This window comes from Leptosomus discolor, chromosome 5 (genome assembly GCF_034619465.1).
Source record: "Leptosomus discolor isolate bLepDis1 chromosome 5, bLepDis1.hap2, whole genome shotgun sequence".
Classification (NCBI taxonomy): domain Eukaryota; kingdom Metazoa; phylum Chordata; class Aves; order Leptosomiformes; family Leptosomidae; genus Leptosomus; species Leptosomus discolor.
Window position 1 is genome coordinate 72,840,437 of NC_141395.1, and position 72,089 is coordinate 72,912,525.

The following is a 72,089-nucleotide window of genomic DNA, read 5'->3' on the forward strand; positions in this document are numbered from 1 at the left end:
GGTAGAAAAGTGTTTTGGAGAGTGTCTATGCACATCTCATGCCATTCAGTAATCAGAATATGCAGGTGGTCTTGGGGTGTCACATAGCCACTTTCTCATAGAATGCAGAAAAGATCCCTGCCCCAGTATTAGGTGAAAACTGATGCTTGCTGTTCCCAGTTGAAATAGCAACAGAACTTCTTCAGCAGCAACATAATATGGAAGATGAATCTTATTCTTTCATGTAACAGAATTATATATTTATTATTTATGGTTCACAACAGGCAGGCAACTCCAGAAAGACCTTAATCTCCTTTTGAGGCATTGTGGAGAAGAATCATAAAAGATCTTGCTGTTCTGTGGAGGGAAAGAAGACAAACAGTGAGGAAATAAAGTTTCAATACTCTCATTTTAAGCTGCAGCAGTGAGACATGTAGAATACATAGTGGCTTGCCCAAGGTCCCAAGGATTGTCTGTGGCAGGGCCAGCAGCTGCAGCTGCAGCCACACAGCTCAGAATCCCAAACTGTTTTCTCAGATAATTTCAAGTGTTGGTTCAATGCCTGTCTGTTGGCTTTTCTGTCTTCCTGTATATAGTGCTTAGCACAGGATGAAAAACCAAGGTGTATCCTTCTAGATGCTCTAAGAAACTTAATCTGAGGTCATTTACTTACTGTACCACAAATGCCAGACTCTTCCTTGCACTTGTGTTTGTATGCTGCTGTATGCCCATGGTTCCCGGTACAAGGATGTCCCCGACTTGAGCTGGAGGGAGAACATCAGCCCATACCCACTGTGGTGTGACTGCTTCAACTGGGTGTCTTAAAGTTTTCCTGCACCACTCAGCTTCTTCTCCAAGCCAGCCAGTCCAGCAGAAGTATATCCCAACAGACCACATACCCCCACCTACCCAATTCTGTCCCTGACAACTTCTCAGCTTTTATTTCAAAACCAAGTTCCGTTCTAGTCATTATGATCACACAATGTGTATTTTGAAAAACTGAGCAGTGGGTACCTGTGTTTCCAGAGAGGCTGATATGCTACGCAGAAAATAAAACTACTCTATATCACCTCACTGGTACTGAATTGATAACTCACAGTGAGATGTTCAAGTTCAAAATATTAAGTATTTCATTGCCCAGTCAAGTGATTAAGTGTGATGGTTTAGTGTCTGGCGGGGTTTTGGCATTGGGAGAGGGGGCTACAGAGGTGGCTCTTGTAAGAGGCTTCTAGAAGCTCCCCCAGCTCCAATTTCTGAATCACCTCTGGCCAAGGCCAGACCAATAGTACCTCTGCCAGTAATTCTTAAGAGTGAAAGAAGCGGTTGATGGCTGCCTTTTGTTTTATGTTTGTGTTAGTGAGTGGGTAAGCGAAGGGGGATGGGAGAGAAACAGCCCTGCGGACACCCAGGTCAGTGGGGAAGGAGAGGGGGAGCTGTGCCGGAGCAGAGGTTCCCCTGCGGCCCATGGTGGGGCGGCGGCTGAGCCCCTGCAGCCCCTGGAGCCCAGCGGTGGCCCTGAGGTTGCCCTGCAGCCCATGGAGGGCCCCGGGCCAGAGGAGCAGGGACCGGGCCCGAAGCAGCCGTGGCTCCGAGGCAGCCCGCGCTGGAGCCGCCCGTCGGTGGGAGAGCGGCAGCCCCGGGAGGGACTGGCGCTGGGGGGTTCTGGGGAGCTGCGGCCCCACGGGACGGACTCGCGTTGGGGCAGTTGGTGGAGGAATGTCTGCCGGGAGAGGGACCCCGTGGTGGGGCAGGGGAGGGCTGTGAGGGCCCCTCTCCCTGGGGAGGAAGGAGCAGCAGAGACACCTTGTGCCGGACGGACTGTGACCCCCATTCCCTGCCCCTGCACTGCTGGGGGGGAAGAGGGAACAGAGCTGAGCGCGGGAAGACCGGAGGGGTGGTGGGAGAGGTGTGTTATATATAAGACCTGGTTATATTTCTCATTTTCCTTCATGGTGGTGGTTGCTTGTATTAAATTGATGTTGATGTCCCCAAGTAGAGTCTGTCTTTTGCTCATGACCATAACTGGTGAGTGAGCCCTCCCTGTCATGTGTCTCAATCCTCAAGCGCTTTTGGTTGCATTTTCTCTTCCCATTTGATTGTTTTCACTCCTTTCATGGAGTAGGGGTGAGCGAGTGGCTGTGTGGTGCTTTTGTCACCAACTGGGTAGGCTCAAACCACCACAACATTAAGGGAAGACCAAAAATGTCACACAATAAAGCAAGGCCCACCCAGGTCACTCTGATTGCTGTCCAGGAGTGCTGTCTTAAACAGGGTGTGATCAGCTGGGGTTTGGAGATGGGATAAAGTTTCAGATTCAAGAACTACAGATTAGCTTTCAAAACTTCCTGAAATTCTGTTTTAATCCAAGTTTTATATGTCAAGCCATTGTATCAATGTATTATGAAGTTTTGTGCAGAAAGATTTGTTCCAGCTCTAACCTCCAGCGTAAAAGGTAGACAGCAAGAAATGTCAAGTTCTCTTACTGCCCTAGTTTGGATGAAGCCTTATAAATAGCTGGGGTTTTCTTCCCCCTGTTTAGCTAGCAGCAGAGGAAGAGAATGTTTCTCAGCTGTCTGTTCCTGGCAAAGCAGAATTTATTTTGGATGACATTATACTCAGATCTGTTGCAAGGAATTATTATGTATGTGTACTCACCTTATTGGTCAGCAAAATGGAATGAGTAGTGAAATACCACTGAAATTTTATATAACCTATTCATTGAGTGAAGAATAGGCACAAATCTATTTTGCATAATCCTCTACACAAGAAATCTTTGAACAGAAAAACATTTATATACGAATTGTTCTGAGGCCTACCCATTGCTATTGTTTAGAGGAGCACTTTCACCTGCTTGCAAAGAGAAAGAGCATTAATACTGACAAATCCATGGCTGATAATATTTCTCTATCTTTTGGACATTTCATTTTCCCTTTCAGTCCTTGTTTTCACAGGAAAGCAGGATAATTATACTGGTGGCTGCTTTTATTCTAGTATGAAAATGTATTTCTTTTTTCAGCTTCCTTTGTGTCATTTAGGCAAGACTTTAAAGAGAAATGAAAAATAAAGAACAACTCTGACTTCAGAATAGCAGTGTTTACACAAGTCTGTGGTTTACAATTACTGATTCTGATGTTTTTATTATAGAGTAGCCTGTCTAGTTTTGTGTGCCCAATTTAGGTGTGCTGGATAGGAGTCTCATGTCCCTAAATATCTAACAGAGAATGATTAGTTCCTCATCTGCGAGCTATTTAATAACATTGATCCTGGATACCTACAGGAGTACTTGAAAACAGTAGGGAAGACCTTATCAAACACCTTAATTGAAATATAAACTATGAGATATTTACCCAAGCGTAGTAACTCAAACTTTCTTGGTGTAATTAAGTGACAATACTAACTTTTTTCTTGGTATCATCAACGGCTGCCATGCTCAGAACTAGTGGGGTTGGACTAGATGACCTCTAGAGGTCCCTTCAAACCATATACATTCTATGATCCTGTGATTCTTCACAATGAGGATCTATTTTTCATATTCTTTCCCAGAAATCCAATTTTGTGGGAACTCATTAATCTTTGTTTGTTTCTTCAGGATTGCATGGTGGTGGTAGCAAACACACACGAAACTCATCGTATTCTGATCCTCTTTGTCCCATCTCTTTCAGACATAAATGAACAAAAATCAGCACAAAGAAAGCCTATACAAAACAAAATATTCTCCTTTCATTACTGCTGTAGAAAGAGTTCCAAAGAAGATACAGCACCTGAAAAATGATAATAATCTGACTTCATCATCTTTGAAGACAGGTGCAGATGTCAGATTTGTGAAACTTCAGAACTGTAACTAGACTGTAACTTCAGTACTAGATTAGCCAAAATATTAAGCCAGCCCAGGGTTCCTGTCTCTGGCAGTGGGCAGTAATGTTTATTTATGGGAAAATGATAGTACTAAGAGAAGATGAGCTGTCTGAACGTTTGAATGATAACGAGTAGTAAAAGAAAAAATTATCAAACCTGGTAGAACTGGCACAGTCTCAACACAGGTGCTTGGACAATCATGGAAATTGGCATCCTGTTGGAAGCTACTTAAAGCATGTCATCAAAACCCTTGCTGAGTGCAGAGCAGCTATTGGATTTCCACACAATATTGCATGTAGAAGGAAGAAGCATTAAAATACCTCAGAAAGTGCAGTCTGGCTGGGTCAGTCAGGACACGGGAAAATGAGAACACGGGGCAGCTGTATTACAATTCCCAAGAGATCGTGTATCACTGCTTTAAAGCCAAGATGTTAAAACATCAGCCAAAGGGAATTTCTGTGTATTTTGTGTAGAGAGATCAAAATACTGTCAATCCATCTATGTAGCAGATCAGACTAGTAATTTATTATTTTGCTTCTAAACTCTACCGATACTTGCTGTCACAGGGCTTGAACAACATTGTGTAATGCAAAGTGTTTGAGCCTTGAACATGCTGTGTTCTTCAGGCTGTATGGAGTCTCAAAAGGACTGAATTCACATTGAGCTCTGAAGTGTGCTCAGAGAATGAGGGTGTCTAATCTCCCAATCTGTCCATCAGTATTGCTAGTGTGACCAGGGGAAATCTGAAGTTCAAATGTCATTTCGTGTAAGTTGGACTATGGCCAGTTTTTTAGAAGCCTCTTTGATCATCATCTTCATGAGCACAGGGATTTCTTCCAGATATGAGAATGAAGCTGGACATATCTAGCCTAAAACTTCCCCAATAGCTCTTTCCAAGAGCTATGCAGCTAATCAGAATTTTGCAACAGATTTTTCATAAATAATTGCATGTCAGGTTACATATGGGGTAAGCCAGATAGTTTGTTCAATGAGGGAAATGTTACCAAAGTCCTCCTGCCAGTGCACTAAATATTTAACGTCTTCTGCTTTGCTCCACTATAGCAACAATTTAATCTCCCATTCCCTATTCATAAAATAATTTAGCTGGATTAAGATAATTTGTCTAATAACTAATGCAAAGACAACTGTATCAAGTAGATTTCTTGTCCACTTCATCACGTGTACTTGAAGGCTGCTAGGATATAAAGCCTGAAAATATTTGTAAGCAAATGTTTTTATTTATAGAAGAAAAAAACTAGCATCAATATTTCACATTACAAAATGAATATAGCAAATATAAACATTTATTACTTAAACATTTCTTCTGAGTGGTGATATTAGAAGATGTTTATAAAACATGCTTGATAAAGGAAGTTTCAAGGTATTTTGCAAACAAAATCACACAAAATAACCACATGTCCTAATGCTGTTTGGTGTTCAACATGTGTAAGCACTGCCAACCCTTAGCTCAGGAAATGAAGACACTGTGCCTGACTCCATATTCAAGGTAGATGTGTATGTGGTACTTCATGGGGACCAAATCTGTGGGGCCTGATTATTACTACTGAATTTGATGGAATTAACATAATTTTGTCTATTCGTTGTTCCTTTTTTTCTTTACAATCTTGAAAAATTAAGCTAAGCTTTATGGCGTTTTGATTTCAAAGATATTACTTTTTTTTTTTTTTAATCATTTGGTGAAAATCATTGAGTATTGCTGGTAAAGCAAAAATATTTGTATCCTACTCCCATTGCCTCTTTAGAAATAGTTCCTATTTTTTTATCCCTATGGCAAAACAGTAATTTAGATCACTGAAGTCATAACTGCTATTTTCCCCTTCCAAATAACTCCAGCTTTAAAAAGCTTTCAGATAAGACTAATGTCAGAAAGAGAGTATTTGATAGAATATTTTAATGAAACAGTTTGCATGGGGAATATGCTACTCACCTTCAAAGAACCACAGTGCAGGTATTGTTTTGGAAACAGTTAAAATGTTCTCAGAAACCCAGTTGTTTTGTGTTTTTTGAGCTCAGGTTTCATGACTAATATACTCCAGCTCTCTGGGAACAGGGAGATGCTTATATAAACCCCTGGCATGGCTGAAGTTTTGAAAGATGTACCACTTCCTCCAGTGGTTGCTGTATCAGCACCTCAAAGTGGTGGTGAAAATGCCTCATATATAACTTTGCAGCTTGGCTAATTGGGAAATCTTCCTTGTCCCTACTCAGACCTAACGTCCGATTCCCAGCTCACCAGTTTTCCTCAGAAGTACAGGCTGTTCCTACTTTAAGAAATGACTCAGACCAAGAGCAGTGGATATGCACTGAAGAACAGTTGTTCTTAAAGACCTTTCATTCATACTATACACATTTTGGGGGTTTTGCTTAATACTAGATTTAACCCAGTGGTGTGGTCTACATGTTCTTTTATAGCTTGATTGCTTTGGGTGAGCCCCAAATTTCTTCTAGTTTCTTGCAAACAGAGTCTAGATTGGTGTCTGTCAAGCTCTGCAATAGAAACCGAAGTACGATACATAGGAATTATTGCAAGATCCTTCTCAAAACTCCTCTCCTGATTCAAACTGAAACACTGATGTAAGAACACAAACTTCTAGTCTGTGCATAATATTTTTTCTAAATACCAAGTGGTGCAAGAGGTCTATGGCATTGTCTCCAGGATGCTTTATAGCCCAGATCAAAGCTGGCTGCCTATCTGTATGTCACCTAGAAGTTATGACATGATATGCAAATCTGAAGGAGCAGCCATGGTTAGGCAGGCTGAATGTTCTCATGTTCAAAATTTTGTTTATGGGCAGAAAAGCAGCACACCTTACACGCACATTAAGCAAACCCAAGAATTTACTGTTAGTATAATTTCATTCTTAATAGTCGAATTCAAGAATCATCATTAGTCTAGGTCTAATTATTACAGAAAAACACGAGGAAAAACTTCTTTACATTGACAGTGGCAGAGCACTGGAACAGGCTGCCCAGGGAGGTCGTGGAATCTCCTACTCTGGAGATATACAGAAGCCGCCTGGACGCAGTCCTATGCAACCCACTCTAGGCGAACCTGCTTTAGCAGGGGGGGTGGACTAGATGATCTCCCTTCCAACCTCTGCCATTCTGTGATTCTGTGAAAGATAATAATGTGGATAAAGTACTTATGTACAGAGAAGGTCACAATAATAGAATCATAAAATCCTAGAATATCTCAAGTTGGAAAGGACCTGTAAGAATCATTGAGTCCAACTCCTTGCTCCTCACAGGACTAACTAAAACTAAATCATGTGACTAAGAGTGGTGTCCAGACTCTCACTGAATTCTGACAGCCTTGCTGCTGTGACCTCTGTGGAGCCTGTTCCAGTGACCGACCACCCTCTCAGTGAAGAATCTTTTCCTAATGCCCAATCTGAACTTCCCCTAATGCTGCTTCATAACAATTCCATGTGTCTTATTGCTGGTCACCAGAGAGAGAAGAACTGCCACTCCACTGACCCTCTTGAAGAAGTTGTAGACTGCGATGAGGTCACCCCTCAGCCTTCTCTTCTCAACAAGACAAGTGATCTCAGCCACTCCTCGTAAGTCTTGTCCTCGAGGCCTTTCACCATCTTGGTTGCTCTCCTCTGAACACACTCTAATAGTTTGATGTCCTTATTATATTGAGGCATCCAAAACTGCACACCGTACTCGAGATGGGGCCACACCAGTTCAGTGTAGAGTGTGACAATCACCTCCCTGGACTGGCTAGCTACACTGTGCTTGATGCACCCCAGGCCACTTGGCTTTGGCTTGGTGCTTTTCGTTGCCAGGACACATTATTGACTCATACTGAGCTTACCATCAACCAAAACTCACAGATCTCTTTCTGTGGGGCTGCTCTCCAGCTTCTTGTCCCCCAGTTTGTACGTATAACCAAGATTACTTTGTCCCAGGTGCAGAATACTGCACTTTTGTTAAATTGCATATGCTTGGAAATTACCCAGCTCTCTAGTGTATACAGATCTCCCTCTAAGGACTCTCTACCCTCAAGGGAGTCCACAGCTCCTCCTAGTTTAATATCGTCGGTAAACTTACTTAATGTACATTTGAGTCCTGAGTCCAGATAATTTATAAAAACACTAAAGACCTCTGGCCCTAAAATTGAGCCCTGGGGAACCTCACCAGTGACTGGCTCTCAGTCTGATGTAACCCCATTACTATAATTCTTTTGAGTCCAATCTGTCAGCCAGTTGTTCACCCATCATATTATGGACTTGTCTAGCTGTGTGCTGGACATGTACAGAAGGATACTGTGAGAGACAGTATCAAAAGCTTTGCTGAAATCCAAAAAAACATCTACTGGCTTCCCTTTGTCAACTGCCAACTAGATGGGTGACCTTGTCATAAAAGGAAATTAAGTTACTTAAACTATCAATATAATTAAAATTGTTAATCCATACTCTTCTTAGATCCTACCCCTTTTCCCGGCACTGTGCTAAGTCTTCCAGTGCTCCTCTGGAGCAATGTCTATAACTTTGGAGTCAATAACCCTCAACCTGTAACAGTAGACATCTCTATTTCAAGAGTTACTCTCAGAAAAGAAGAGGCAGCCTTTTCTAAAGAAACCATCAAGAGAAAGCAATTACATTTCCCAGGAACTAAAGTCCATCACAAATCCTCACCATATGGTGTGACGAGGTGGACTTATAAAAGTAATGGTAGAAAAATGGGATCAGTCGTCCAATAGGTTGTAGCATGTCTTTTCTTCAGCATACCTGTTTGAAACAAACTCAGGGTAGTGCGTACAGGTAAAGCAAGAATAAGATCATAATAAAGTAAAAGAGTGCAATGGATGGTTGTTTTCTTGAGGAGACCTTCAGAAGGAAACTAACCATCACATGACAAATGTGAATGGTAGCACGTATTGCATGGCTGGATGACTACACATCTATTTGAGATAGGTCTGAATTATTCAAAGAAGCGGGATCATCTGGGTGTATGTTCATGCATGAGAGAAGCATGATAAGCAGTCATATTTCATGCTTAATAAAGTGTCTCACTATCACCTTATATTCAAAAATGTATCCACCCAGGCAAGTATCTGGCGTATCAGATTATGAGGAGGCATTTATTGCATAGTGCACAAATTTCTGTTATTTCTTTTTTATTTATTTTCTATTTCACTATATGAGGAAGAAGTAGAAGAGCAAACAGCACAATTTTGTTGATCAATGGATGTACAGGAGGTGAACACACAGTTCTCATCAAGACAGATACACCACCAAGGAATTCAAAAGGTTAAGAAGGGAAAAAAACCAGCACATGTGTGAGTTTATAGGCTCCACAGGGCAGTAAGAAAAATAAGATTAATTCAACAGTCAGATAGATAACTTCCATCATTAGTATGAGATCATATGATATTTTCATTTTATTTTTTAGTTTTTAATTTTGGTCCAACTCAAGAAAGGATCACTTTTTGAAATTTTGAACAAATTGAAAAAAAAGGAAACATTTTCTTGCTTAGAAGTAGGGATCTCTGCCTGCAAAAAATACAGAAAACAAAGTGACTTTAGAGAAAAATGAAAAAAAGAAAAAGTGATCAGAAAATAACAGAGGTTGTCTTTTTCAGAAAAGATTAAATGAATAGTCCTTACCTTGGAATGTATTTTAATAGAGCCTTGAAATAAACTGTATCCACGTTCCCAGCTCTGACAATTATTCATGTTCTCATACGTAAACAATAGCTCAACTGTTTAGCAAGATCACAACCTGAATATATGTAATAGATTTATCATTCAAAAGGACTCAATTGAAAGAGGAATATACCAGAGACAGACACAAATTATTTTGGCTATATTAGAAAAAAAAAAAAAAATCATGGATTAGGAACAGGAATTCGGAACAACTGAATGAATTTATAACAGAGAAAATGTTATCTAAATTTTGGGAATTGTTCCCAGCTGGTAAGATCTGACAGACAATAAAGCATCTTCACTGGAGAAGCAGTGGCAGTGTAACTGCTTGTGAAACTTAAATAGAAGAGGACCTGTTCCACGGAGCTACAGTGAGGTAACAGGAAAGCAACAGCTTGACCTAAAGGGTCTTTTCTATCTAGTGCAACCATGGCTCTATGTAATAGACTTGTCAGCTTCTCAAAAGCAAAGCATGAGCTGAATCAATCTCAAAATGTACTACTAATAAGGATGGAAAAATGCTGAAACCACATTTCAAGGTGATATGGGTAGGAATGAAAAAACAGGATGAATGCTGGGAGCCAGCTCCATGAACTAAAATACAAATCATAAAATGAGTAGTTGGTCTGCACAGCAGTGTGACAGCCACCTTCTGTGATGCTGTGGGTACAAAGAGTAATATTAGCAACATCAGCATGACCGTATGCTTAGCTCAATATACCTTCCTCCATGATAATAATAGTAATAATACCAATAATAATAACTGTAAAACTTAACAGGGTGTTTCACCCAATTATGCCACTTCCATTCCTCAAGGCAGCCTGAGCTATGTTGACACTGAATGGCACAGTGTGTCGGTGGGACCAGACAGCATAGAGTGGCGGTCCACAGGGCTAAATTTTTGTTTTGAGCATAGCCATCTTTCTGCTTTATAGGCAAATTTGGCATTGAATATTTGACTTCAGAAATAGAGTTCAAACTGCTAGAAGCCAACACTATCAGCAGCAGTTGCTGCATTCTGAGAAGAATGAGAGGCTTGCCAGGTACCTGGGAACTGTCTGAATGGGGTTTGGGGTGCTCTGAGGTCTTTGGAAGCATAGACAGTAGAGACCAGACAAAGGCTCTACTCTGCAACAGACAGGAATCTGCTACATCACCAGGCTAGCCTGGGATGAGTGGAGGCAGCCACCCAAAGCTTGCTATCAGGGCAGCTGCTGTCCAGGTGGAGAACTGCAAAGACTGCATCCCTGCCTCCTGAGTGGAGGACAGTAGAAGCTCCACCTGTGCAAGGTGTGCACTGGTGGAGCCACTCAGGCAGTGGCTAGAGAGTATTATTCGAGGTTTTGCAAGAAGTACCAGGGGCCCCATGCCACTAACCTCCATGGACTACCAGATAAAGAACTTCAACATGAATAGACAGCACTCTGGAGAAGGAGGCTTCATCGTCTCTGTGGGAATGGGACATCAGCTCACTCTCCTTCCTTGTTTGTACAAACTAGCAACAGATATGAAGCCTTGGTAGTGGACAAAGCAAATAAACTCCCCTTCTTACAGGGAGAAGCTTCACCAATAGCACGTACTAAAACCTACAAAAGTAAGCAGCGAGTGCTAACAGTCGGTGACTCACTGCTGAGAGGCACCGAGGAACCCATCTTCTGGCCTGATATACAGTAAAGGGAAGTTGCTGCTTGCCAGGAGTCAAGATCTGGGATGTCACAAAGACTGCCACAAAAGGTTAAAAAGCACAGACTACTATCTCTTAATTCTCTTCAGTGTGGGCTCCAATGACATAGCAGAGCAAAACTTGGGCAAGATCAAGAAGGAAGGAAGACTTGGGCCAACAGAACCTGCTACTCACGAGTGACTTCAGTTACCAGGACATTTGTAGGGAAAGCAACACAGCAGTGTACAAGTCATCCATCACGTTCCAGGAATGCATTGAGGATTACTTCCTGCTACAGATGTTGGACCCACCAACTAGGAACAGGACAGAGCTAGATTTACTGCTCACAAACCAAGAACTCTTACTTGCCAGCATAACTACCAATGGTAGCCTTGGATACAGCAATCATAACATTGTGGTGTTTAAGATCCCACTGAGCATGCTGAAAACCAGTAGCAGGACAAAGACTCTGGATGTTGGAAGCGCCAACTTTAATATGATCAGAGCCCAGCTGTGAGGGATTCCATGGGAAGCATCCATGGAAAGCAACGGAACTTGTGAGTGCTGGGAGTTATTCAAGAACAGCCTCCTGGAAACAAAAGAACAGTCCATCCCCTATTGAGGGAAAGGAGGAAGGGAGAAGAAGAGACCACCTTGGCTTAACAGTGAGATTTTGGGTGTACTTAAAAGCAAAAAAGAAGCATACTGACTATGGAAAGGCAGTAGATAAGCATGCTCTTGCACCTGGTGAGCGCTGACTCCTACTGAGTCTGGAACCGTATTCGCAGTGTGAGAACCAGAGATATCCTGAGAGAAGGTGAAGCAACCGAGAACAAAAGACTGGTTTGACCAGCTTGGACATGCATCCATCCAGCACTGGGTACCATCTCCAACTGTGCCTAGAGCAAATATTGTGGAGAAAACATGAGAGCAGGAGGAGCATCAAAAGAATATCTTCTCACTCTCCAGTAAGTTGCAGATTCTGGTCTTCCTAAGAGAGCTATTCTATCTTCTGATGGAAGATGGATTAATTTTCCTCCACTGATCTATCCACTGCTTTTTGAACCTACAAAAGGTCTCGATATTTACAGTATCCTGCAGTGAGGAATTCCGCAACTTATATTTACACTGTATCAAAAAAAAACCCCACAGTATTTTGCTTGCTACGTCCTCATTTTATTTGATTCCATTGTGTTCTACAGAGAACACGTACTTTGCAATTTCCTTCTACATGCTGCCAGTATCTATACAGAGCTGTTTCACCTCCTCCTTCCGTCATCTCTTGCTGACTGAAAAACACCAGTCTACTTAGTTGTTCCTCCTGTGAGAGCTTTTGCAAACCTTCACTCATTCCTGATCACCCTGCTCTATACCTTTGAGAGTTAGAGCTTTCACTGAACTTAAAGGAAACCGGGATGGATGCTGGGATGTAAAGGCCATTGGCATTTGGGTGGGCTTGTGGAAGTTACTGTAGTCCTCATTCTCCCTATTCATACACACTAAATCAGTGACTACATCAACACTGACACAAAATCAGAGTAAGTGGGAAGTGCAGAAAGATTCATTGAGGAAAAGAAATACAGATATTTGACTTCCTTCTTGCTATTGCTTCACAAGAGTTGCAGAGCAAGTTAGTTCCTCCTGCACCACTGTGAGGAATCTGTTTATGTTCCCCAGAGGCCTTTGTAAGGGAAAAAATACGCAAGAACTTTGTTACTGAGAGAAGTTGGAGACCTGCCTTTGCTGTTTCCCCAAGACTCTACAGCTCCTTTATATTTGTGCAGTGTACCACCTCCTGGACCAGGGTTATGCCAGTTTCTTAGGGTGTATGATGCTTAGTATATTCTTGGAAGACTTCCGATAGGAGTTTTTCTTTTTGTCCAACAGCAAAAGTTGTTTTCAGTTTCGTTAGCTTTTCTGAGAACTGATCCATCACCTTAACAATCTTTGGACACAGTTAAGACATATGAACTACACAGAGGAATTCAATCTTCTGCATGCTGTAGGAATTCAGAATAGACACATCTGATCATGTTCAATGTGAAAAGAAATGCATTGTTCAGTGTTTTTCAAAAACTACCACTTTGTTCAGATATGGAGGTGAACTAAAGAGGAGAAAAAAAAACCCAGCTATATTTCAAGTTCAGCTGCAAAATTTGTTTTGCCTTTCCTTGACAAAGGGAGAGAAATATGGCTTTGGTTCATTCTGTAATTCCTGTTGTTATCCGAATAGATACCAAAGACCAAGAGTAAAATGCCAGTCCTGTTAAATGCTCCTATCTTTTTCAGTATAAATTGAACTTGTCTCTCTAAATATTTTACAAGACATAACTTTTTCTTTAATTTCTCTTCATCTTTCTCTTTACTTCATTATTTTTCTACTGGGAACAAATGCCACATTTGCTAGAAGTTATTACTTTCCCTATGGGTCACCTCTACGCTTTTTTATCGTGTACTTTTTCCTTATTCTGACAGAATATGAGACATTATCATCAGATATGCCCTCTGCTTATTGAGTTCTGCCTGATACTATAATTGTAATATACATGAGCTAGTACTTCATGCTTACATTGTGCCTTACATCCAAAGATCTAATAGTAATTCAGAAAGAGGTATAAAGTATTAATGACCTGTATAAAAGAAGGGGAAATATGAAGTGAAGAAAAGAGAGGAAAAGGAAGTAAATTTTTAACCTTATTTTATTTTTCTTCAGACAGAGGAGTGTATTTCAGTTCAGAGTAAAAGAAAATAAAATTATAATTTAATTTTTAATGAAAAAAGCAATTCTAAACTTGAAGGACTTCTATAAAAATTTTAATTTTGAGACACTACCTGGTTGAAAGTCTGCAACCATCTGTATTTATACATATCTAGTTCATTCACAAAGAAACATTGCCAGACAGACAGTGTTATTCTTCAGGTTTCAGAGATTTTGAAAACTGAATACGTCAGAGAATGCACTAAGTCACACATTAAATTTGAGGGAAAGGCTGAACAAAGAATATAGGACTCCTGAATACAAAAATCCATCTTCTATCCGTGTTATGTGCAAGCTGACACATACATTGTTTGCTTCAGCCCCAAGAGATAATTCTACATATAGAGCAAAACCGGGTAGCTGACTCTTGGATTTTGCTACTTGCAATACATTACTTGGTAACTCCTTTGGGGAAAAAAAAAAAAAAAAAAAAGGCACTTAACATTTTAAACATTTATTTGGGATGAAAAACAAAGCAAAAATTCTGAGATATTAACATCAACTCTTAAAAAATCTCCCTGGAAGTCCTTAGGTAAAGAAAAGACTACATTTACAAAGCCTTGTAGTTGTTTCATTACAGAGTGCATATATTATTATGGAGAGTGAAAAATAAAATACTGAGAACAGTCCAACAACCTGTTTTCATCATGTAGCATTTTTCCTTGATTTGGACTCAAAACCTAAGGCATGGTTGACAGCACAAATATCTTTCACTGCAAAAGCAAATTGATTTCTAAAGCCATTGATAAGCTGCAGCTTTCTCTACAGACTCTTGCCACAAAGATGAAAATGTTCAGTACAAGACAAGGTATTATTGAGGTGCTTTTGACAGCATTTCACACCTCATTTGCTGCCAAAGTTATTAGATTTTAGTCAATGGTCAAAGAGTAAATTGACTCTAAAGGGCTTCTTTAAACCACTGAGGCATGAGATTAGAACAATTTAGAAATTATCTTGATCTTTACTTCATCTTGCTCTCAAAGTAGAGGTGCCCACCTTTTCTAGCTACCTTCCTGCTTATTTAAAAGGAAACACTTAAGGTTAATATAAGCCTTGAAATGGTGCCATTTGTATGTGGCTTCTGGCAGTTGAATTATTTGGAAGGGTACCTTTGATAAAGCAACTGTTTGAATGTAGATTGGCTGTAACTACTTACAATGACAAAAAAACCTTGGCCAATCTGGAACGAAGGTTGATGAGCGATACTAGGTGCCTTTCCCAAGGATGAAATCAGCAACTCAAACAACTTGTGATAATGGTGAAAACTGAGTTCAGAGAGACATGTCTTGAAGACTATCCTGTTAGCGCTGTTACGTACACATAACATATCCTCTCACCTTTTTATACCTATGTAAATTCACTATTGTGCTTTCATAGCTCACTTCACAGGAAGAACATCATGTTTCTTAATTGTTCTGCTCTTTATCAGTAATGTTTGACAATAACGAGCACTGCGCATCATCATTCCTTCACTGCATCCTCATTAAACCTCTTGATTACTTTCAGGTCCCACTGATGGCTTATCCACTGCGAAGAGACCACCAGGCTTTGCTATCCAAGGCAGTGCTGGAATGGAGTACCTAGTATCCCTCAAAGTATATATGTGCTTCTTCCGTTCAACAGTAAACATGCACAAATCTCCCAGATCAATTAATTTCAGAAGCTACGTACTAAGTTGTTTCAACTAATGCTATAAATATTCAAAATTGCTACTTCCAACCAAAGTACTTTCAGATAATTTACATAAGCTACTGCCAGGTCTAGGGGTAAAAATAAAAGTTTCTTCAACAGGTTGCGTAGTGTTCTGAAGTTTGAATGGATCTAGACTCAAGATCACAAAGGGCATAATTTATGTTTGGGCATCCACCATACATATGCTATCTATTTATGTACTATGGGATGGAGGTGAAAGTCTCACATCCTTCTGCTACCTGATCTCTTTCAGAAAGACTCACTGTTTTCTTCACAGTGAGGACATGCAACAGCATCAACCTGGCTCCCATAAATTGAGGAAGACATATTAGTTTAAACTATATACACAAGGGGACAATTAGTCCTCCAGTCTTCTTGCCTGTCTCCCTGCAAATATTTTATATTTCCTGAAGGAATTCCTACAACTCAGGGCACTTGGTGTCAGTGAAGACAAAATCCCCACTCAAATCACTTAGCCTCTGAGAAGTTGTCACAGTATCTAACCCGGTTTCATGAATCTGTGTTACCTAAAAAAAAAAAGAACTCTGAGGTGGCTAAAAGCAGGCAGAGTACCCCATTTATTATATTTGTAACATTGATTTCTACTGGGGGCTGATGGGGTCCATCTGTCAGAGAAAGGGAAGAGCATCTTCTATCATAGGCTTGCCAAGATGGTGAAGGGGACTTTAAACTGAAGTTGCTGGAGGAAGGGGACCTCAATCCATCCCACTCCTACCAGTTGGATGCCAGTGCCAGCAGTTTGTGCCCAGAGACTGGAGAGGAGTCACAGGTCAGCAGAAGAACAACTGAAGAGCAGCAGAAAGGAATTCCAGCAAGCCAGCTTCATCAGGGGGCCAACTTAAATGCTGCTATGCAAACACACGTAGCATGGGGAATGAACAAGAGGAGTGAAAGATGTGTGGACACCTGCGGGGCTATGACCTTATTGGCATCGTAAAGACATGATAGGATGGCTTCTGTGACTGGAGTGTTGGAATGCAAGGAAACAGGCTCTTTAGGAAGGACAGGCAGGGGAGATGAGGAGGTTTTTTTAGTCTGTAACAAAGTTGCAGGAAACTCTTCAGTTAAATCAATTGCCGGTAATTAGAGTACTACTTCTAACTGTGCCTAAATCATATTTGATTGGGGCTATTGTGTTAGCTCTTGCCATGAACTGTATTTCATTGCATCTGAATTATTCTAAGTGATCCTCTAATCCTCTCACTTTCCTTCGATTCAAAGATGAATGTCTTAGCTTTACACTACTGCATTATCAAAACCTTCTCTCTAGACTAATGTGTTAGCAAGAGTCATTTTTCATTGAATGTTAGGCCTGACAAAGAATTATTATTCTAATGTGTTGGGGAGATTAGCTCATTTTCACGCAAATTCTGCCTTCCCATTCATCACTCTCCTGCAGTTGGGACTTCCAAAATGATTTATTTAGGCATAAAACTTAAGTATGGTGGAGGAGAGCAGAAAATACACAAATGGCATAGGAAATGCCATTCCTTTCCTTTCTGCTTCACTAAATGTGACTCATGAGTTGAGTGTGTCTCTTCCTTTGAATTGCTACAAGCTGTGACCTAGGGAAGTCTCTCTTCTTAGTCCTTCTCATCTTTATTGGTAACACCTCCCTAACACATATAAAACAGATTCTCTCTTCTCTATCAGGTCAACCAAATCCATCTTTTTATTGCCTTATATTGCTAGCATCAGCTTATATTGCCAATAACTCACTGTCTTCTAATCAAATTTCAGTTCCTTTAGAGCTATCACAGAGCTCAAAATACGTCCCTGTTTATCCCATGAATCATCTGGACAACAATGCCGTGAAGATGTTAAAACTATGAATAAAACTAATATATTTATGATGATTTAGAATGGCTGACAGAAGTCCCTATGTCATATTTAGTTGCGCTGGTCAATGGTACTATATGCAAATTGTTACAGTGAAAACCTAGCAGATGGTACTCTTGAATGACAAGGAGCTCAGGACTACAAACTTTGTCATGAAGTCAAATAGAAAAGAAGTCAGTCAGGATGATGGATTAACATAAGAAAAAAGAGGAAAGGTTGGCATAGCATGTTCTAAATTCACAAAGTAACACAATTGGAAGAGGACATGAGTCAAAGTGAAAGAAGAACGAGGTAGGCTGAACTGCAGAGTTTGGGAGGTTAAGATGAAACCAGTGAAAGAGTCCAAAAAAAATCTTAAGGTTCATTGAAATTTGACCAATTAACAAGATGGAGGTTTTCAGCAGTTGTTCAAAAAGAGGTTATGGAAGGAAGGAAGACTGTCAAAAGACTAGCAAATCTTTCTGGTGATGTGTGGAGCATGACATTTTGTCATGTGCAGAAAGGGAGCACAGCTTATATACAGATCAAGAAATTTCTTGATACTCTATCCATTGATACTCTAAATGAAATATTACTAATCTAATAAAAATATTTTATTAGTTTACAGTATAGGTGTCTGAGGTGTCAAGTTGTCCTGTACTGATCTTGGTGGTAGAATCTGTGTTATTTAGGCTTAATTTCAACTGACCAAGTGGAGATGTCCCTATAAGGTGACACAAATTATGTCCTAAACTCCATGTACTCAATTGATTAGACTTTTACTGAATATAAAGGGAGCCCAAGATGACCTGTTCAAGTCTGTACTATCTATTTCATTAAACCAGATGAATCTCAAGCCTGAAGTAAGAGATGAATCCCAGTCCTGCTTGTTGTCTTGACAGTTTCTGATATTCTTTACCTCATACAGTAGCTGAGCCACCTTTACCTGTACCAAACTTCCTCACATTCTTACACTTCGGAATAAGCTGTAAAGCTCACCTTTCTGCTGCTCAGTTGCTTCTTATGTGCTTCCAAACTTGCCATCTGCCCTACCCCTTGCTCCAGTGGTTTAGGTGCAATGTTGTCACCTTTCATTACGGTGTTTGTCTATAAGAGGAGAAGGTATTCATAAATTAATTGTGAGGAAAATACTCCTTTAGAACAACTCTCTATTGCTATTTTGCAATTTTGCTCTCCATGACTAACTCTGGTGACCTCCTCATCACAACTTGCTGGGTTCTCTGTGCCAGGTGGAGAGCCCTGCCAACAAGAACCCATAATCAGGATGTTAGTATCTGTGTTTATTACCTCTTGAGGTACAGACTGACTTTGAGGTATTTTTAAATGTTTGACTAGATAAACCTAGATCAATGTAGTGTAACTTCAAAGTTTCTCATACATTGAGAAGGTGTTAGCCTAGTTCACCTCCAGAGGTCTTTTCCAACCTAAGAGGAATAACTAATAATTCTATATCACTAAGGTAAGGACAAAAAGGACAAGAACCCATAGATTAACATTTCTCGGGAAATCACAGAATCTGGTCATCTAGGAGTTATAGAGGAATTGTTCATGAGCAGAAAGGTACCTTTTCTTTCAGCAAGCATTATTTTGAGATTTATATATTAGCTCTTGCATTTGCTACTAGACTGTCATCAGTTTTCTTCCAACAGCTCTCCATTTACCTTTGGACCTCATTGCCACCAGCTATCATCAGAGTGTAGATGTTCCCAAATATTTTCTATAGAGCAAGAAGAGAGGATTTCTTTAAGATGTTCCAAAATCCAGAAGAATGATCACGAAGACAATCTCTTCTTCTTGAATATTTACATCTTGCAAAAAGTTAGAATAAGTATGACAGCACAGAACTCCTGCTAAGTGATACACCAACACACAATAAGGGTGAGCTCCCTTGTTCACTAGATGGTGCTCCAATGTTCAGATTCAGTGTTTCTGAGTCTTCCTGGGACATACAACTCTATTGTTCATGAGGCTATTTCTGTGTCTTTGTCTGTAATCACAAAGTTCCCGTGGGCTAGATCTGCTCGTTATTTACCGTAGCACCAGCAGTATCCACATCATGCCAGAGGACTCTTCTGTATAGATGCTCACCAGTATCAACATTAGCAATTTATCTCAATTTATCCTCTTTAGTTGAGCTCACTAGTGAAAGTTGGTAAAAAGTGGCTTTCAATCACTGTGTACCATGCCAGGTTTTGGTTTCTCTCCTAATACAATGAGTCCTAGATATGCAGACAAATGTCTCCTCTGAGCCTCAAGTAGTTGCACCCCTCTGGCACTAATGTAAAATGAATGTTTTTTTTGTGTTTTTCCTGTTTGAAGTGCCTGAAATAGTGTAAGGTATTTTACAACCCACCAGAGAGTCATTATTATAGCATGACACAAAGAGCATACGGTATTTGCTCTAGATCAGGGAATGAAGGCGTCTGTTGGGTATTTGGGAGGCCAACAGTTGGTTGGATTGGTTTTGGAGGATTGTGCAAGGCAATAGGAGTTACAACTGGTGCAGTCTTTACCATACTGCCTATAACAAAGGGTCCCTAGAGCTGCCTATTCCCACAAGTAGTGCAGGCTCTTTTGGGGGAAACTAGGGTTTTTACTGCAAAGAATAACCCAGGAGTGAACTCTCATACAGACAGTGTATATAGTGAGGGGACCAAGACCTGAGTGGAAACAAAGAAAGTATGGATGTATCCTCAATCTTGTGAAGTTTGTTAATAAAAAAATTTGGTCTCCTCCCACAACACACAAGACCAATACTAACGATGAGGTATTAATGATGGGGTATCCCAGGTGCATGCTGAGGTAATAAAAGATGTGCATTGATAACAAACAATGCTTGCCTGAAGGAAGAGGAATATGTCTGAGACTTCATCTCCTGTTTACCTATGGACCTTATACAAATGAACTCTTGTTAAATGTTGTAAATGATGTGTTCAACACTGAATATATTTATTTTATTCCAGTTATGACTAAGCCAAGATAGTAAGTATCAGGTTGGAATTTCATCATGATCTTCTCAGGAAAACAGTGCAACCCACTGTTGCTGGATATAGAATGGACAATGCATCAATTCCACTACACATCATTGGGACAAAAATTTTTGGGCTTTGAAACAGTATGAATCTAGGCTACTTCTAATGGCTAGACCTGAGACACTGATGAGAACTCTGCTTTACAGAGGCGAAAAAAAGGAGCAAGACTGGCTTTACCATGACCTGGACAGAAACCTCAACATCTTCTGACTCAGTAACCTAATTGTAGTCAGGCACTGAGGGCTCCCACAGGGTGTTCCTTGTCTGCAACATATTTCCATTAATTCTGTCCCATTCTTCTCTCTCCCTTCCAACACGGGACTGAAGAAAACTAGGGCCTCACAATGACAACATGCATTCTGGCATCTGGAAAAGTCCCTATCAGTTCAGATAGCATTCCCCGTCGGCTGAGAGAAAATGGAGGCGTTTACAGATTGAGTGTTTCTGGCAGGGATGTTTTCCTTCCTCTTGCCTAGGTTCAGCTGATTAGATCAGAGCACAAACAGAAGAAAGGGAGCACATGTAGTCTGACCTTGTCATCCTAAATGTTTGTGGCGTTTCCAAGAACGCTCACCCCCCTCCTGCTCTTCGTTTCTAGCTGCTTTAGCTTTGTCTCACAAAAGGTTTCTGCAACAGTAAGCAAATAAAGAAAAAATAAATCCTATGGGATAACCCTCTCCAATAACCGCACTGCTCCCCAACAACCTTGTTTTCATCATTAGCCTCTCTTAACACAATAGATAAGTGTTTCACTGCCTAGTAGAAGTGTACTTGATGAAAAAAAAAAGGCCATGATCATGTAGTGGCTACAGCTTATGACCCTGGACCCAAACCCACGGCAAGTTAAGAGCAGAGTTGAGATCACAGATCACAACAAGATGACACGCCAGTCTCTGAAGGCAGTATCTGTGTCAAGACAGCTTTAATTAAATCAAATATTGGATATTTAATTGTTCCAAGGTGGGAAGACTTGATTATGTAGAGAAAGAGAAACAGAGCAACGAGCTCTGGTCACCCTTCCAGTTGTTACTTGGATTTTAGGGAATTAGGCCTTTCCCCAGTGTCTCGCTTTAGCCACCTTTCAAATGAGTATCTCAAATAACAAAGTTGTGGGATTCATTAAATGCATGTCCTCTGTGACTCTCACAGGTCACACAGAGCAATACACTGCCACAGAAATAATTCTCATACTTTACTGGAAAATACTAGTTTAATTTCTCTTTTTGCTTAGGTAGCTAGAAATGTATATTCTGTATTTCTGTTCCTCTAGGGAAGACCTGAGTGCCTCAACATTGGTTTCTGGTGCCATGTGAAATGTCTCAGTGCATCCTGCCTGACATCCATTTGCTAACTCAATGCAGCACAGGTGTCCTGCAGTTTCCCTACTACTAGCAGATACTGAGGGCTTTTAAATTACCTCTAGACATTTTTTTTGTAGGTACCTGAATTCCACCCCAGCTGTGGATGAAATTTCTTAGAACCCCAAGCTAACTCCAAAGCATTCTCTTCAGGTTAATACAGAATAAAAAATACATTTCACTTTGCTGAGATATGAGAATAAGACATAGATAGACTGGAGAGCGGCCATCTTTGCAGCCATTCAAAAAATACAAGGTTTAGTTAAATTGGGAAAAGACGAGTGTGTGAAAACAGTCAACAAGTCACAATTCCAACCACAAGTTTTGACTTATCATCTACACACATGAAGATACTAAAATAAGGACTTGGTCCAAACTGTGGAGACAGAGCAAATACACTCAACAGCTTAGTCCAGAGATAACTTCTTGTTTAAATAGTTTGGCTAGAAAGGGAAGAAGCTGAACAGAGTGCCCTACTGATAGCCTTATCTTGGTTCTTCCTAAATACAGAGTTCACTGATGTTGAGCTGCAGCCAGTAGCATGGACCAGAGCTGTTTGGTGCAGCAGAAACAGTATGTGCCATCCCATGTTTGGTCCCACTCTCTACCTTGTGCTGTAGATTGCTTAGATTCATTTGAGTAAATACCCTCACAGTAATTGTTTCACCATGTGGTAATTGGACTCAGGTGTCTTGTGGTGGCAACAACCAGTGCACAGTGCTGTTGCATTACTCCAAAATGTGTACCATTCTGTCCTTCTATTTTAATAGTTAAAAAGTAATCAGAGTGTCCCCTAAACTGGCCAACTCAATTTTGTCCATTTTGTTGTCAGCTGTTCCTAAGAAAAACAATGCTCATTGAACCACTACTGCTACGCATATGGCTCTTTCCATGTCAACATCATGAAAAGACCTCACTGCCTCATTGTCTCATCTACATTACAGAGCAAGCTGGTCCTCTGTGTCTAATGGCCTTTGAGGTCATTAAGACAGTCTCTAAAGATGCATCAGTTTACACCAGATGAGACTGCGGATTGATGTCTTGGGTGAGAAGGTTTCTTTCAGTATGGTCATCCTCAAGGTGGAAATAATAAAATGAAAGGGACTAGAAAGTGGAATAGTGTTGCCCTTCTCAGTTTAGCAGAGAGAGAGGGAAAGACTATTCATGGAGATGAGTTGGAAGGGAAACGGTCAGATCCAAAGTAGGACCTGTGCACCTCGAAAATTTCTCAGAGCACAGCCCACAGCCAAGACACAGTAAGGACCAGGTCCCTCACTAAATTTAGTGATGACTGCTTTAGTTTTAAAACACACTCAAATGCAAAAACCATGCTGCTAGACCAGTTTTGGGCTAGACCACTCCTCCAGGCTCCCATCCGAGCTCTCCTGTTACTTCGTGGACTTAAAATCCATACGACCCACTCCAGAAGGGCAGTTAACAACCGAGGTGGGAAATGCTATGTTTTCTTCTCTTTGGATCCCTATCTCTTTGGAGGAGTTTGCACAGTACTCAGTAGTCAGGGTACTGTAGACTCAGTGTTGTAGTCTAGTGGTAAGACCACTCCCCTGCAAAATAGTCTCCGCTCTCACAGTATCATATATTTGCTCTCTTAGCCCAGTCTTGATTGCTTAAATGCTCCCCCACTGGGCATACAATATGTAAAGTCATAACTCAGACCTTAATCAAGCTCAAGGACATCAATGGAAATAATTGGACTGACTTAAGTATCTAGTTCTTGTGATTGATGCGCTGGGCACAGGGCAGGGAGACCTGGGCTGCATGCATGAAATTACTTAGAGATTTAACTCCATGCTCTCCACCGATGCTAAAAGATTTTTATATTTCCCAGCGAGTCCTCAGTGGATCTCCCTTTAGAGTTGTCACCTAAGTACAGCCCTGGAAATGCTGCTGTCTTCTCTGTCGTACCTAAGCACCCCCACCTGTGCAACAGGCTACCTACACCAAACAAATCAAGAAGTCCCAGTTCAAATGGTTTATTTGATGCTTAGATCTTTTTTTTTTTTTCTTTCTTTCTTCTCATCACAAATTATGATTTAATTGTCTCAAAGGTATTTTACATTTGGAACAAAGTGCTTTAGTAAGATTTGTAATATGATACTTGGCTCATTGGGGAGTAATACTGCAAGGGTTTCACATTCAATATCGTGATGTCTGAATTTCTGATGAGACGAGGGTCACTTGTGGCATTTCTCCTCCCTAATTATGTGTGCTAGCTGCAAATGCACACCCAGTCAAAGTAATGCAAGTCACACTTAAAATTCGTTGTTCTTGTATTTTTTACCAGTTAAGTTGGAATATGAGCTGAAAGCGGCATTAGCTCATAGCGAACGGGTTCAACACTTCGAGATAATACTTATACAACATTTACCACATTATTTTCCCTGAGGCACTCTCAAATGATCCATGACTTTATAATATATGTAAAGTGGTTTGAACACATACACAGAGCAAACTACTATTGCTGCCTTGTTATTAAATTGGGGTTATTATTACCATAAGTGCTTGTATTAGTATTATTAGTAGTAGATGATAGGGCTTATTATGAAAAAATTGTTACAAGTTTTAGTAATTGTTAAAACTGCACCCCTAAGATATTTTGTTCATCTATCTATTCATTCTAGGTCACATAACATTCCAAGTCATCAGCAGGTTTGGGGCTTTGTTTTCTGCCAAGAAAAAAAATAAAGGAAAAAAAAATAAAAGATATCACTTTTTCAGAGTTTGCTGACTAATAAAGATGTTGGAGTGTTATAGAAGACTTTAGCCAAACACAGATGATAAACTTTCTCCTGCACACACATACCTTTGCATTTTTATGCTCCCATAGAGTTGGAAAATAGCACTTTCAAACATTTTCAGAGGGAGGGAGATGTCAGATAAAAGGGGAGAAGTGATTTAGCTCTGAGAACTTCTTGCAGTGAATAAACCCGTATTTAAAGTTTCATTTCAATTGCATCAGTTCCCTTTTCTCACCACCATGTAATTACTAATGCTGTTCAATTTGCCACCACTATGTCCCCAATATTTATTATTTTTTTCATCATCGCGTTTTTATACCAAGCATGGAAATAAAAGTTTGGTTCAGAAACTGTTTGTCACTTGTCTTACAGAGAACAATCTCTCCATTGTTGTGCTTGATTACTTCTGATGAAACTTGGGCTGGAGGGAAGCAACACCACTAATACCCATTGCAGGATGCTAGATTTTTGTTCATCTGGGATCATGAGTTAAGAGAGATTTTGGTAATCTGTATCAAATTGTCAAGAGTTACTTCGCCTTGGGAGAGTAACCTTGGCCTTTCAAAGAGATCATGTGGGAGATAGATCAGTTTATACTAGTAGAGCCGTATCTATCTATGCCTTAGTAAGGAGACTTACATTATTATATTAATTAACAACTCAATTATAAGAAAATCAAAACAATCCTCTTATTTGTCATGGCATTCAATCAAGAAATTACGAATTAGGCATTTGCTTGACTCTGCTAGCTTTAAAGAGGGTGCGTAAATGTGGACTGGAAGAAGGATGCTTTCCTGAATCAATTTATATCTCCACTACTCAAAGAAACCAGAGTTGATTCTACTTCACTACCTCCAGGACCAAGAATGCAAGTGACAGAAACACGCTAACTCAGATCCACACACTTTATGGATGCTGCACTTCTGTTAACAAGCCCTGTAAAGTAATCACACCTGGGAAAAGAAACACCTCCTGCCATATCTCTCTGCATCTGTTGCCTGAATTTTCAAACACCTACTAGGTAAGGTCTCTACGTAACGCTGCATTTTGAAGCACAGGTATTTATGGATGCTTCATCACAGGATAGTAGTGCAGCAGACCACTACAAGGGTGCTTGCGGAAATTCTCTGATAGCTTTAGGGGTAGCATGCTGATGACTCCCAAAGATTGTTGTAAAGTATTACTTCCATGTAGAAGTGTCTAACGTCTGTCTGTTGTGATGTCTGACAGAGTCTAGCTCAACAGACATGTAAAGACTGATTTCCAAAATCATACCCCAGTTCACTGGTCTCAGTGCTGCTATTATGTTATATAAAGGGTGAAAAGAAAAGCAGGATAATATGAAACTGGAACTGGAAGCAACTGAGCTTCCTTGCTTTTTCCTGTGTGAATTTTACCAAGTCTTTTTTTGGTTTTGCAAATGAGTATGTACATTATCTTCCGCATAATACCACAGGAGCGTTTTTTTGTTGCATATTAGTTTAGACATAAAGTTTTGTGCTGATGTGATGGGTTGACCCTGGCTGGATGCCAGGTGCCCACCAAAGCCGCTCTATCACTCCCCTCCTCCACAGATGGACAGGGGAGAGAAAATATAATGACAGGTTTGTGGGTCTAGATGAGGACAGGGAGATCACTCAGCAATTACCATCATGGGCAAAACAGACTCAACTTGGGAAAAAACATAATTTATTCCAATCCAATCAAAGACGAGTAATGAAAAAAAACCACCCAAATCTCAAAACACCTTCCCCCCCACCCCTCCCTTCTTCCTGGGCTTGACTTTATTTCTGATTTCTCTCCCTTCTCCCCCCGAGCAGCACAGGGGGACAGGGAATGGGGGTTGGGGTCAGTTCATCACACATGGTTTCTGCCACTCCTTCCTCCTCAGGAGGATGACTCCTCACACTCTTCTCCTGCTCCAGTGTGGGGTCCCTCTCACAGGGGACAGTCCTCCATGACTTCTCCAGCATGATTCCTTCCCATGGGCTACAGTTATTCATGAACTGCTCCAGCTTATGTCTTCTCCTCCATGGGGTGCAGTCCTTCAGGAACTGACTGCTCCAGCATGATTCCCCCTCAGGGTCACAAATCCTGCCAGCAAACCTACTCCAGCGTGGGCTTCTCTGTCTCTACAGGTCCACAGGTCCTTCCAGGAGCCTGCTGCAGCACAGGCTTCCCACAGGGTCACAGTCTTCTTTGGGAATCCACCCAGCGTGGGGCCATCCACGGACTGCAGGTGGATATCTGTTCCACCGTTAACCTCTAAGGGCTGTAGGGGGACAGCCTGCCTCACCATGGTCTTCACCACAAGCCACAGGGGAATTGCTGCTCTGGCACCTGCAGCACCTCCTCCCCCTCCTTCTTCACTGACCTTGGTATCTGCAGAGTTCTTTCTCTCACATATTCTCACTCCTCTCTCTTGCTGCAGTTGCTGCTGCACAATAACTTTTTTTTTCCCCTTTCTTAAATACGTTATCCCAGAGGTGCTACCACCATCGCTGATTGGCTCAGCCTTGGCCAGTGGTAGATCCATCTTGGAGCCAGCTGGCATTTGCTCTATCAGACATAGGGGAAACTTATAGCAGCTGCTCACAGAAGCCACCCCTGTAACCGTCCCCCACTACCAAAACCTTGCCACACAAACCGATTACAGTGGATCTTACAAATTGGTAGTGATTAAGAGAAAGAGCCAAGGAAAGAGAGAGAAAGTGAAAGACAAGTTAATAAGACGAATAAAAGGAAGGGGAGGAGGGGGAGGAGAAGGAAGAGTAGAAGGCAGGAAGGCAGGAAGGAAAGAACTTTCATAATTGAGATCTTCAGTAATTTACTTCTAGAAATTATTTTTCCTTCCAAAATTTACTTAAAGACTTATCAACACTAAAACAACACTAAACCCAGATGCTTCTATTGGAGGCAAACAAAGAGGTTTTGTGAAATCAGAAAGCTCATTTTGTGGGCCTGTTTAACAGCAATTCTGTTCATGGGTCTATTTCAACATAGTTCGCCCTTTTCCTGTATTTCCAGCTTGACTGGGGAATTAAAAACATCTGTACTCACAGAACTATATGAAATTTTTGATGTTCCCAGACAGAATAATAAGCATCTATAAGTCAGCCACCTTCTTATGTCTTACCTCTCAATATAGAGTCTGTAAATTAAAATGTCAGAGGTATCTGAAAATATTCACAGCTAGGGCTTGGGAAAGGGTTCATTTTTACTCCAGGAACAAGAGGACTCCATTTTGCCTTAATACAACTGGAATGTGTATTACTGTCCAGGTGCCTGGCTTTGTTTTAGCAAATCTCAGCCATCTAGAAGAAACTTTTCACAGTAGCTCCATCACTACATGATAAACTGTAGGAAGGCCTTAAGGTTCTATGGAATTGTTTTTGTGGAGAGTAAAACAATACTCTCCGGCCTCTTTTAATTTCCCTTCCCCATTTGTATGGCTGATACATGCCTACCATGTCACTTTAGACAGTACTATATTTACTGCCCCACTGCTATTTTAGCATTCTTAATCCCAGTAAAATCAATGACTGTCCAACAGACTCTACATCAGGGAGAACTTGAAACCTCTAGTTGTTTGTTATAAACCAATAGTCTGGAAATTATGAGAGCTACAAATAAGGATTGATGTGCTGTGCAGTCTGGCATAAAAAGAAAAATGGCCTTGTAACAGTATGGGAAAAACATGGAATGAAAGAGAGCAGCAGAGGAGACACACTTCAGAGAACTGGGACTGAAAACATAATGTTGTATCCTACCACCTTGCTGCACTGGCTTGGAGCTCTGACCATTCAAAATTTTGCCAAAGAGGTTTCATGAAAAAATTCTTTTTTTCTAGTTATCAGCAAATGCTAAAGAGACATGGGGGAAAGTTTATTTTTTTAGTAAAATACGCTTACTTAGAAAAAAATAATTAATTCAACGTCTCACTCTTACAGGAAGAGTTTCCTAAGCTTTAGCTCTTTTTCCTTTTTTTTTTATCTGATAAATCATAGGAAAACAGGTTTTCCTGTGAGATTTCTAGGAATAGGACTCTCACCTAACAATAGACTAGGTAGGTTTTGTGCTTTTGGGTTAGCACACCGAAGATCCCTACCTGTCCATAAAAGTACTGTGTTGTGTGGATGAAATACATATTTTAGATATTAATTCTCCCTCAAAAATACAGAAGGTTTTAACAATGCAAGGAGCACTTGTGTCAGTATTCCAGGTTGAACTTCAGGCCAGATAATCCCTCCCATATACACCTGCAGCATTTAGATGTTCTAGATCCTCACAGCAAGGTTGGAGTTCCAGAAGCAAGAGGTTTACATGAGATTTTTCCTTGTATCTCATGTTTTGCCCATTCTTGAGGTCTCAGTGGAAGTGATAGTCTTTGGTATTTCATCTTTTTGCTATACTGCATCATAATTATTTGCAGGAAAGTGAAAATAAAATAAAATTAAAAAAATACTGCCTGTTATCCTGATTGACCTGAAGATGAAGAAGGAATTCTTAATATGGGAAAAACAGGAATTTATCCCAATGAACCCTTTCAGATGAAAACAGGGTTTAGGGAATGTTGTAGTTATCAAGCATTGAAGTGTGAACTGCCCTGCTGCTAAGGTCTCTGAGATGCTCAAGCACTCAGCTATGAAGGCTGCAGAGAGGAACAGAGGCAGAGATGGTCATGAGGATCTCATTTCTGTTCTGGAGGAGAGGGAAAGGGTATTTAGTATTTGATGTTTTAATGTTAAGAGGAAGAACCCAGAAAAGGGAAAAGCCAAGGCTTTGTGGGAAAACTTAAAGTCTCTGCATCTTCTACCACTACAGCTAAGAGAAAAAAAAAAAAATAATCTCTAGTACATGGGAATCTTAACAGTAGAATTCTACATAAAACAGGTATCTTGTTTTCATATTTGGTCCTCGATATACACTTCACCAGTAGAGCTCAGTGTCTTCAGAACCTCACATGATCAGGCCTGGGGCTGGAGAGCTGGCTGGAAAACCCCTTTATGCAGCAAAGACAAAATATAGTGAGGGATTTCCAAACAACTTGAAAATGTTCTGCATGGACGATGCCTGTCCTTCACAGCCTTGTTTTGTAAGATTACAGCGAGCAACCGGAAAAAAGGCCATGCCAGTTTTGACTTTTAAACACATTCTTATGTTTAAAACACACACTCATACACACATACCATTGGGCATGAGGCCATGAATCTTGTTTAGTGGGTGGTTATAGTTGTATGTAAAGAGTGGAGATTAAATTAAGCATTGCAGGAAGGTAGTGCATCTTTTCTGGGCAATTACACATACCTTGTATAATCTAATGAGCTGTTACTGGGCCCTAATGGAACATTTAAAGAGAGTTATTGTATTTTTTCACAGTTTGCTGGATTGGAGAAGTTAATTGATCTACCAAGGAAAACGCCTCTCCCTTTCCCTAGACCCCCGCCTTCTTTTAAAAAAACATACAGAAATAGAAGCACAGCAAGGAGAAAGACTAGAATAGGCAGTAATTGAGGACAACATCATTTAAAAAAGATCAGTTCCACAATATCTTCCCTAGTAGCAATCCACAGTGATAACACTAATACTCAGCTCTGCAATAGCTCTGTAAATCCACAGATTCCAAAGTGCTTTGCAAGGAGGAAAGCACAGAGCCTTTTCTTCTTTCAGCCTGTCATTAAAAAATATGAAAAAAGACACTGTAATATTCAACTACAACAATCCCAAAATTTTGTTATTACACTTCTACTGGAGGACTTAAACTCCAGAATACTTTCAAGCAGTATTTAAAGTAAGATGCTATGGAGGTTCGTTTTCCAAGTTATTTTGTGCATCGTATGTAGAAAAAAATATGGAGATTCAGTGGTTTTTTTGCAAGCAGCATTTGGCCGTAGATAAATAAGGATCACCACTGGCTTTCAGTAACCCCTTGGGCCACAGATTAATCACATACTGTTCAGCTATGTATAAACAACAACTTCTCTTGAGTTTAGTGGAGAAAACAAGAGCTGGACCCTCATGTGAAAGCAGGCAAACATCATTTCCCTGGATTGTGCTCAATCTCCATGACAGTTAAAACTGCTCTGTTTCTAGGAAACTTCATCATGATGATAATTTCAGTACAGTGTTTTCTGTGGTGGCTTCTGAACATGTTATCCAGATGGGATTCAGGTCTCCCAGGTGTCCACTGAGCCTGAAGACATCCTTTCTTAAGTACAGATAATGCAAACTTGTGTGGTGTCACTGTGGTTCTGCTCCTGTTTTGTCGACGAATAAAGGAATTCACATTCAAATTAATCTGCTAAGTACTGTTTTTCTTGTCTTTTCTTTCTTTTTCCTGATAATGATTTCATTAAACCAGGTGGACAAAGGCAAACAGCAGTGAGGTGTGACAACTTTAAAACAGACTGCTACAAAGATGATGTCTCAGCTGCCAAAATGTAAAGAACAGTTGGGATCACTCCAGACTAGTGTTAGTGGCTCTACAGAGAAACACCTCCTGGAGAGGCTGCCAGCAGCTTAAAGCAGGACTAGAAAACAGAAAATGGATGCCAATGATAGATATATTCTTTAGTAAAACGCTGTCCCTGAAAAGCACTGAATGTCAGAGTTGGAAACCAGCAGGTGAAGTGACTCATTTCTTTCCCATTTCTTTCTTCACCATGCAGGTTAAAGCAAAGAGGTGTTTCCAACGAGACACCTTAGAGGTTGAAATGTCAAGTTTGAAGTAACTTTGCTCCTTACAGGAGGCAGAATGAGAACTGTTTCGGGGAAGGGCAGGAGAACATCCTTCCATTTGTCCTCGCAGCATCCTTGATTTTGCTACTTCCCTTTCCACACAAAATTCTCATAAGAAATTGCAAAAATTGTTAAAGTACAGGAAATTACCATTTCCCATATGGAATTATAATCCTACCTATAATAAGGCAGCTTGTCTTTTTGCATTTTGAAGTTGTATCTTAGGTTGCTGGTAACTTTGTGTAACTTCCTCATTTGGCAGACATTTCTCTTACAACATATCTACCTCCAGTATTCCTAGAAAAATTTAAAATAACTCTTCATGTATTTTGAGACACTTGGTCATGCCAAGAAAAGCCTCTGTTTCTCCAAAACAGTAGAGCACCATCACACTATGCTATTTGGCCCATGGGAACAGAAAAGAACATTATCTGAAAATGCTCTGAAGAACACCTTAGTTAGCTCAGCTCTACAGTCTTTACACATTCTGTCCTGGTTTTGATTTGATGATTCATCCAGGGTCACTACAGAGTGGCTGGACTCACCTAAATGTGACACTGCAAGGTTTCCTTTCACCTTCCCATCTATTGCAGGCTGGCTGGTATCAAGGGACACCAATGACCATGCTTCTCATGTTCTCTTGACATCCATCCTTCCACACTCTCATTAAATAACAAGGAAAAAGACACAGAAAGGAGGAAACTGTGATGTAAGTGTAAAAGAAACAAGGAGGAGAGAGACTGGGCAGAATAAAACCGAATACACCCAACAGCAGATTAAAACAGAGAATCTGCTGATACACAAAGAAGAGGACTGGAGAATATCAGGGGTTGATGATGAAGGGGATGGTTAGCTGAGTGAATAGATGAGTCTGAAGGAGACTAGAAGTGGAGCCAGCTTTGGAAAGGATGAGTTGCAAATAACAAGTCTAACAGGAGCTGCAGTATCAGGGTAAAATAATGTCTGGTAGGGCACAAGAGATGAAGACAGTGAGATAAAAGGGTGAGGGATGCTAGGGAAGGGAAGTAGAGGAATGAAAAACTGAGAAAACTGAATGGGAAGGAAAAAACCAAAATGAGCACATGGTCAGAGTAAGCACTGATATGGAAATGGGGGATTGGATTTAGCAGGGAAATGTGAGAGAGAAGAGAACTGAGCCAGGAAGTAGAAGTCAGGACTAGTTAAGAAAAAAGACAAGGATTCAGCTAAGAATTCTGTTCAAGCAATGCTGAAACTGAAGAGTGGATATTTTGGGAGTGAAAAATTAGGTGAGGGCAGAAGCAAGTGAGACTCACGGGATTAAGTGGGAGAATTTGCAATCATTGAGACCTGTTCTCCTTCATGGATAAGAAAAGACCCACAGACAAGAAGGTAACCCTATCAGCCATACCACAGACAGCTTAATGAGATGGATCTTATCGGGTAACACTGTTAGGGATACCCATGCAATCAAGACATGGTCCTTGAATTATCTTCATTTTTGTCATGTGCAGAAGTTTTGTCCAGTGGGCATTTCAGGAGTTTGGTTATTTGGATATTTCCAGATGTTTGTCAGTGTGGCTAGATAACCAGGTGAATAGCCGCTGCATGAACACATTACATCAAGCTCAACCTGGATGCCACAAGTTTACTCTTCATATACAACTCAGTAAACACCCACAGATTCCATTCTCAGACAAAAAGGCATTGCCTCCATCCATTCCTCAATACAGAAAACCAATGAAGCCTGTAATTTCATGAAGGACTTTCTTCTTTATCCTTTACAGTTGTGTTATCCTCAAATCAACTCTATTCATTGCATTAACTGAGGGAGAGGTCCTCTGGAAATGGAACGCCAGCATATGAGTGAAGACTATATCATACTGCATAGAGACTGCAAGGGTAAGACAAAGTACAACGAGCAACCTGAGATTAATTTAGGCATTTTCAAATGTTAGGATACTAATTTTATAACTTTAAAAATGTTAAGTTTACTCCTGATTTTTCTGTTTGCGGGGCATGGTTTGGGTTTTTTTCGTTTGGTTTGGTTTAGTTTGGTTTGGCTTTTTCTCCCTGTGTAGAATATATGAAGGAGATACAGCTACATTTCTGGGTGTGTGTCAGTAGTTCATAGAAACAGTGCCATCTACTGACATAAGAACAAGCCATCTTTTCCTTCAATTACTTAGGACCAATAAAGCCACCGTTGATGGACCCCCCTGAGAACTTTTTGACTACCCAGTTCTCAGGAGCGGAATACATGCTTAAGGAAGTGGGAGTCTGTTAGGACAGGATGACTATTCCACCTGAATCTTCTCTTGGAGATCCCTGACTCAGCTTCCCAAACATCTGTCCTGCTTCATGTTAGACTTTAACTCTCTCTCCCTTCTGGCTCTATGTCCAAGTTTTTGATTTGCTTCAAAAGTCACTGGAGGCATACCTCAGCATCTACTGACTTAAAAAAAGGGGATTGCTTTTGCAGTTATGGTCAAACTGGTACTCTGTACAGTGTTTTGGTTTTGTCCTTACTAGGGAGATTTTTATTTGCAAGAAAGCAGGAAAAGAGGAGGGAGAAATAGACCATAAGCTTATAGTGCCAGCTCCTTCACTCTGAGGACACAGGTATATAGTCTCGATGGCAATTTCCGTCTCTGCCTGGCCAACATTTTTTCATCTGCCAGCAATAGTGATGTCAGTTCATAAACACAAGCTGGTAACTCAAGGTGATGCCAGACTTACTTTATGGCTGCTGCCTGCAAAGAGAACAATTTTTACTGCGATAATTCAATCAAAGCTTGCGTCACCATCCACTGGTCGGGATTACTGCACTCCTGATATGAACTCCTCTGCTATTTGGATACTTTCTGCACGGAGTTGGAGAAGGGGCCAATTCTTCCCCATTGAGGAAAAAGCTACAAAGCTGTTGAGTGCAGGCACTGAATAGAGAAACATGCCAGAACTGTCCTTGTTACTGACCCCTGGCTTGCCACACAAATAAGCATGCATTTGCATAAGCAATAAAAATGTAATTAAAAATCAGCAACATGTTAAACTCACATCGAAATCCTCAGGAATGTTGCTGCCATTGGGCAAAGAGGAAAATACTATAACAAGATACCAGTAGTTAAAAGCCAATTAAGCATGCCTATTAGCTGTCCATTACCAGCACTGAGTTCTGTAAATAAAAAATATTAATTGCTACAGGCCATGTTGTTAACTACCAAATAAATCCATGAATATTTTTACAACATTCAATGATAGTTAGGTATTCAGTTCATGTATTTACTTTTTTTTTTTTTTTTTTTTAAATAAAAAAAGGCTTCTGATTACCTTAAGCTTGAAAAGCCTAGAAAACCAAATTCCACTATATTGTTGTCATTCACTTTGTGTCTGATTTCAAATAATTATATTTCTTGGACCTGAACTAGTATTTGTCTATTACTGAAATCTAGTTTGATATCCCCCCTCACTCCCACCCTTCATCTTTTTGTCTTTTTTTAACTCATTCTCTATGGAATGATTCATTCTTTGCTAATTAAAACTGGATAATTCTGTATGTGATAATTGCCTGTGGGTATCTTTGGTGATTTTGAAACCTGACCTTTCATTTTGTATGTCTGACTTGGAACACCTTAAAAAGATCTTATTTTCTTAGGACTGCTACGTGGTACCTTTTGGAAATCAAAATCTTTTGTCATGTCTTTGCGTGAATTCCCCACCTTGCAAACGGAGTAACACAAAATCATTAATGACTTTCAGAAATCCTGGCTTCATTGATACTTAACAGTCAATGTAATTCATTCTAAACAAATGATCTTTTTTTCCCATGGCAGTGTGGATTCAGCAGTTCATTTAAACAGCAGTGGTGAATGCCTAGCCCTTTGAAAATCAGGCCATGTATCTTAGGTCACTACACATTATTTCAGAACCATTGAAGGAAATTTGGGCAAAACACTCTCCCTATTGAAAAAGCAGTCTTTACGACTGGTAGTACAGTGCTAATGAACTAGATCTGATAAGGCTTTAATTGTCTCTACCAGGACTATGGGCTTTAAAAAACCAAACCATCAAAACCAGCAGCAACGACAGTCATAACAAAGCCTCCTTTTACAACCATTTTAACCCAGACATTTGCAAAGTCTGCCAGATATTATTCCTTTTCTTTAACCAGGGAAAATGAACAGCACAAAGACTAAAGCATTTATGTAAGATGACCCAAGGAATCCTACATGAAGTATTACTTGCCTCCTTTATCCTTAGCCTTGAAGATACGTGTCAAGTTTGCTCAAACCACCTAGGCTCCCTCTGTTACCAGTTGACGATGTCAAGCATCCCTCAAAGGAGAGGATCCCTATTTAGGGCAAGTATCATCCCCTTAGTTGTATCTCAACTAAGGACTTTCCAAGGCCTGTTCTCCAACCCTGTTGTCCACTCAAATAGTCTTACTGTATGCACACTATTAAACTCTCCAAGACTTCAGTGTGGTGGCCACATCCAAACTACCCATTAGTCCTGGACTGGGCTAATTCTTGAGTTCTGCCTTGCTGTTATTTAGGAGACTCTAAGGCAGATAAGACTCAGGGGTTGCCAAGGACCATTCATGTAGTTTAGCAGTGTCACTTCACTTGCTTGTGTCTGTGCTCAAACACTGTTAAATTTACACAGCCTTTGGGTCCAGACCAGTGTTATCCCTAAGACTTTCTATAATCCTAAATCCTTTTAGATTACAGGTACAATGGAAAACTATAAACTGTGTTGTTAGTCATAAATTTGTATGTCCTGACTGTTCCAAATATTAGAAGGTTTTTGAGCACTGCCTAAGTAACTTAGCTTTCTTTAGCTAAAAAGCAGAATCAGGATCAGTTCTAAGGTTAAACTCCATTCCAGAAGGGCTGGGGCACCATCCATAGTCCTAAATACACAGTTACTTTACAAAGAAGTTTGATTACTCAAAGCTATGACAGGTTTCATAACTATGTCTATCGCATCTGCTTTAGCCTATTTAATTTTTAAGGAGATTACCAGTCCAATGCTGCAATATGCTGAAATGACAGTATGTATGATTTTCCTTGACACTTGTGAGTTTGCAAATCTAAAGCCAGGGAGGATTTCATAGTCTTAAAAGATCTCTGGCCTAACAACAATAGAACAAAACCAAAACAAAATGAAAAAAACCCACAGAATTTTTTTCTGTGGGACCAATGGGATGTGCTCAGTAGTGATGATTTGAGATTACCTCATTTTGGAGAGATGGCTCTATTAAAGTCAGTATTATCTTCTTTACATAATTTATAAGGAAGAAAACACATTTAATGTCATGGGTATATCTGCAATTCCCTAAAACCAGGTTAAATTAATCTATAGCATAGTCAGATTGTTTCACTTATACTGTAGTTCATTTATCTCTAAATGATTCTGACAGCTTCAGTGTAGACATCCATTTCTACGTTATTCAGAGCAAATGATAGGTTTGAAGGGCTTTGTATGGTACAAGGTATAAGAAGTACAAGAAGACAAGGCAGAGGCATTGTCGTTCCTGAAAAGCAAATAATTCAGAGAAGTTGCTGTATGACTTGCCAGACTGCCATGATGTGGCACCCACCAGTTCTTCATAACCCAATGGTGAGAAACGTGACTGTAACAGCTGACGTCTTGGTGATTTAAGGAGCTGTGTCTTAACAAAGATGTGTGAAATACTCACCCAGCTCATTCACTTCTTTAGTATTGGCCGTGAGTATTGGGTTATTATGGATTTTGCCTGTGGTCTTTTCCAGTGTATTTATTCTCCACTCATTGGCATTTATCATCCCACTGACTTTTCCTTCCCTTTAGAAAGATCTTTAATGAGCAATTCATACGTATTCATATACATATTTTGCTCATAAAATTAGGAAGATGGACTACTAGTATACGTTAAACTTGACTTTGAACTCACTGAAATTAGTATTTTCTTCATTGGAGGGTACGTATACCAAATGCCAGATTACTCCAGTAAAATCCACAAGTGAAATTAGACTATGTCTAACTGGGGATGATCCTGCTAAAGGAAGTCAGAAATGCTGCAATCATTCACAGGCCTTACTACGTTAGTTAATTTCACTTCAAAAATCTTATCTCACCTTTAATTGAAAATGAAAATGTGTTCACACATATCTTGAGTAATTAAAACCCTATGGCTTTTTCCTTATCTAATTAATGAAGAAAGTGAAAATCAGAAATTGCAAATTGGGCGTAAAACCAAACAAAATTTAATTAGGGTTGTGTGTGTGTGTGTGTGAAGATCATAAAATACAAGATAATCTGGTTAAAGGGAAATTTTAATAACTGCTTGCAGGTGTTTTAACTATAATTAAATTTGTGAATTAAAACGTTGCAAAGAAATTTTGAACAGTTATTAAAAGGAAAGTCAATTGAAGAAACAACCAAGAAAACCCAAATACCAATGCTTGGCAGCATTTGACCTCTGAGAGAAGTCTGATCAATTGTAGTCATCATTTAACTTTTCCCTGTTTAGATAGAAGCATTATTTCACCATGGTGATATTTACTTAACTTTTGTGTGTTTCTCCATCTTCCTGAAGGCAACAAGACTAAAATATATGCATAAAACAATCCCCCATTAAATACTTTCCTGAACAAGGATTTAATCTTGTACTGAAGATTTTTCCCCTCATTTTGGAATACATTTCTCAGGAAAGCAGCAGAAACAGGTGCATATTTATGTACTAAGGAATTCATACTCTTTTTTTTTCTGCTGCTTAAGATGCAGAAGGTTTTTTTGTGCTCCTTTCAGCACTGCAATGCCAGACTAGTATGTGTGTTGTAGTATCACTGTATTGTTATAATTAGTGACTATAGTATGTGTATATATATATATATATATATATATGTGAGTGTATATATACTATGTAGAACTGTGCCTTTGGGCCCTGTGGAATTTATATCTTTTTGGGGATTCACATACAGTAAGAGAAAATGCAGTGCAGAAGGGAAAATCCATGCCCTAATGCACTACAGTCCAACTTTATAAAGTTAGTGAAGTGCTTGTGTTCATTCAGGACCCAGTCTCAATGGGTTATTTAGGTTCCATCTGTTGCCAAGAAAATCAGGGTCAGTTGTCCCATCCATCAAACACCCTTCTTGGTATGAGATAGGTCATTCTTTCTGGTGGTTTCAGTTTCTTCCTATTAACTACAGAAGGAACCAGGATGACTATCTTGGACTAGAAGCTTACATTTTAAATGCTAAATTTGGGTAAGAAGAGTCCCCAGAATGAACATTTCTCTTAGTCTTAAGCATCCAACCAGAGAAGACACATCGGAGTAAAAGAAAACCTTGTTATTTCTTCTTGTTGAGGAGGAGCCCTGAGGTGCAAGGAGTCAATCAATTGCTCAAAGGCAAACACTGAACTTCTCATTTAAGGTCTAATACATTCCCCAATTGAAAAGCTTTCCTGTCTATAAATTATCCCACTGTCTCTCATTGAAGAAAATAGAACCTTTCAAAAAGTAAGTAAAAGAATATTCATTATAAATAGCCTCTATGTATGAAATATTGCAGCAGAGGAATAATTACACTACCTTTTTTAGATCAATTACATTATTATATCATCCCAGAGGTGTTCAGATACCATGGTGATGAGTGTGGGACTGAATATTTCAGTGTATTTTGAGATAGATAATAATATATTTGTATTGCAATTTTCATACTAAAGGAGTCCCACGAGCCTCACATAATAATATATCCCATCTCCTACCTAGATACTGGCATTTTTGGTGCAAATGGGAGAATGTAAACCAATCAATCCATTAATACTGCTTTTTGAGGGACTGCTAGACTTTCTCAAGCAACCAGTCTGACATTCTCAAACATCCATTCACCATAATAAGGCTTTCTTACTTTTTGAGATTTTGGGAAGACAAGAGTGCTCAAGGACTTCCATGTTTATGTCACCTAAAGATGTGAAAGACATTCTCATTGGAAAGTGAGTTCTATTAATTAAGCATGACTCCAGCTACTGCATAACACTATCATGGAGCAGAAGAAAGGCCAACGTTTGTCTGTAAGAGATGCACAGGAGAGCAAATCTCATGTTCAGTGCATGACACTTGGTGGGCTTGGAAAAATGGAAGCTGAAGAGGATTCAGGGAGTGGATCAAATCTAGACATTATGATTGACACTACCTGGAGAAACAGAGTTTGGAGAAAAGTTACTTCTCCAAGCAGCTGAGAGAAATAACAGTAGGAACAAAAAAACTTTAATGAGTTGTAGATGAAGGAAATAAGAAAGGTGTGGAGATCTTCAGTGTACCATATTGTAATATTCAGAAGAAAGAATTCAGTTGTCTCCGAGAAAATCAACAGCAATGGAACTAAGCTGTTCCCAGTATGCAGCTTGTGTACAGATGCTTTATTTTAAAGCATAAGACTAAGGATACTTAATGCCAGTTTATTACAGTGCCATGAAATTGTCCCCTATTAGCTTAGAACGTATCCTGAATGGGATAGGAAAGTAATAAAAGAGAGAGACAGAAAGAGAGGAGGCTATTGGAGGCTGTTGCATGGAGGATGACAGTTGATCAGGCTTAGCCAAGAGTGACAATATACATTTGACAAGAAGAGTTTGGGCAGGATTTAACTGAAAAGTCAACGTGGATATAGAGAAAGTAGAACAGAGGAAGCCACCATTAAGCTTTTGGGCATAGGAGGCGCTGACTTTTTATTTGTTGATTCAAAAATTAGAACAGTTTTTAAGGAAAGAAGAACTGCGTAAGCCTCTTTCAGAAGTGGAGATGAGGGCTGGATTCAAAACCATCAGAGAAATCTCCAGCTGATTTGAGGGGGGTATTTGGAGCAGAACCTGGCAAAATACAGGCAAATCAGCAATTCTATCACATTTGTACAGAAAATTGCTTTACAGTGCTGCACCGTCATGTATCATTAATGCCAACTTCTGGCTATTGGTGTTCTAAACAGTCAAGAATTATTTCATGTGATAAGCAAAATCACAATGAAGGTCAGATACATCAGGGAAGAAATTTCAAAAATAGATCTAGCCACTTCTTCTCAGTTGCAGCTTTAGCTGACAGCAATATTTGACAGAATAAATATCATGTGCATTACAATTTTCTTCTCAAGAAAAGAGAGGTAAAAACTTCCATTTTTTAATTCCCTTTTCCAAATTCAGTCAATTAAAAAGAAAGACAGAAGAAAGACAGTAGCTTCAAATATCAGTAAGTTTTTCAAAGACTGGTATTGACAAAAGCTGAATATTACATTTTAATGTAAACACATCAGGCCAATTTTGTTTTCCAAAAGAAAATATAGCAATGCAACATGCATGCAGAAAAACTCATAATTATATAGGAAAATAATATTAAAGGGCAAGAGTTTCAGTTTATGCAAACTGATTTACCTCTACTGACTTTAGTGTGACTTTGCAGATTCATACCATTTCTATTAGTACCTTTCTCAGTGCATCGCAGAGATTAAACACAACAACAAAAACAACAACAACAAATTTTGTCCTGGTTTTGGCTGGGATAAAGATAATTTCCTTCCTAGTACCTGGTACAGAGTTGTATTTTGGATTTAGTATGGGAATAATGTAGATAACACACCGATGTTTTAGTTGTTGCTAAGTAGTGCTTATCCTAAGTCAAGGATTTTTCAGTTTCCCATGCTCTGTCAGCGAGGAGGTACACAAGAAGATGGGAGGGAGCATGGCCAGGACAGCTGACCCAAAGGGATATTCCATACCATTGGACATCAGGCTCAGTATATAAACTGGGGGGAGTTGGCTGGGAGGAGTGGATCACTGTTCAGGGTCTGGCTGGGCATCGGTCAGAGGGTGGTGAGCAATCACATTGTGTGCTTGTCTTTCTTGGGTTTGATTTCTTTCTCTTTTTGTTATCTTTCTTTTCATTACTATTACTATTACAATTACGATTACTATTACTATTACTATCACTATTATCATCATTAATATTATTATATTATTTTTTTTCAATTATTAAACTGTTCTTACCTCAACCCAAGAGTTTTATGTTTTTCCGATTCTCTTCCCCATCCCACCAGGGGTCGGGGGGAGGAGTTAGCGAGCAGCTGCGTGGTGCTTAGCTGCTGGCTGGGGTAATCCACAACACCTCTATAAGCAAACAGGGGAAAATATTCCAAGAACTTGGTAATACCTTTTTCTTGATCAGTGCTGTAGTCTCATCTAGAACATAAAGTTCTTGTTATACACCCAATCTCAGCGTAAGATCTACCATAAATAGTAAAGAGGTAACTATAAAAGTTTAGAGCCCTGAGAGGTTTTCATGCGAGGAGAAGCTGAACAGCAGTAAGAAGAGCAACTGCAAAGAGAACATGTGGAAGTCAACAAAAAAAAAAAAAAATGGGGTGAAGGCAAATCACTCCATTGGCTTTTATTGTGCGTCAGTAAGAAGAGATAAGGCAGTGCTGCTTGAAATTAAAGATGAAATATAGAATCATAGAATCATTAGGTTGGAAAAGACCTCTAAGATCATCAAGTCCAACCATCAACCCAATACCACCATGCCCACTAAACCATGTCCAGAAATGCCACATATACACATTTTTTGAACACTTCCAGGGCTGGTGACTCCACCACTTCCCTGGGCAGCCTGTTCCAATGTTTGATCACTCTTCCAGTAAACAAACTTTTCCTAACGTCCAATCTAAACCTCCCTGGTGCAACTTGAGGCCATTTCCTCTTGTCCTATCATTAGTTACTTGGGAGAAGAGACTAATGTTTAAATTTCTAAGCCAAAACTGCAGAATCACAGAATCACAGAATCATAGAATATCCTGTGTTGGAAGAGATCAACAAGGATTATCAGTCCACACAGGGCAACTTAAAATTTAAACCATATATCTAGAAGCATTGTCCAAACATTTCTTAAACACCAACAGGTCTGGGGCCATGATCACTTTTGTGGGTAGCTTGTTACACTTCAGTGACCGCACTTAGCCTGATGCAGGTTTAAATCATTCCCTTGCCTTCTGTCTTGCCTCTGGACATCAGAGTGAAGAGATTAGCACCTCCCTCCGTGTTTCCTCTCATCAGGAAGTTGTAGAAGCGATAAGGTCACTCCCAGTCTCCTCTAAGATGAACAAACCTAGTATCATCAGCTGGTCCTCATAAGTCATGCCCTCTAGACCTTTCACCATTTTTATTGCCTTTCTTTGGATGCATTCGAGTATTGTGATATCCTTCTGATATTGTGGAGTCCAAAACTGAAAAACCTCAGTACTGGAGGTGAAACTGCACCAGTGTTGAGTATAGTAGGACAAACACTTCTTTTGACCAGTTTGCTATACTGTGCTTAATGCGTCCTAGGATACAGTTGGTCCTTTGAGCTGCCAGGGCATATTGTTGACTCATATTGAGCTTACCATCAACCAAAACTCCCAGACCCCTTTCTGCAGGGCTGCATTCCAGCCTTTTGACTCCCCCTCTATACATACATCCAGGACTACACCATCCCAGGTGCAGAATCTGGCATCTGTGCTTGTTAATTTTCATAAGGTTGGTAATTGCCCAGCGCTCTAACCTACCAAGAACTCAATGTAAGGCCTCTCTATTTGTGAGGGAATCAAAAGCCCCTCCTAATTTAGTGTAGTTTGCAAACTCGGTGGGCACTCAACTCCTCATTGGTCATTGACAAAATATTAAAGAGAAAATGGAGAACTCACTGATACAGGAAATACCAGGAAATTAGAAGGCTTTTGACAGTAGCCTGTGCAAATACATGTGTGTCTTCACACCAAAATCAGACCTGATGGAATTGTTCATGGTGGAAGATCCAGCTAAAACCTGTCTTCCAATGCTTATAACTTTACAGACTTTCAGCTATTTGAGTTGGGCATGTATTCCTCTTGACTTTAGGCATCAAGAAGCTAGTCACTTACAGTTGTCAGGTAAGCTCCTTCTATATTGCACAGAGAACAGCACTCCCAGATGGTGATCCATCTCAAACAGCGTAGCCACCTAAGTTGGAGAGTGCCCTTGCCCCTCTAACAGGCTACAGGGAGTTTAAGGGAATAATTTAGACTATCTATTGAAATTTTACCTACTAAAGAAAGTGGGCTTAATTCTATCCTGGCAACAAGGTGTTCCGTATCAGACATTCAATTTACACTGGAAGATTCTGAGAATTTGAGATAAAATAGTTCAGAATCATTACAGCATAATGTATGTATGTACATGGAAATCTATCTTTCTCTCAGTTGCGCAATACCAGTGGTCTCTTCCTCAAGAAGCTCTGTTCATTCTATGCATTTAAGCTGAAATTTCAAATCTGGCAATGACAGTTCTGGACTTTCTTTCAGAGAGGAGCTCCATATTCTATAATATTATCATTGTATTATATGGTGTACCTGAAAATGTACCTACTTTTTAAGACACTAAACAGAGTTAGGAAATATGTTTTCAAGCCTTTACAGAGCACCTCAACCCATTTTAGTAGCTCGTGGGAAGAAGATCACAATCAGATACTTCTCTCACTCACCTGCTTAAATAAAGTGTCAAAGAATTTTCTATAGTATTAGATTTATTGTCCGTACATGTCCCAAAGTCAGAGTGAGATTATGAAGGTGACCTTCATTCTTCAGCTTCATAGTATCATCATAGGACCAATAGGTCAATGACTGAAAGGGGTCATACAGGATCTGCAGTCCAAGGTCCTACTTAAACCATGGTCAGCTGTGAGATCAGACCAAGTTACTCAGGACTCTGAGCAGTCACATCCTGAAAAACTCCAATGGAGACTGCACAACCTCTTTGAGTTAATTGTTCCTCTGCTTGACTGCCCTCATTGTGAAAAAATATTTCTTCTTACACCCACACTGTGGGTTTTCTTGATGTTGGAGCACTTGGATTTGAACTATAATAATGTTTCAAATAAGTAACCACAGCTTAAGAAGTTTCTGAATGTTAGTTGAGCCTCAATAACTGATTAAGTACAACCTTTTTTCCTTGTATAAAGTGTGATGACTCACTGTATCTTGATTCTTTTTCGCTGAGATTCAAATTAATGTGCTTTATTTCATGTTTGCTGGATGTGTGGTCAGTTACTGCAGCTAAGCTGACAACTGCTGACTGTTTAAGCCCCCTTAACTGTGTGTATCTGGGTCAAACAAAATTATACATGAATGACTTGTACATTGAGAGCTTATGCAAATGAGAAAGTTTCCTGAATCATGTTTGCAACAGAACTTTTACCTAGTTCACACTATCTACTCCCGGTACTTGCTCTCCATTCTGTGTGAATAGTTACCACATGCAAAGTGATGTTTTGGGTTTTTTTTTTCTTGATTTCCTGATCAAGTCTTTTGAAATAGAGAAAAGGATTATGGCAAACACCTAGCAACTATAAACAGTATACTACCTTAATCTCATATGAGTTCATTATCTTTCTTGTTAAGCCTACTTACATTTGAGGCATCAAATCAGTATCCTAACTTACTTGACAAAGCACTTAAATGCATGCTTATCTTTTTGTTCAAGCCCTACAGCTTGTAAGCAAATGCTTACATCCTTCAAAGACCATGGCTGGAAGAGTAAATGCTTTTGTGTTATGTCTTTCCAAAGAGATATATTTTATCTATGATGCTCCATACTAGATTTAAACCTGGGAAATGCACATGAGCTTTTGTGGTGAGAATCTACACATCTATACACATGCACACATCCGTATCTTACTATGTATTATTATCTATTTATGGCAATTTAAAATGTTTAGAGCCCAGAGGCCAATATATGAACCATTCAAAGAAACAGGAGGTTACTGAAACATCAATATCAATGTGAGAGTTATCTGAGATATATGTGTCTACCATGCAGTGTGATAAGCTTTTAATTTTGCACTCCGAAATGTAAAACTTTTACCCAAGAAGATTAGTTATAATAAAAATTCAAAAGCAGAGGCAAGCAAAATATCAATGGATATTTTCAACTTTTGGAGCCCAGAGGCAAATCCATGCTATTTTCAGGCAAGAAGAGAATTCAGTATTTAGATTGTCTGCCTGGTTATTGCCTCCTCTCAACTATGAGATAACAGCCATGCCATCGGCAGGCTATGGACTAGTGTGACTTCATGGCCTGATCTGGTATGGAAAATCCTATGTTCCAGACATTTGAACGTTACATTTGATACTACAATACCTATTCCATGAAGCTCAGGAATTAGAAGCTACATCAGAAGCTGAAAGATATTAAAAGAAAATTAAGCCAGTGGGAAATATTAACAATTTAATCAGCATCTTTAAAAGTGAAATTTTGTCCTCACAATTCTGATAGGCTAGGAGAGCTGACAGAGGTCTTACATCCTCTCTGTTCTCATCGACAGATAATTTGTTTACTGTAGGGGAAGAGACAGCACTTCCACCTCCTGCTCGCTCTCTAAAAGCCTTTTTGTAAGGCAGGGACACAAGCGTAGAGTTAAATTGACCTTTCCCTTTCTCTCATCCTCTGTAATCCCAACAACTGAAGCCCCAAGCTGCCTGTTAGACACAGGGCTCTGCCTTTGCTCTCCCACCTAATTTTGTTTTCTCTGCTCCTGCAGGATATGCTGTCTCTGAATACCAAAGTGGGTCCTGTGGGTACCTAATCACATGATGACAGTTAAAAATACTTGCAGTTTCTGCAGAAAGCAAGAAAAGCTTATTTTAGCATTGCATGGCTGTCAGTTTTTCCTTAGAGAAGGTTAAGGCTACATTCTCACTCTTAAGTCTCCAACTTTCTGGATTTCACCAGAGTTACGCAGATTTCAATCAGCTTAAAAACTACCCCCTTGGAAACGGCTTTTCCATATATACCCTGGCTGTATCCTATCACTTGTTACCTTGGAAAAAAGACCAGCTCCCACCTCCCTACAACATCCTTTCAGGTAGTTGTAGAGAGCGATAAAGTCTCCCCTCAGCCTCCTCTTCTCCAGGCTAAACAACCCCAGTTCCCTCAGCAGCTCCTCATAAGGCTTGTGTTCTAGACCCTTCACCAGCTTTATTGCTCTTCTTTGAAGATCATCTAGTCCAACCCTGCTGCCATGGGCAGGGACATCTCCCACTAGATCAGATTGCTCAAAGTCCCATCCAGCTGACATTAAACACACTCAGGAATGGTCATCCACAACTGCTCCGGGCAACCAGTTCCAGTGTCTTACCCACCCTCATTTTAAAAAATTTCTTCTTTATGTCCAATCTGAACGTACTTTCTTTCAGTTTAAAACCTTTGCCCCTTGTCCTGTGACTACAAGCTTTGGAGAAAAGTCTTTAGTACTTAACTAGAATAACTCATTATTACCAACAGTAGCAGCATAAGTGGCAACAGAGAAGAACCCCACTGCTCCTTCCTAGAATAACTGCAGTTTAGTTGGGCTGCATGCTATCGAGCATCTGGTAGTTAAATACACCCAGAAATATGGCTAGGTGAAATAAAAAATTTTACTGTTATTAACTCAGCTTCACATTCAGGATATTGAGTTACACAACAAACACACTTCTCTGAAGTCATCCATACATTCCTTGAATGGACTAGAGATGACCCCTCCCTCGAGGACCTGTCTGTTATCTTAATAACCAGGCCCAATTTCCCATCAACTGAGAGCTCCAGGTTGAATATTTCCCACTTTACTGATTTTCCTAATGTCTTCATTTTCCCTGCTTACCAGGTCTGCACAGATCTGTCTGACACTCCCATCTTTTGTTCAGCTTAACTTTCTCTTACTCTGATGTAAGCTCTGGCTTTGAATCACTGATTATTTGTGAACACCTTTAAGGAAGATGCATCTGGGGTTTGTGTTCCTGTCAAGAATTAGCCTGAGGGCTTCGACAGTGAAAGAAAATAGTCAAGGAAAATACATGAAAGTAGCCATTACATCCAGGAAAAAAGCTCGCTGCTTAAATCAGAACTTTTGGTTGAGAGATGTAATCTACTTAAACCCTTATTTTCTGATGGCTAAAAGAATGAAAAAGAAACCACTTTGATAAAAGTTTTGTGTCCTTGTCCTTTTCAATCAAATTTCACATTGCTTTCTGAAGGGATCATAAATGACAAAGAGGACTGGATTTGGATTTGAAATTACGTGTAATTTTATGTGTATAATATATGTAATAAAATTCTGTGAACACCAAGAGCATACAAAAATTTTGTTGTATTCTACAGAACAATTTCTGGACAAATATTATCCCAAAGTTGCTTACAAGCCTAATGAATGCAATCTCAAGGTTAAAAGAAAAAAATAAAAAGGAAAGAATGAGATTGAAAAGAAAAGAAAGGAACAGGACAAGTGCCAATGAAAAAATGTGAAAGGAATTACAGAAAAGCAGATCCAGCATGCCCCATTTCTGTAGCTACATGGTTTGTTTTGAGATGCAGTGAGGAGAATGAGGATACATAGTTTTTAGTGTTTTCTAAAAGTTATTGGTTAACATTTTTCTTTCCTGGAACTGTACAGTTTTCAAGGCTGTAAGGGGAACTGATATAACAGGTAGAGAGATAAGAAAAATATTTGGAAAACCACTCCATAAACCCTCTGTAAAATGTTTCAAAAAACCAGGGCAAGCATCTAAAGAGCAGCTACAGACAGAAACTTTCTAACGTGACTTTAGACCACCTCAAGGGGCTGTTCACTTCAAGGGTGGATGGTAATTTCAGAGAGAACTTCAGTTCCCCTCCTCCCACACACAGTATTCTTTGTTTCCCATTAGAAGAGAAGTCAAAGATGCAGGCTAAAATGAGCTACAGCAGTGCCATACCAGGCCCCCCAGTCTTAAATAACTGGGGAACTATCTCTAAACACTCTTCAGACTTTCTCTTGGACTCAACAATTTTGAATTTTTCATATGCACATATGCATATCTGAGGCAAGATTAAAGAGTAAACCCCTTTCCACATGGATATGGCAGCCTGGAAAGTCTATTAGTCTCTGGTCAAGCCTCTATGCCTGACACTCTCCTAGGATAAAGGGACACAAACTATCCTAATGCTAGAGTAACAACAGGAATTCTGGGGGAGACTGAAGACGCACCCAATTAATCTCCAGGTGCTGATTTTCAGAAAGTGAGTACAAACATGGGACATGTGAAAAGAGATCCTTCTCTAGCAGACTGTACCAGTTCTTCATAATCATTTTAACAACTTTCAGAATAAATTTTTTTTTGTCCAAGTAGTTATCTTAATAAATACTTACTGATTTTGTTGCTTTTTTTTCCTTCATACACAAGTGTAGCTCAAACTGGCGAGGCCAGACAATCTGTTCTAGACTTTGTTTTATGAGAATATCCACAGGAAAGAAGAGGTTTGATGTGCGGCATCTGGTCCAGCACGGAGTGGCCATTCTTTCCTTTGCCATCACAAGCAGCCATTAATTACCTCCTTGATTCTAGGCAATTCAGAGATCATTTAGGGGCAACATAATCTAGACATTTCCTTGGCATATTAGAGAAGGTTAAATATCTCCCTTTCAAATTATTTTTTAAAGTAACGTTCTGCAGAGATTTATCCATGCATTCATATTTCAATTAATTTTGTTAACAAAGTCAAAGCTTAATGCTAATAAAGGTTAACAGGTTTTAGTTAAATAACATGAATTAAGTCAGTATCAAGGGATCCCAGATTAGTCTTTCTCTTCAGTATCAGAGTTTAAACTAGAACAATTCTCAGGTGTTAAGTCCTTTTGTATAACAGGCAAATTAACTCTGTGCTTTTTGCAGGTTGGAGGGTGTCAGAACTTTTATCATCAATTATGTTCTCTGACCTATTTAATGAGCTCAAGTTGTAGTAAAATGTATTTCTGTCCCACAATAAAAAATGGACTTGGAAATAGTGATAAACCTAGGGAGAAAGAAGTGAGAGCAATGGACAGAAGATTGGGAGAAATGAACAGGACAAAAAAGGAAGAAAAAAGATGAGGTTTATCTTGCTTTTGCATGAACTGATCTTTTCTGTCTTCCTTGTGGATCATGCTAATTCTCTCTCTCAGCTTGCATGGTGTATGCATTCCATTGCCCACTGCTTGTCTGCCATTGTCTGATTTTCCCTTAGTATTATTATTTGGAAGTACCAATCATCTCCTTCAAGTGCTCAGAACATAAAAAAAAGCATTTGTTGGGCACTGGAATTAAAACAGTGGCTGAAAATTCAAATAACTTTGATTTTCATAGCTTTTTGGTCTTCTTCTATGATGCTTTTTAGTGTGTTTGGGATAGACTGATAGAAGTATTGCGCCTTTGTGATGCTCTTTTTTAAGCACATATGACCTCCTTACGACTATGACCTCCTGTCCCTGAGGCAAAGCCTGATCTAATCTCTCCACTCCATGAACACCTTCAAGAATAGACATACCTAAGGAAAGGCTGATTTCTGTAGGTTCAAATCAGATCTGCTATATGACTGTTGTTGAATGTGGCATGTTAATCTTGGCTGGCTACCAGGTATCCACTAAGCCGCTCTCTCACCCCAACTCCTCAACAAGACAGAGGGAGAAAATAAGATGAAAAAACTTGCTGGTCAAGATAAAAACACAGACATCACTCACTAAATATTGTCACAGGCAAAACAAGATTGATTCGGGAAAGATGAACAAGGATTGTTTCTCTCACATTTTTCTATCTCCTTTCTCTTGAAGTTGCCGTGCAGAATTGTTTACCTTTTCTTCAGTATGTTATCACTAAGTGCCACCAGAGTCACTGATATGCTCAGCTTCGGCCAGTGGCAGGTCCTTTTTGGAGCTGTCTGGAACTGACTCTGTCCAACACAGGGGCAGATTCTGGTCTCTTCTCACAGATGCCACACCTGCAGACCCCCCACTAACAAAGCCTTGTGACATAAACCAAATACAATGAAGACAAATGTATCTAGGAAAAAAAAAAAATACCCTAAGCCATGTTTACAAAATGCCAAATTCAAATATCAGGTGTTATGACCCAGGAAAAAGAGCTTGAATTCAGTTAACCAGTTTACACTGCAGCACAGTTGAAAATCTGCGAAATTTTAGGCACAGACAATGCAAAGGATGTCCTTTGTCATAACCTGGATGTCCTTTGTAACATCCTGGATGTCCTATAGAAACTTGGTGTGCCCTTATGTTGGATACTATGTGATTCTTGTCTGAGCATCTCAGTGGAGTTAAAGAAAGTAAAGAACGATAGATGAAATATTAAAGGGAATGAAGCCTTATAGAGACAGATGTCTTTAAAAAGAGAGACTATAAAGCCTAGGTTCCTTCAATTTAGAATGGACAAGGCAGAGAAGGGAAATGACTCAACTTTACAAAATCATAAAGATGGTGGATAAGCTGAGTGTACCAAATCCCACAGTGCTACAGTTGGGAACACTCAATAAAACAAGGTAAACTAAGTAAAACAAGGTACTTTTTTATACAATGGATAGTGAAATTCCGCAGTTTGTTGCCACAGAATAGGGTCAGACAGGATCAGAAGTTCAAAATGAGATTAAACAAATTGATGGACAGCAGGTCCATAAATGGATACTAAAAAGATTAGGTAGAGACAGACCCTCTAGCATCCCTAATACAAGGGGAACGAATGACAAAATGTGCCCAGACATCTGTGCTTTTCCTAGATATTGTCTTCTATTGCCCTTGTCACAGAAAATATGGGGCTAGACAGACTATTGATATAAGCCAGAAGATGCTTTTGGGTGCATCTGCATTGGCACCACATCACTCAGGCACCTGCAGCTGTACCTCTCAGCAGAAAAATGTGTGTTGAACTTCATCTTTTTAGGCAAACCCTGAGTGCTAAAGGGCCAGAAACTCAAAGGACTGCGAATTTAGCCTGAGTCAGGAAGGTATAATCACAGAAGGAGACCATGAATATTTTAAGTTGTGATAGGAAAAGGGAAAGAATCAGTCCCTGATGTGGGTGTCTTTGAGCACACATAAGAAGAAATCGATCTAGCCAGAAACATAGGCAAAGGGAGTAACAGAAACACCATCATGTTTTTTCTAGATGAGCAGCTAATACTTTATCTCCACTAGACAGTGTTGACTCCTGAGCCAGCTCCAGTCTGCAATGTTCACACAGAGCAGCAAAGTATGCATAGATACCTGTTAAGGCTGCATGAGCACAGATGAGCATTTCTGCTATTAAGTTGTTCCTCTCTAGCAGACTAATTAATGCATTAGTTAATGTCAGTTATAGGGCTTAAACAGACCCTGCCAGTTTAAGGGCTTCTACATTACACTTTTTCAAACAATGAAGAGATAGTCCTAAAAATACAGGAAAAACCAAAAAGAAATCCAAGTCAACGTAGAGCAGAGCTGTGAAAGGAAGCCATGCCATTGTCATATGATTCCGCTGCTAGAAATACATGTCCATGTCCACTTTCCCCATAGCTGGCTTGTTTGTACTCTGGCCAGATCTGTTAACAGGAAGAGAATGGGAATCACCCAAGTTTTGCTTTCCTGACTTTCATCTAAGCTATTTAAATGTAAAATAAACTAAATTTTCTCGCACCAGTGATTTCTCATTTTCACACAGACTATCTATTTCAGCATTATAAGCAAATACATAAGGTATCTGGCAACTGTATCTAAAAGTGTGGATATGACGGCTGCACATCTTTATACCTTTGTGTGTAAAACCCAAAACGTCGATTTTTCTCTCTCCCTAACATAAGCATTACATGCCTGTCAGAACTCTTGACATCATTGGCTATGAAAGCCCAATTCCAGAATGAGCTCTTAGTAAAAACTTTTTTAACACAGTGTTTTAAACAATATTGTTCCCATACATTTTATTTAGAAGAAAAAAAAAAGTGTTTTGGAATAAGATTTTGATGAATTCTGAAATATGATTACAGTAAGTGAGTAAAAGGCCTACTACTACATAAACCTCATAGCTACAAGCGACCAGCCTGTGAGTATATCACATGTCAAAGGAAATTAAAGGAACAGTCAGGAAACCCAGAAGAACCCAGGGTGTTGTATAAAGTGATGCTGGTTTATCAATCCTTACCTTGATGATCATGAAAATCTCTGTGAAAGCAGGGCAAAGGTATTCACTGACTGAAGTTGTCTGTGAAATGCAATGGGGACAGGAATATTAAATGGTCATTTCAGCTTCAGGTATTTACGAGATTATTACCTGTGGCTGATCAAGAACTCCACTTTGCCCAATAGCCAGTGCTTTTCAGTAAAGATATTAATTATCCTAATACATAGAATTATAAAATAATTTCATTTGCACTGACTTCTGGACATCACTGGACCAGTCCTCTACTGAAAACATGGTTAAGTTTATACATCAGATCACTCAGGGCCTCGTCAGCTAGTTTTGAAAATCTCCAAAGAAAGTGGCATCACAGCCTTCTTGGCCCCAAATCCAATATTTCACTATGTATTTTATAGAGAATTTTTCCCTTATATCAAACAGAAATTTCTCCTGTGACCATATGTGTCCATTACCTCCAGTCCTAGAATCATAGAATCATTTGGTTGGAAAAGACCTTTAAGTTCATCAGGTCCAACCATTATCCTAACACCACCAAGCCTGCCACTAAACCATGTCCCTAAGCACCACATCTATACATCTTCTGAACACCTCCAGTGGTAGTGACTCCACCACTTCCCTGGGCAGCCTGTTCCAATGTCTCACCACTCTTTCAGTAAAGAAATTTTTCCTAATATCCAATCTAAATGTCCCCTGGTGGAGCTTGAGGCCATTTCCTTTTGTCCTGGCATTAGTGACTTGGGAGAAGAGAACACCATCGGCCTCACTACAACCTCCTTTCAGGTAGTTGTAGAGAGTGATAAGGTCTCCCCTCAGCCCCCTTTTCTCTAGGCTAAACAATCCCAGTTCCCTCAGGCGCTCCTCATAAGACATGTTTTCCAGACCCCTCACCAGCTTCATTGCCCTTCTCTGGACACGCTCCAGCACCTCAATGTCTTTCCTATACTGTGGTGCCCAAAACTGCACACAGCATTTGAGGTGTGGTCTCACCAGTGCCAAGTACAGGGGCACGATCCCTTCCCTGCTCCTGCTGGCCACACTATTGCTGATACAGGCCAGGATGCTGTTGGCCTTCTTGGCCACCTGGGCACACTGCTGGCTCATGTTCAGCCAGCTGTCGACAAGCACCCCCAGGTCCTTTTTTGCTGGGCAGCTTCCCAGCCACTCATCCTCAAGCCTGTGGTGCTGCGTGGGGTTGCTGTGACCCAAGTGCAGGACCCAGCACTTGGCCTTGTTAAACTTCATACAATTCACCTCAGCCCATCGATCCAGCCTGTCCAGATCTCTGCAGAGCCTCTCTACCCTCAAGGAGATTGACACTCCCGCTTAATTTCGTGTCATCTGCAAACTGGCTGAGGCTGCACTCCTTTCATAGTACACCCCTGAGAAGTCTGGCTCCATCCTCTCTATAACCACCCATTAGACAACTGAAGACAGCAATTAGATCTGTCTACCATGTCCTTGAATCCAGAAAGACTAAACCCAGGTATCTAAGCTCCCCTCACGCATCCCATCACCTGACCATCTTGGTTATTTGCTGCTGGAGTCATTATGATTTGCTGATATTTCTTTTTTATTATGAGGCTCCAAACCAGACTCACTAGTCCATATGTAGCCTCACAAGTGGTGAATAAAAGTGACTAATCACTTCCCTGGATCTACAGGTTAATCTTGTGCTAATGCTGCCCCAGGTGTTATTTGACCCCATCACTACAAGAGCACACCAGTGACTCGTGTTGAGGTCTTTTGTCCACATTACTTAGCAGCTTGGGAGACCTTAGACTCATTCAAAGCAGCATAGAGAAAAAAGTCTAACTCAATCAGATAACCATCAGCCCAAGCTTGCCATCAAGACGTTTCTGCTGTCAGAAAATACTTAGGCCTTTGCTAAAAGGTTGCTTTAGCCCAAGGCCAATCATACTCTGGAGAAGGAGATCATTTGCTACCTTGGTATGGACAAAATTTCCTAATATTATATTACAAAAATGCCCAAGGGAATGGCTGGACATAAAGCTGAAACACTGATGGGCTTGCTTTCAGTCTGGTGTTGTAACCGCTCAGCCCAGTGCCCCTTCATTTACCAGTTCACTGAAATAACTTCACTTAAGAGCAAATCCATCTACGTTCTCCTCCTCCAAGCACAACATAGCTCAGCTTATCCTCTAAGTCCAAGCACAACAGATGTTTCCAAGCAAGTGTGACTGAACAGAAACCGTTACGTGTCAGTAGCATGAATTCCCTGAACTTTAGCCTCAAAGGGAGGTGAGGAAAAGTGTATGTCAAAGTGAGAATGATCCTGGACATACACTGCATACTGTAGCACTTTTTTTTTTTTTTTTTTTTCCTTAGCATTTGCAGGAACATGAAACTGAATTGCTGTGTTTCTTCAAATGGCACAGAATCTAAAAGCAATTTGTGGTGACAAGGTCACAAGGGGCAAGTGGAGGCTTTTTATAACTCTGCAGAGAGCTGGTGAGCATATCTATATTGTATATACAGAGGGAGAAATATGAAATATTTTACTGTTAATAATACAGCCACAGGAAAAAAAAATAGACTGAGTTCTACAGAGGGTAATGTATGAAACGATACCGAATTTTCTAGGCAACGTAACTATTTTCAGGCTTGTTAAATAGGGCAAGAGCAGCAGAGGAAGAACACAGAATTTATAACAGCAGAACAAGAACAAGACACAGAAGACAAGATTCATGCCTGATTGATTCATAGATTCTAAATCAAACAGAAGAGAGACAGCAGGACTACCCACAGAAAACACTTTAGTCATTTTTAATACTTACTAAAAGATGCCAAACTTGTTTTAAATGTTAATAATAACATTTTGCATACACATTTATTCAATGCTAGAATAGAGTGGCCCAAAGTCCATTAAGATCTACAGAGTGATTCATAATTATTTCTCAGGGTTTTTGGTCAGACACCTGTTTAGTTAAAAATACACTGCACAAACAGAATAGATGGCTGCAGCTGAGCTAGGACAGAGGGGAAATCTGGAGGAATGACACTAAAATGTTACCTTAACTTCTGAAAAGTCCCTCTGATGCCCTTTACACAGCAGAAATCAGACTTCATTTAATGTTTTCTTTAGCAATGCACTCCACAGATTCCAGGCCAAAAATGGTTTTGCTCTACTTCAGGATGACAAAACTCTTTGTGAACACAACAGCTTTTAAATACATTGTTCCAATACAACCCATCACAAGCTTGAATTTTCCAATATTCTCCATTCCTCAGGAGAAAAGCTCCCCATGTAGTGAACATTAGGCCAGTTATGGTTAACAATTAACAATTAAACGGCTGTATTTCCTGGGGGATGCTAATTAGTAGTTGCAGCTTGACTCTTTGAGATATTTATAAAGGTAAGCATAGTCATAAATCAGAATCTTTGGAACCATGTTCATTGTGTTGTTAATTTGCCCTTCATATGTAAATTGTATAGAAGATTGGGCTATACCTCAGGTTTTATTTTAAGTCTGCACACCATGCAGCACAGTTGTATGCCGGGTTGTGTCTAATTCTTCAGTTTTGTAGCAACATATGGTCTTAAACTATTCTCATCGACTGTTACCACCTTCTTCTAGGAATCTGCAGAGTCCAAAGCTAGCTGAAAATATATGAAAATATATGCTCAAACCAAGTACAATCCAGATAACATCTTGTGATAAGAGATTAAATTCTTGTCTCTGGACAAGGAAAGTCCCCACAGTGGAGGAAGGTGGCTCAGAGGAAAGAAAAGTAAAGAGGCAGGAAAAAAATAAAGCAAATTCAATGCTTATGACACACTGGCATATCACTTGGTGAGAAAGAAGTTCCTAAAAGACCAGAGATGCTGTTCCTTATACACTCTCTGGAGAGTCTCAGGAACAAGCAAATACTATAGTCATCTACTACCATCTACTAGGGACAGTAAAGCACAGACATCCACTTTGGGGGTTCAGACACCCACTTTGTAGTGTGGGAAGGTGTTAATAGTAATGAAGAGAGACCAGACATGTTCAAAAAAGTTTGTAACCCATCTGTGGTATGAAAAGAACTTCAGTAGGTGTAAATCAGCTAAGCATGACTGAAACCTCCACCAGCTACAAATCTGGCCCAGCGATTCTGCTTGTGATTCATTAACACAAATTGGCAAGTTTGAAGGATTTGTTTTGAAGCTGTGTCAGTAAGAACAGGTAGTGATTTTATCTGCTGCTCTGCAATTATTGACTAATTTTAGGTGAGAAAAGGCTTTTAAAGTAGAATGACTGCCATTATTTTGCACACGTTTTTACTAATTTCAAAGTTTGGAAAGGCACTAAGGCTTCAGCATATTGGTAGTTTATTTTTAAAAGTGCCTCAGAGTCTATGGTTCCACCTCCTCAGAAAATGAAGAAGCTGTTGGGGATCCATCATTAGAATCTCTTATAGGTAACAGTCAGTGCAACACGTCATTGATTCCTAATGCTGCAATATTTGCGTCCTCAAAATATTTTAATATGGTGTGGGGGAGATTTCAGATATTGTGGAACTTGAATACTTCATTCATTGAAATTAAGAAATAGTGATGTCCATTAAATGAATGAAAAGTTAGATACTTACAACCTCTTCTTTTTCTCTGGTCATAACCTAACAGATAACAAGAAAAGTCAAGAAATTATTAGCAGGTAAATTCACTAAAAATTGATCATCCCTTCTCTGGAACAGAAAGATTGAGATTTTGCTAGCACCTATTCATTAAGGTCCTGACCTGGTCAGGAACCATCTCAACCCTATTTGGAAAACCCCTGAAAGCTGCCAGAAAATATTTCTCAGAACTGGGTCCTAATATAAAGCTAAGTAGTGCTGGTATGAGATGAAGAAACCCTGTTGACACTTCACAGTTTTTACTTACTATCTTAGATATCCTCTCTTTAGCAAATTTTCTGGCTCTTTGGGAAAATCATAGCATCCTAGAATAGACTAGAGGATCTTTGAAGATCCTCTAGTCTAACACCCCCTGCCCTTGGGCAGGGACATCTTTCACTAGATTAGGTTGCTCAGAGTCCTGCCCAACTCGATCTTGACGACTTCCAAAGATGGGGCATCCACTTCTCTGGGCAACTTGTTCCGTATCTCACCACCCTCATCATGAAAAAAATTCTTTAGCTCCAATCTAAATCTACTCTCTTTCAGTTTAAAACCATTGCCCCTTCTCCTGCCACTACAGGCTCTGTTAAAAAGTCTCTTTCTTCTAAACCCCCGTTATAAATCGAAAGGCTCAATAAAGTCTTCCTGGAGAGAGGAGTATTTCAGAGAAGCCCTTTATTATTGATTAGGCTGAAATCTTCCACTGGGGTTTTCCTAAGTCCTTAAACTTGTATTCAAGCTTTTGTGGATCTTGCTTTGACTCCTTATGTTAATTAGAAAATTAGACTCACGTTTCCTTCCTATTACTTTGATTAATGTCTTTTTTGTTCTTCAGCATTTGAACTTTGGCTCATGGGTTGCAAGTCACTCTTGAAGGCAAGGGAAACTACACATTATGTCATCTGCATGCAACAGGTGTTTGTTTTAAAAGGGGAATTAGTAGATTTTGGTAGAATGTGTCTTTGGAAGTGGGGATGAACCATGGTTTAGCTGCTGCATGAAACCCCTGTTCTGGAGATGGCTGCAGGCCCAAGAGGAGATCAGAAATTATTCCTTAATGCAGATTATAGCACTGTTTTCTTACAAGATAGGATCATTTGGTGCCTAACTTCATCTTTCCCATCCTGGTAAGTATGGTCCAGGCTATGAAGCCGGTGCTTGATTTCAAGGGGATAAATCAATTTAAAGTCTTGCCATGGATGGAAGCTGCAACTCATGGGCACCTTTCAAGTGTTTGGAGTATTTGGAAGAGCAAAGTTATAACAGTCTTGATTGTGCATGAGAAAATCCATGAGCATATACTGCTGTAACTTTTTGAGTCTGGCTGTCTACAGCATCACTCTGAACTAATATACAGCTGATTTTTTTGTCTGTATGTGCAATTATATACATGTCAGGTTTTTGAAGCATTCATTTATCATCCGAGTAATACAGTATATTTCTTACCAGCCAGGAATATGTACTCAAAAACATTTGGTTTCTGTGTTTTTTAGGTTGTCCAGCACACATAGGAAAAAGGAAAAGCAGTTTCTATAAAGTTTTTTAAGACAGATTTCTCTCTAAAGACAGCAGATGGTCACTTCCCTCTGGTGCTGATACCACTTTTGACTAAGTTTTTCAGCTATGCTCACACATTCATTAAAAAGACACACAATGCAGACAAGTTACTCAAAGATCAGAGATGCTGCCATGCTCGAACTGAAGTTTGGTAAGTGGTTATCAGCTTCACTCTAGCTAACTGTGCCTCAGTGGTTTTATTTGCTGGGTTTTCTGACAGAACTGGTTGGAGAGTGACAGCATGGGAAGTTGCATGGGCAGACCTGAAGGTGCAGTAAGTTCTAGCAGAGGTGCAGGATGTTAAGAAAGATGATGTTAAGAAAGTGATATGGAAGGAAGGATACAACCTTTTAACAGGGTCAGCCAGGACAATATGACTGACCATAGTCTGCCTTCTAGCCGAGACCCAGCTAGCAGCACTCACTATCCCTCACCTCGACTTGAGCCATCTCAAAGTGAAGGGGACATCTAAAGTTTTGATGTCTTCACAACTCCTATTCTATGCATCTAGTTGCTAGGACAGCTAAAGTCAAGCAACCAGTGAAAGCCACAGAAATAAAGGCTGTCAGGCATGATGGAAAGGTTGATCTCACGGCTTTTAATTACAGAGTAGATTTCTACACCTGAACCTTCGTCTCTCTTCTACAGCCCATGGAACAACACAGGCCTGTGGAGGGTGCGGTCAGTCTGTTCTATTTTATATATGTATTTTAGGATGAGATGAATCACATCTTACATTAAGTTGATTGACTCACTCTCCATTCACTATAAAGAGAGTTTTGGGGGGACACAGTTCAGAGGTTGACACTTACACTGTAAATATCTACATTTCAATAAATGACTCCTCCATCTGGTTATGAAGTCAGTAATTAGTCAGTACCTAATGAAACCTCTCTCACAGGTATTATGACCTCTTTTTTGTTCTGCCTATATCACAAACCTAGATCAGGCAAGCTAAGGGTAGTAAGTGTTCCAGAGGACTCAATTTTCTTCTGTCCTAAAGAAACAAAGCAATCGTCAGTCTTCACTCATGCCCTTTACACAACCTCTGTGTGACATTCATATGTCTGCAGACTTATACCATCTTTCCTTTCAGTTACTTCTTTTTCAGGTTGAAGACGCTCTGTCTGCTCAGTCATTCCTCAGATCCAAGTTGTTCCTGAGACTTTATCACCTTGTTTCTCTAGCCTGAACATTTCCTAGTTTTGATACACATAGAAATACACACAGTTATTTCTGAAAACATTTGCCTATTCTCCCTACCTTCCTTTAGTCTGTCCTTTTGGAGATTCTTTTGAAATACCTACTTGCACATAGCCCATGAGATAATTTTACAGAGAGTAGAAAGTGGTGAAAAGCCAATATACACCACGGATGTTGTCACACAAACAGAAATGTGGTTAGAAAAGCATAATACATGGGTCCATGTGATTGTACTCACATTATTTCTGTAGCATTGTTACATTGCCGGAATATACACAGTCAATACAGGCTCCCAGTCAGACACCTGGTTGATAAATTGGAGAACCATTTCAGGAACAGCTGGTTTGTGCATGCTTGTTTGTCCCTGACTATTCCCTTCCTGATCATCACGTTAATGGCTTTGGAATTGAGGTTTTTGCTACAATAATGGGAGGACTAAAGTGAGAAATTTCCTAAAAATAGATCCATGACATCAATCTTTTAAACCATTGATTCTTCACCGGGCACAGGTTCTGTGATGACAGGTTCTAAAGCTGTTGAACCGTCTGCATGAAAATAAAAAAGAGCAGCTGGAAAAAATCAGTTAACAAGCTCATCTAAACATCCCTGATGTTTATATGTGGAGAACCAGTGAAACTGGGGCGGGGATGGGGGGCTTGTTGTAATTGAAGATAGGATCAGCATGTATCCCAAAGAGGAGTTCCTCATGGGAAATGGCCAAAAGGGTGCAGAAGGAGTTAGGCTATCTACTGCTGTCGTTGGGCCCAGGATTCAATGGGAGTTGCAGCCAAATTCCAGCTGAGAGCTGAAATGACAAGTTCAGTTCATTACTCTATGTGAGACAGGAGGTCCCAAACCAGCCTCCTCCATAGAGACATCACAAACTAAAAAAGAGAAGAAGCCACAACTTCTCTGAAAGTAGTGAGCTGATTATATTTTAAAAGTTTTCATGCTTTCATGCAGACTTCTTGAACACAAACATTGAGGAGAAAAAAAAAAAAGGAAGAAAAAAAAAAAGTGGCAGGTGGTGTTCAATATGAAAACACAGAGATGTGACTTGACACTGCGTCTTCTCTTCCCTTTCAGCATTGTGCTCACCATTCCCAGCAATGCCATCTCAGCACCAAAGCTGTCCCACACACCCTGCTAGAAGTCAGAACCCCCCCCGGAAGGTAGTTGATTCTGATGGAAGATGTACAGATCCCCCAGAAACACAGTTCATTCTGCTGTAAGACATGTAACGCTCCAGAGAAGGTAGTTACTGAGAAGAGATTGCAGCACACGTTAATCTGTGGCCTAAGGGTGTTTCTCGGCAGACTGAAACAGGGAGAAACTTTACCCTAAACCAGATTGGATGACGTGGACTTTGTTTTCAGGTCAAAAAAGCAGAATGAACAGGGCTTTGGAGTGGAAGTTTTAGGTCAAGTCAAACAGTACAGAGCCAAAAAGAAGGACAAGATGGGATACAGGATGCCAATTTGGGGGATATCTGGAAGCATTTTTACATCCCCTTCTGTGCTGGCAGACACAAATATTTCTGTAACTAAATGTTGGACTGGTCACACACTAAAGGGCTGGTCTGGCAAGCAAGGCATAGGCAGAAGCTCACCCTATCTGGTTCCTCCTCACTGAACAGATCCTGCATTGATCACAACCTCATCCATTTCCCCAAGACCATTTCTGCAGTGCGCTCAGCAGCTTCTCAGAGCTATTCCTGACTTAACTTTCCCAGATCACTTATGGACATAGGGTGGGAGATCATTGAGGAGGGTATTATTGACATCATACTTATAAATACTCAACGCTTTTCTGTCATACTGGACCTGAGGCTGATACATTGGTTTTCCAGGGTATTTAGCAATCTGGTATACTCAAAGGCAAATTGCAATGAATTTCTGTTGTAACTGGAGAGCTCAATCAAAAATAAATCTGTCCTTGAATGTCTTATGCCTTCCATTGAGAAAATGAAGATGTAATCAGCAGCGACTACGCAATTCAAGCGATGTGGTCAGTAGTAGATACAGGAAAACAATCCCATCCTTCAGGATAGCTTCCAGTTTCCTGTATATGGAAGACAGCCCCTCTCTTCTTGTACACTTTCCTCTTTCCACCACCTCACTTAAATTCTACATACTATAAAGATCCCACAGACAACAGACTCTTTAATACACGTCCCTGATATATCCCTAAATTTGATCCATCTATTTCCTATTGAAGACACCAGGGATCTTTTGGAAGAAATTGTGAAGCCCTCTGATTACAGAGAATATCATAAAGCATAATTAGACTCTCACCAAAAGCAGTCACCTACATCTACACGTCCATGGTTTGGAGCTGACAACTATCCCTGGTGATGGCAAAGGAATGCAATTGAGGACATCTGCATTCAGTACTGGGTGGGTGTTGTACCAAAACCCTTATATGATAATGGACTTTCCTGCCTCGGTACCTAAATTATTTCTAGTCCCCTTATACACATCTAACTTATTCTCTTCTTTCTCTCAGACTTTGCTCTGCCATCTCTTTTTTTAACCAATCCCTCTGTGATTCTGTTTTTCTCCAATCCATTCAAGCCTCTTACTCCTTATTCTAAGAGCTGAGTACCACCAAACTATTGGACAAGCCACTGGAAAAATAGTCCTTTCTGGTTTTCTAGTAGGAATTGCATGGAGAGGGCACTGAAACCTCTTTGGTGTTCAGGTAGGGATCATGAGGATTTACTAACTACTTAGTGGAAACGGAATCACAAAATCACAGAATCACAAAATGGCAGGGGTTGGAAGGGACCTCTGGAGAGCATCTGGTCCAACCCCCCTGCTAGAGCAGTTTTGTCTAGAGCAGGTTGCACAGGACTGTGTCCTGGTAGGTCTATACTGCTCATGGGGAGCTAAGAAATTGTCTGAACATAATTAATTTTCAGTGGACTTTCAGGTAAAATTCACACATCTGAAACAGCAGCAAGACTCCCACCAACTTCCAAGCCCCTACACAAATTGCAAAAACTTGTTAACGGTGAAGCAAACCTTTTTTTCTTTTTTAATTTTGAAACAAAAATGCATTTTCCCTTAACCTCCTTGCTGAAAATTGTTGTATTCCTATGTGAAAACCTGAAAAACTAAGTAGACAAAGTCAAACAGATAAAATGTCTCACCTTAAGACAGAGACCTGAGGAAGAAAAAAAAGAAACAAAAAACCCCAAAAAAAACCCAGCAAAGAAACAAACAAAAAAAATCAACAAAAAATCCTTCACACCGAAAACCTTAGAAAGATACTGAGAAACTCAAATGCAGTACATGTTATTTGTTGAATGATGTTAAGCATGTTCCTTGTAAATTAATCCATTAGGCTTCTCTCAAATGTGCCTAGCATACAGCCCCTGATTTCTCTAATTAACCCTCCTCAATATTTAAAATGTATGAAATTTTCGGTTATCCCGATTTATAAAGCAAAAAGCAAACCCTTGTTTTCCAAAACATAGAAGTAAACACCCTGAGTGGAATATATAGCAGCTTTGACTAAATTATAGAGAAACCTGGAACCAGCACAGAGCTATTTGAAGCAAGCTGGCACTTTGTTCAAGATGTAAGTCAAATTACTGGAGGAAAATGTATTTATGGGAAAGGAAATCAGAAATTTTCCATTAGGAACTAAGACCATGGAATTAATAGCAGGGATAAGTAATGTCTCTCTGGTTTCATTTGCTTAGCAAGGAGCAGCAGTTCCTTTTTTATTCCATCACAGCAGGGTCATTAATAGCGACTTTTTAACTCTACTTAGATTTCTTTTAGCCTGTTGAGATATCCTAGGGATACTTAGGTATTTTAAAAATGATTTTGACTAATTGCATTAGGCCCCATGTTGGAATCTTAAATGTACTGTAAATAACTGGCATTTTCATGTAAGGTTATAACACGCTGCTGTTTCCAGACCTTATCTAACGACACTTGGTTGTTGATGTTTTATTAATAACAGCAGCTGCAGCCTTAATTCACTGGTTCTTAATGATTTCAAGGGACATATTTGATGCATACTATCACAAACTCACAGAATTATAGAATGGTAGGGGTTGGAAGGGACCTCCGGAGATCATCTAGTCCAACCCCTCTGCTAAAGCAGGTTCACCTACAGCAGGTTGCACAGGATCACGTCCACGTGGGTTTTGAATATTTCCAGGGAAAGAGACTCCATAACCTCCCTGGGCAGCCTGTTCCAGTGCTCTGCCACCCTTAACGTAAAGAAGTTTTTCCTCATGTTGAGGCTGAACTTCCTGTGCTCGAGTTTGTGCCCGTTGCCCCTTGTCCTGTCACTGGGCACCACTGAAAAGAGTCTGAGAGTTCTGCTTTTGTCTCTTGGATGACACCAACACTGTCAGTTAACGTATGCCCAGTCTCATACCTCGATCCACTCCCTCTTGTGTTACCAGGATGCAGGCACAGAGGATCGCCATATGTACAGAGATTCAAAGCCTCCTCACAACCCATTTCAGGCTCTTGCTGATGCAGTCTGGATGGGTTATCACAAGGTGTGTCTGCCATCCAGCTCTCTCCCAGGAGAAACTGGCTTCTCTTTGTCTCAGAGTGAATCCATTGGACATGAGATCCAACAAGGCTGCCAGCTGGCAATGAGATCAGCAGACATATAAGCTCAGGATGCCCAAATCTGCTCTGATATTTATTTTTCTTTCAGAAGGAATAAGTTTTCCTAGTTCTCTTCAGAATAGCAAGGAGAATAAAAATCACTTTCTTTCTCCATCTCCCCTGTATTTTTTACAATGCTTTTGGCATAGATGCTCTGATAGGCACTGCATCCCGAAACAGGATGTAGTCACACAGCACAATGTACAAATTGCGTTTTCATTACAGCTAAGTCACCCATGCTTTTCTGAAAAGCATTGAAGAATGGTCACCTTCATGGACTGTATGTTGGAAAGGAAGTGGTTACTCTGTGACTAGCTCACATGGATGCTTTCTGTATTAATACAAGTGCACATGAAAAAAAAATAATGTGCGTTGCAGTAGAATCTGTTAAACAATAGAGTATGGAACAGCTCTGCATATGCATGGCACACTTGCATATGACCCTGTCCTGAATCTTTCTTTCCCCTGAACTTTTATGAATGGGGAACATTGCCAATGCAATTAAAACTTTGGCTCCTGTGTCATTCTTGTTCCTTTTCCAAGGGGCAAATCGCTAGCCTAATCAGAATTCTGCCTGCTACTGCTATTGAAAGCATAATTTCATAAACAAGTCTCCTTCCCAGGAGAAAGGAGAAAAGGCTGATGGGCTGCAGATATGTAAGGTCATCTCAATCAGCATTCCAGTGCATATGGGAAGCAGCGATCTTTTCAATAAGTCAAGGACTTTGAAAACGGCTTTACCATGCACCGGGAAGGGAATAGCATTTGAAGCACAGATGCCTTGGCTATTCAGAATAAAATGAAAATCTTTCTGTAAATGCATTCCAGCTAAGCTTGAAAGCTCATTTCAGAAAGTCCTGCTGGTTAAATAAAGGTAGAAATTCCCGACTTTCTGTTCCTCTTAGTTGGTACCATTTAAAACAATTGGGGAACATGGCTTTTATTTCAGACAGTGATCAGTCTCAGTGGTGCTCAGGTTGGGAGAAAGGCTCGTATTCGTGATGGAAGAACATGAGCTTTGTCTAGCTGCAAAATCTCCTTAGTCATCATGCACCTTGTTAAAAAGATCTTCCGAGTGGCTTTTTCATCAGTCACAGATTCCCGTAATGCTTCAAGAGGCACGGGCATGCCTAACTGAATGTGCAAAAACTGGGTGATTTACCACAGGATTTCAGCATGTCCTGCACCTAATTCTGGTGCAGTGCCCATGAAAGGTGGAGTTTCTCAGCTCAAGTATGAAACAGAAAAAAAATTAAACTTTGCAAGGAAATTAGTCTGACTGCTCCTCATTAACCACGCTTCAGCTCAGCCAAAATGTCTTTTACCTGCAGCAAACAGGCTAGTTGGGAAATTCCTCCTACCTGTGACTACAATAAAATAAATTAAATCACGCACAGCAGCACCTGTGCAATTGCATACCCAGCATAACAGCTTCATGAGAGAAGCCAGTAAAGGACCATCTTGATACACCTGAAAAGAATGTATGATCACCTCCCACAGCAGCTGCCAAACTGCTGCCTTGCCTGGTACCTGACCTAGGAAATCGCACTACCAGCTTTTACTCATCTCTGCGGATCCAAAGACTAATGTCATGGGTGTCCGTGCCCAAGGGCCGGTGGGGGCTGCAGGGCGGCCTCTGTGAGGGGCGGCCGGGGCTGCCCCGGGCCGGACACAGCCGGTCCCAGCCGGCTCCAGCGGCCCCACCGCAGGGCACAGCTGAGCCCCTCAGCCAAGCTGGGGGCGCCGGGGGGAAAAGAGGGTTCCGAAAGGGCCAAAGGCGGCCCGGGCAGAGGAGGGGGAAGCCGAGGAGGGAGCAGCAGCAGAGGGAGCCCGAGGGCGGAGGAGGAGGAGGAGGAGGAGGAGGTGGTGCAGGCCCGGAGCAGGGCTCCCCTGCAGCCCTGGAGAGACCCCGCTGGAGCAGAGCCCCCCCTGCAACCCGGGGAGGGCCCCAGGCCGCAGCCGGGGGCTGTTTCCCGCCGGAGCTGCGGCCGTGGAGAGCCCGGGCGGGAGCAGGTTGTTCCTGAAGGGCTGCAGCCCGGGGAAGGGCCCGCGCTGGAGCAGGAGCCGTGTGAGGAGGGAGGAGCGGCCGAGAGGGGCTGCGAGGGACCGACCGCAACCCCCAGCCCCACCCCTGCGCCCCTCTGGGGAAGAGGGATCAGGAGTGGAGGGATGAGGGTGGGACTGGGGACAGGTATGGGGGGAAGGTGTTGTAGTTTTTGTCTTTCTTTCTCACCATCCAGCTCTCCTGTTGAGGAGGTGGAGTGATAGAGCAGCTCAGTGGGGGTCTTGCAGCCCACCAGAGTTGACCCACTCCAATTCATTTTGAAAAATAATCACTCTAGTGTCACTGAAGTTGCATTCATTACGAAGAGATTCACATCTTTCTTCTAATGGCAAATAACTGGAGTTCCATTGTAGTTAGAGGAGACTGAGGAAGATCCAAATTTATAAAATAATAATTTTGTCTCATTAAGGACTTGAATGACTTCTTGTAGCCATTGTTACAGACATTGCAGTTGTCAGTCCTTGGGCTGGGAGGCACAAAAGTGAATTATCCAGGAGACCTTACAACAGCCTTCTAGTACTTAAAGGGGGCCTACAGAGAAGATGGGGAGGGACTCTTTATCAGGGAGGGTAGTGATAGGACGAAGGGTGACAGTTTGAAATTGGAAGAGGGTAGATTTAGATTAGATATTGGGAAGAAATTCTTTACTGTGAGGGTGGTGAGGCACTGGACCAGGTTGCCCAGAGAAGCTGTGGCTGCCCCCTCCCTGGAAGTGTTCAAGGCCAGGCTGGATGGGGCTTGGAGCAACCTGGTCTGGTGAGAGGTGTCCCTGCCCATGGCGGGGGGGTTGGAACTAGATGATCTTTAAGGTCCCTTCCAACCCAAACCATTTTATGTTTCTGTGATTCTATGATTCTATGAAATGGTCACAGAGATGACCTAAAACTTGGGAAGGCTGTCATCCCACTGCCTCCAAGTGGCTTTGAACAAATTCCCCTTCGCATACTCACATCTGCCCAAAGGTGCCCATTGGCTTTCCAGATCATGTGCCATATCTAGTAAAATGTTTTCTTGCATGAGGTGCCACAACATAAATATCAATACTAATTTCACGGAGTCTTAGGAAATTGAAGAATTATGCCAAAGTGCATCAAGATTTTTAGAGAAAGCAAGACTCAATTTTCATGATATCATGAAAAAATAACATCCATAATTTATGTTTAGGTATATTAAAAGTTATAGATGCATTTCATTGCATAATTAATGCTAGCATTGAGCAAGAAGATTTGGACAAATTCTAAATTTTCCTGCTGTATAAAAGGCGCTGAATTTGAAGCTGGTAGAGCTCTTCAACTCCTACTTTCTGAGGCTAGAGAGGAATCCCAGACATGAACTTGTTGACATATTTCTAGCAGTTGTAATTGATGACTGTGGCTCCCTCTTCTACACTGCTCCTTCAAAGCAATCTGCTGTAATAGAGGCACTGCTAAAAGCACAGACCTCTGATGATGTATTACTTACCCACTAAAGGTTGTCACGAGAGGGCACTAGAAAAAGAAATAGTTCTGTAGTCCTATAAAATATCCACATTCGGTTTGGGTTCAGAAAGTCATTTGATAGTGTTCTTTCCCCTTCTTTATATATATTTTTTGTTTAAAAGACACAGCATCAGTAGCTGCCTTTTTAAAAAACAGAAACACAAAACTTTTCTATGAAATTGATTATAGGGCCTATTTTGCCATTTAACTGTATGCTCAACGTGATTGTTTTGCCTCCTTCCAGAACTTGGAGACTACACAGTAATATTCTAGTGCCAATGAGTGGGCTAGTTTAAATGTTAAGATAGAAGCTTCTGCTAATGGACTTCAAATCCCTATCTTTGTCAAAGCAGTTCCTGATTGCATAGCATAATGAAAAAAAAAATAAAAGAAACCACAAAAATCCACAAAAAATAACCCCATACAACAGAAAGAGCAAATACCACCTTTCAGTGAAACACCTAGTTTTATAAATGTGCGAATTCAGATATGTATGTCAATATTCTGTTTCAGCATTTTAGGATTTTTACAGTGACAAGGAAGGCAAATCTCTTTCAAACCTAGTTTTTTCTCCCTCTCCCACACTGTAAGTCTACATCCAGCAATTACTTCAACCCAGCTTCCAGAACTGGTTGTAGGAGGTGAACCTGATCTTTTAAATCAGGTCCAACTTTTGTGCATGTGGTTAAGAAAAACAGTATGAGACATATCTCACAGCTACACTGTGAGACATGCCAAGTTAATCTTTTCCCAAACACAGCATGGATGCTTTTATCCTGTGGTACAGTCAGTCTGAGAAATGGCAATAAAGACAGCTAGGCAGAGAGCGTGGGGACACACAGCACAATACTGCCCAACACACCCTCAAAGCTCTGCACTTCACCTGTTCTTAGAGGCCCCAAGAAAGTTTTGGTGTTTGGTTAAAGATAAATCTTAAATTTGATAATGATGTGTCCATGTGTATGTGTCCATCCTTTCATGGTGGGCAGCAAGTCACAGATTTTATGACTTGAACAGCGACTTTCTTGGCAATCTGATCCAGGAACCTACAGCATCCTCTCAGAAAACTGCCATCAATCTCTGCAACCGAAGAGCAAAGTGTGCTTCTCTTCTTTGTGAAGAGCAGCTCTCACTGGTTTTGTCAACTACGTGGCTATTGCAGTGGCGGGTAGGTGCAGAGACAATATGCTCCATTACTGAAGCAGAGCTGAGCAGTGTTTTCCCAAAGGATTTTCTGCGTGGTCTGAAATGCTCTAAGGAGTGGAAATTCCTTTGGGCATAAAAGAATAATAGTCTAACAGTTTTCACTTTTGAGAACTAACCTCCTATTCAGCCCTCAGTAATTTGTTTTCTGGTGTGTTTCTTTCAATGTGGACTAAGGACTCCACTCTTCAATAAATATTTAGATAACATTACAAAAAACATCAGGGCTTTTTTGTTTTTTAGTAACTTAGAAATCACTAACAAGTTCATCTGTTATTATAAGTTAGCCAGCCAGCCTGATTTTTTTTTGACATACCAAATCTGGAACTTTCACAAATTAGATCTTATAATTAGATTTCAAGATAATTACTAGAAAAATAATTAAGAAGTTATTCTGGGACAACTGCTGGAAACCAATGTGGTATATACAGATGTCGCTATATTTTCAATAATCGTAGCTAGTTAACTCTTTGAAGTTGAATTTCTAATATGCATAAAACCGCTTTAGTCTGAACTGAGAAAAAAACAAAAAAGATACAGCACACTGAGGATCAACAGTACATAAACTTCATGCATTAATATTACTGCGTTGTTGTAATAAACATCTTATTAAAACTTTCATTGAACTTTTTTACTAAGTACTCCTAAAGCAGTTCACACTGAAGAGAGGAAATAATGATTTTCCTGGGAGAAATAAAAAGGACATTTGGCTAAATAGATATTTAGGAAGATCTACAAAAAGCTCAAGTGATTTATATCATCTTTTGAGGTAAAAAATCCAGGAGGCTCACAGTGTGGCAATTATTAATCTCAAATTCACTGTCCATGAAATACGTTGATTCCTGGACTCAGTATCCTGTGACACACAAGAAAACTCTGGCTCTGATAAATTTGAATCATGAATGGAAAAACATGTTAAATGCAGGATATCAAGTGGCTACTGCTGAAAAATTAGGTCTGACACCTGTGTTTAGAAGATCAATGATGTAGAAAGATGAATCTGTGCTATACAATCAAAGTAGCCTTGCATGTTGTAGACGTTCATGGAAGTACTTAATGCTCCACTTTACTCAGAATTTATTTTTACCTCTGGGGATTTTTTGATCTAGGTATTGTCAATTTGATCTAGGTATTATCAATCACAGTCTCTTCAAAAGCAATGAAGAATTTTTTGCTCTGCAATTGTGAAAGTTATCCAAATATGAATTATTTCACACCTTCTTGGAATGTAGCCATGCATTGTGTGTACCTTGGATGTACCTCAAATACTTTGCTTAAGAGGAAAGTGAAATAGTGAAGCTGCAGACAAAAGCTGGTGCAATACATGTGAATGCATGACTCTTCCTCATTCTGAGAATATGTTATGTGACAAGCTGCAAACAGGTTCCATACCTCTTATACATTTGCACTGTATTGACATCTTGTTCCCTTTTTTCCATGTAAATTAATACTCATAAATCTTCTATTTAGCAATGAGGAAATCAAGAAGCTATAAGCTAATATTTGGTCTCTGTGCCTGATGAGCTGAGAATATTGTTTCCTACCCAATGAAGGAGCTCTGCTAGTTAAAGAAAAAAAAAAAAAAAGAAATGTCACTATTTTTCACAATCCCTTGTTTCATAAACACAAGCTTTGGACATCTGTGACCACAAACCAAGCAGTAGCTCACAACAACAACAGCTCGTGTCTTTAGATTTCAGAGGTTAGAAAATATGAAGATTGCAAGAAATCAGGTAATTTATCCTCCTCTGTTCGTTTAGATTGGGGATAACTCACTGCCCTTCATCTTGAGAAAGCTGAGTTGGACTAGACTGTTTTCTCCTACCAAACCAAAATCAAAAAGGAGTAGAAGTGGGTATGTAATAGCAGTCATCCAGTGCCTGCAAAGGAGGTTGCAGAAAATAGAAGACATAAATTAAATCTACCTGTTACTGAAAGGACGTGTGCTCAAATTCACCTCTGTGAAACTGCAAGGAAACTGATCTGTGATCTTTATCATGTTCTCCACAGAAAAATGTTTCCTAAATTTAGATTTCACAAATAATCCAACCCTTCCCCCCTGTCAATGTATAGTAAATTTCAATACCCTACAAGCATCTTATGGTACAACATTACACCTCCAGCTTTTAGATTACAGGTTTAGCTGCTCTGAATGCTAAGATGAATTGTGATTATGCCTTCTTTTTGCCCTTTTTCCTTTGAGGTCAGTGTTCTTTAACTGGAAGAATGCAAATCACTACAATGCAAAAAAAATCACTCTTTGACTAATAATACACAGCCTAAGCCTCTGGGACCAGTGCCAACTATTGGAAAAAAAAGCTAAAGTACTTTAGAAAGAGGAAAACGTGTTTGGACAATGAAGTGATGCAAAAAGATGTTGATATAGTGACAACCAATGAGGTGATGGGACTTCCCTTGATATTTCCTTCCTTTCCATTCTGGTGAGGAGAACAGATATAATTCCCATTCAAGTACCAGAGAGCAGTGCAGTCAGCATCCCCACTCTGGAACAGACACTTGTTTATAATACAGAAGTCAACGGACAGAGAAATGCAAGGACAGATCTGAACTCAAGTGGGAGAAGACTGAAAAACTTGCTCTATACCAGACTTTACTCAGAAAGCTGACAAACAAGATAGAACAGAGTGACAGAAAATGCTTGTGAATCTTACACAGAAGGTGGACAATGGTAGTTCATTGTTCCTACTTCAGTATATGTAAAAGGAAAATTTCCGGGAAGCTGAAAGCTGAAAAATTCAGGACTGATCAAGTATGGTTTTTATCCAACGCACAACTGAGTTGTGAAATTCGTTGTATGAGATACTGTCGATATAATCTGCTTGTCAAGATGCAAGGAGCATCTGGGATACTCTTAGTACCAATGAATATATTTTATTTTATAACATTTCATGTTAACAAAATGCAAACAATTTTTTTGTCGGAGATATAAAGGGTGAAGTTGAATTGTAGCTAGTGTGT